This window comes from Lepidothrix coronata, unplaced genomic scaffold (assembly GCF_001604755.1).
Source record: "Lepidothrix coronata isolate B3197 unplaced genomic scaffold, Lepidothrix_coronata-1.0 Scaffold88, whole genome shotgun sequence".
Lineage (NCBI taxonomy): Eukaryota > Metazoa > Chordata > Aves > Passeriformes > Pipridae > Lepidothrix > Lepidothrix coronata.
The window spans coordinates 2,764,464-2,836,552 of record NW_016690268.1 but is presented as its reverse complement, the minus strand read 5'-3'; the positions used below and the strand labels follow the sequence as shown (position 1 = coordinate 2,836,552).

The 72,089-nt window shown below is 41.6% G+C and overlaps 1 protein-coding gene across 1 annotated transcript; it reads right to left on the bottom strand.

Moving 5' to 3' along the window:
- Window positions 1-37,614: 37,614 nt before the first annotated feature.
- On the bottom strand, window positions 37,615-70,540 carry RAP2A (RAP2A, member of RAS oncogene family). Its single transcript, XM_017821102.1, has 2 exons — window positions 70,215-70,540; window positions 37,615-41,668 (listed from the first exon to the last, which is right to left on the bottom strand). The coding sequence occupies exons 1-2, from the start codon at window positions 70,526-70,528 to the stop codon at window positions 41,431-41,433; spliced, it is 552 nt and encodes a 183-aa protein (XP_017676591.1). The 5' UTR covers window positions 70,529-70,540; the 3' UTR covers window positions 37,615-41,430.
- Window positions 70,541-72,089: the final 1,549 nt, after the last annotated feature.

The following is a 72,089-nucleotide window of genomic DNA, read 5'->3' as shown; positions in this document are numbered from 1 at the left end:
ATCATCTCCAAGCTTTACAATGGACTTTGCCACGCCAATCTCTTTGCACATTCATCTTACCTCTAGATTTAGTTGTCTTCTACTCAGGGTTAGTTATGTTGGCTCCTCTTAAGCTGCCAGAGAGGGCAATAACCTCATCTTGCTCAGGTGACCAGGCACCTATGAGAGGACAAATTGCCCTGTGATGATCCTGTAAGAGGTCCCTTTAACTGGTGTTTTTCTTTTGTCCAGATTTGTTCCCTTTATTTTTTTAAACTGTGCATTCTTGGCAGTGATATATGGGACATAGACAAAGGCTCATTCTGCACTTCTGGAGCCATTCTGTACATCTTTTTGGCAGAAGCAAGGATCAAACTCAGTTTCAAAGTGTGCTACACAACTGCTGGTGAAATATTAGGTCTGAAATGATCTTAATTACAGCTTCTTTCCATAAGACTTTTTACTACACTTTACATGCAGTTGGTTACAGAGAAAAACACATTCCTTCACCAGCGCTGTCAGCAGTGAACAGCCAGGCTGCTCTGACTCCAGTGCGTGTACCACTACAGATAGGACAGCGGGCTCAGGGGCAGCTGAGCAAAGATCAGAGCTAGTTGCACCTTCCTACTTTCTTGTGCCTAAACACGGCTGTTTGAAGAACAGTGATCTCGTCCTTCAACTGCTTTGAAGCTTTCAGAGTCTAACAAGCTTTAACTGCTGAAACTCAACTTCTCAGAGCAAGAAACCATGAAACTTCATTTATATATGTCTCTAAGAACAAGGATTTATTATAATACAGAACTTTTTTATTTTTGTAATAGCTCTCCACCCATCTTTTGCCACAGAAGAGGGTTGCATTTCTCTAAGTTTTGTTTCTACATTTTGCTTAAAAAGAGGTTTGAATGTTGGGGCACAGGTGGGTGCTGTGGGGGCACAACACTTTCCAGCTGGGACTGGCACATAGATCTCAGCAGGGTGGTGGGTTTCATGGCTTTAAAAATCTAAAACAAGGAGAAATGTAGCTAATGACATGCTAGAAACATTGGCTTAAAATCAGGAACCAGTTACAACTTGTTTGTTAATTCATGTTCTCAGAGGAAAGTCCTTTTATCTGGATAAGCTGTACTTAACTGCTGCACTTCACAGAACTGGGAATCAAGAAAGTCTCCCAGATGGGGAGGCACCAATGTAGGCTCACCTGCTTTCATGTGCTCCTCCTTTGTCTGGTCTGAGCTGTGTGCTCCAGGTGAAGGCCAAAAGTAATGCAAGCATCTGACAATCTACTTCCCACATGGAGAAGCTGCATCTCCTTCAGCAGGCTTGCCTCTTCAAAGGTGCAAACTGCTCAGAGCAGTAAAGTCAAAACAAAATAGGCACTATTGAAACTTTGCTTTCCTCTTCCTTTGCTTTCCAATGTGCCTAGATTTTCCAGTTTTGAATAACTTCTTGAAAAAGTGGTTCAGCCCTCAAACCTGAAAGTCAGAAGCGCTGATCAGCATCCCTGACAGGCAGAGCAGCAGAAAACCAGTCACTGTGGTGTTATCACAGTCATCTGGACATCATACCCTGTTTGGGTGGAGCATCCCAAGTAGTGAGCTTGGCTTTCTCAACATGTCTCAGTCCTGAGCAAACCATGGTTTGAGAAACTGAGTGAGCACCAGAAGAAACAAAACACAAGGAAATGCAAAAGAAGTCCTTAATTTGCTGCAGCGATTTACGAGCCATAAAAGATGTTTCCGTGGTGCTAACATCACACAAAATTAGGAGCAGGAGCTTGATAAGGGTTTAAAATGATGAAGAAGAAATGGTAATTCTTCAAACAGAGCCGCTCTGCCCCGTGGGAGAGCAGGGAGAGCTTTGCTGCTTCTGCTCTTCACTCACTTTTCAGTGTGGTGAAGACCAGAATCACATAAACAGCAAATATTTTTAAGAATGCTTGTCTGAGTCTGCATCCAACCACTTTTCTCTGTCCCAAGGCCTCCTAATTAACATTTTTTTTCCTATGGCTGGAAAGCTGATACTGATGAACTGCTGCTGAGTGGATAATGGCAGATGTATTTGCCTCTGAGCTATTGGCAACCAAATTATGACTTGATCCAAAGTTACTTAAAAGATCACATCAAGATTTTTTCTTACTTGCATATGGATGCAACTACTTGGTTGCAGAAAAATTTAATCAATGAAGGCAGCAACAGCACAAAATGTGCCATGTGAGATCAGCTTCAATTGTCAGGAAGGAGAGGTTGTGGGAAGCATTGCTTTTACAATATTGTGATTACACCAAATGCAAAATTTCATTTTGGATTTGCCTCAAACCAAACAATTTCTGAATTCTGGACAAATATAAAGGACTTCTTGAATCAAATTAAATATTGTATTCAACTTCCAAATGCTTTTTAATGCTTTCTTTTCATCAGAGCAGTGGGTTGGGTTTACAAGACTAGCATGGAGGGATGGAATGTTGTATTCAGCAGTGTGGCAGAAATAGGAGCAGGATGCAGATAGACTGAGGTCCTGATCTGGGGTAAAAGATAAATTAAAGAAGGAAATTTCAGTCATGTCACATTTCAGAAGCATGTCCTGACTGCTTAGAATGCCTCCCCATCCCATGTAGTTTTGTGACTGGGGTTTGCACAAATTTTCTCAAGCAGTGAGTATTCCTCAGAGTTCACAGATAACTAAGTCTTGTTTAAACAGAATTTTTTCTTGCCAAAATCTTGTTCCAGGCAAAGACATAATTCAGAATCAACACCAGGTATGTAGCAGAAGTCTGCCTGACTGTGCCATACAGAGGTAACAGAACCCGCAAAATGACCCCAGAGGGATGTGATTCATGCTTTCCCTCAGCCTTAGGATGTGATTAGCCATTGTCAGTCCTATAGTGTATTCGTCTCAGAGCTGCAGAACCTCTTTGTAACAAATGTATTCCTCCAGTTAAAAAGAGACAAAGTTGGCAATTTATTGTGTTGCACTGGAGGTTCAGCCATGTTTGGTGGTTTGTAGAGCTTAATCCTCTTAATTTAAAGTTTTATTCAGTGTGGTTGCTTCATTCTGAGCAAATTTTTCAATTGACCCTCAGAAGATGGGGAATCATTTTCAGCCTTTGACAGATTTGATCTCTTATCATTTTTTAACTAGAGATTTGGAGATGTAATTATTTTAATGATTTTTTAATTTGAAAATTATCAATAAGAAGACTAATGAGTTCCTCACAGGGAAAGCTCTGCAATGAAATAACAGAAATGTACAGTAAGAACACAGCCTTAGAGCTGGTTTGGGAGGAGCTGTCTATGAGCCAACTCTAAGATCAAGATTGTTGCCGTGTTCATTTTTGGAAGCCTCCTCCATTGATTTTTCATTTGTGTATTCATTAGACTGAAAGCCCACAAAGTGCAGTTGATAATTGCCATCAATAGTCTGGGTTTGAATTCTCTTCAGATGGAGCTGATAATTCGGCTAAGTATCTGAATGGTTGAGGCTGCTTAATACCAGCTCACTACATTGCCTTTCATTTCTTCTCTTGAAGGCCTTTGTGAAGTGAAGCAAGGGTACACACACAGATCATCCTCCACTTTTCCTGGTGGTGAGATGCCAGCTTCCCTGTTGATGTCTATCGTATTTTTGCTGTGGGGCACTTGGGCACAACAAACTTGTTTTAAAGTAAATTAACAATCTGTTATTTTACAATGATGCAAATTGAAAATAGTTGTATCAGGCAGCAGATTAAAATGGTCTTTCCTGCCCATGATTCAGGCAAGATTTTGACCATTTCCTATTCAAGGGCAGGGATGCAGCAGGGATGCAGCAGGGATGCAGAACCCTCTATTGTGAGGGTTCCCATTCTTTTGTTTTGGCTGGAGGTCTCACCACTCCTCCTTTTGTCCTTTCTTCCCCTCTGCTAAATGCTCCAGATGCAACTTCCAGGTTGTAACTAGGCTCTCATCTTCCCCCTGCCATGGTGGCTGAAGAAATAGTTACTGAACACGCAGAGCACCAAAGACTGTTCCTGGTTGAGACTGCTGATAAGCCTGTTGTTAGTGTGTTTTGCCATGTAATTATCTGTATTTTCTATTTTTTTAATGACTAGCTGAAAGTTTCACAAAATTAAAATAAAATTGGCTTGCTAATGAAAATCAGAAAGATGTGAGAACTGTGACCTTGATAAACTTCTCCATTTTTAAATGTTTCTGGTACAGCATATTTATGCCCAATTGCAGGGAGTGCCTAGGAAAGGGTGCTACGAAACTGCCAGGCGTCAGCAACCAGGTAGCTGAACATTTTGATAGTTTTTCATTCTGAGATCATGAAACACCTCACACTTCAAACTACTCTTGTTTCATGGATTAGAAGAGAAAGAGAACAGCTCTGGGTCCTCCGGTAATGTGCTAAAAATAATGAAAACCTTTCCTTTGCGTTATTTTGTCATACTTTAAATCTGTGTGATGGATTATTTTTCCCCAAACAATGTGATAATTTAGGTAGATTTCTATACTGGAAGCCACAAGGGCAAAAGGTACGGTGAAATTCACAGAGCTTCTTTTGTATAGGAGCTGTCGTGCCTGAACATGTCAATGGTTATTTTTAATGTCTCAGCTCTGAGACAGCACTTGACAAAAGACAACTCCTGCAGCGTGCTCAGCACCCACGCTCCCTGCCCCAGCTGCAAGTGCCAGTGGAGGTGGTATTGGTGCAGTGGGGGTGAGGGTGCTGTGACAGCCGGTCTCAGGTCACATGTGGATCCTTGTGGCTCCCCAGTTGTGGCAGTCTCGGTGCTGTGGCCACAGGAACTGGCTGGAGTAGGGGGATAATTGCAGTTTGGGATGGTTTGCCAGAGGAGGTTAAACTGGGGTCTGTCACAGCAGGTTACAAGAATGTGCTTTTGTATTTTCTAGGTTTTCTAATATAGAGAGTTTCAGGCTTGCATCGAGGGGCGCATTATAACCAGATTTTTACTTTTTTTTCCTTCTGAATAGAAATGAAATCTTATAAAGCATTTTATTTTGCTAGCCTGGTTATTCTTCCAGCATGGGTCATTACCAAATCACTGCATCGCTGTCGACATGCCTGAAATATTTAGCTTGCTTTAGTTACATTTCTCTCGAGCCCTGACTGGCTGTGTATGCCAGATAACCGAAGATGCGCCTGGAGCTTTACTTTGAGAGCGGAGGTAAGTCATATTGTGTAGGCTGAGGTGTTCTAGCTTCTGCATACTATTGCTCATGCCTAACAGTCCTTGGAGTCACCTTGCTGCCTTACTCTACAGATTTTTTTTAAGTGCTGCAGTGCTGTTTGTTACTAGGTAGAGAGCAAGACTAAAGACTGCTTTGAGGAGGAGATTGTTTCAGCTCTGGAGTGGTAGCATTCAGACACTATTTAGATTGTTCTTCTGGTCTCCTGTCTTCAACTGTAGTCATGCAGAGAGAAGCTGTTTACTTATTTTACATGGCTCCCAAATGTCATTTAAGCATTATTAACAGGAGGGTTACTACCTCCCGAATTTCTAATTAAGGTCTTCCCTTCAGTCTATTAGCAGTGTTTTTGTGGACACATTTTTTAATTAGTTCTGACTTTCTGACTCCAGTGCAGAGTAGTTTTTAACTACTGTCTGCAATGCCCATGAGTGGTGAGTCAACCTATTAAAAATTAAAAATCAATTTTAGTTTCACCAAATGAACCAAGTGCTATTTCATCTTATTTTCATTATCGCAGCATCTGAGAGTGCAGGTAGTGTTGAGATCTTTACAAACAGAGAGCAAAGACAGCCACCTTAACAGGTCCAGGGTAAGGAAGGGATTATACCTCCATGACCCTATCAGACCCTCATCTGAAGGCAAGCAGGGGATGTGTAGTAGAAAGAGATGCAAGACACCATATACTTGGTAGGACGAGGATGCTGAAGGCCTTAAGTTTTGATGTCTTCCCTGATGTGGGTGCTGACCTGGGCCCACCTGCCAGCAGCTCTAAGGGAAGGAGACTGACCCCACAGATGCTTTCCCTCCTAGTTATGCTGCTCTGCAAAGGCATCTTGTTTTTTCATGGCCCTTTCACGTCTTAGAAACTTTAGGCAGAAAAACCCTCAAGACAATGGCTTATCCTAAGCTGAGGCCGTTTAGCTGGGTCCATATTTACCTTTTGAAATTATACCTATGCTCTCAGAATGTAGACATTCAGCCTGGGCCCAGTGCACACTATGGCTCCTATCCTGGGTGTGACAGGAGTGTGGGGTAACATTACATCAAATCCCAGCTAATGATTACCAGCCACCAAAAACTATTTGCACTCTCCTCTCCACCTCCCACTGATGCCCTTATACACCTTCAAGGAAATAAACTGGCAGAAAACTCCCCTTCTTCTGGCTGAGAATTGGAGCAGGGACATGGCTGAGCCTGGGCCAGGGCAAGAAGAGGAACCAGGTCCAGGGGGGGCCACCATCATCCATTCCAGTGGCTGCTAGTATTTCATCAACTGTAATGAGCAATGTGTGGACACCAGAGTGTCCAGAGGGATTGGAGGGGGAAGGAAACTAATCTGGAACAAGGAAAAAGATGGCTCCCCTAGAATATATGTGAGTATTCACATCTAGATTTGCAGCCCTCAGATAAGGAATATTTTGAGGCATAGAGCTGTGATTGAACCCTTTGTTCACACTGCCATGATTGGATGCACACTGGTACAGAAATCTGCTCAAAGCCACTTGCAAGATCAAGGCTTTTCTTTGTAGCTTGTTTGGACCAAATATGGTCTCTTTTTCTAAAATGCTTCACATCCCTGCAGCCTTTGCAAACAGAGAAAATTATGCTAGCCCACTGAAACATTCCTGTGAAAACTTTGCTGGCTCAGACTTGGTGCTCACCTTTGTACTCAGGCTTGATTTTCTAAGTGTGTGCATAATTATTAATATATTCATTAAGAGTATTTCCCATGGTGTCAAACAACCCTAAGTAGATATTAGAACAGAGGGTCAATCAAACCACTGTGCATAAAAGGTGACAAAAAAATCTGTGAAGAACAGGTCAAGAAGAGTCTAATTACAGTGTGCATTTTGAAAAAGATTCACATCATTTTGGGGATATATTTTTAAATTTAAACACTCACACTTCTTATTGATTCTGTGTTAACTAGAATTAAGGATAAATTGAGTTTTCACAGTTCCAAATACAAGGATTCTGTTGTGCATATAATTTAAAACATACTAGATCATATTAAATTCTCTTTTAAAAATAGTAGGTTAATCCCAAATATTGACATTGTTTGTCAAAATTTCTTATTTGACTAGACAGTTTGCCACAAGTAGAACATAAAAAGTATGCTTCAAAGTGTTTTCTGGGCAATGGCAGTATTCCCCAACTATTTTTGCTTGAAACAAGTATCATCTGAGTGGTAAAAATTATGCAGTACCAAATTATGAAGTGCTGGGAAAGAAGGTTCAATTCAAGGACCTTTACTGTAGTTTTGGCTGAATGTTTTGTCTAAGATCAGGGCAGGCGAGGAAGGAGGACTTTCAGAGCTCGATTAATAGATTGAAAAAAGGTATAAAGAGGAAGAGTTTAAATGCATTTGACATTGGAGAATATTTTGGATGAAAGAACCTGGAGCTGAGTCTGACTGGGTGTAAGAATCAAAAACCTACTGCAAGGATAATTGAACAATGGGACATGTTGCCTTGACAAGTTGTGCAGTCTCCATCCATAGTGGCTTCCAGCATCCAACAGGTCAAAGTAACATGATCTGAAGACAACGCTAGGCTTGTTCTGAACAGTAGGTTGGACTTGAGGCCTCCTGAGGTCCCTTGCTGCCTGAGTGACTTGGTCCTTCGGAGTGGATGGGTATATCACAGCCTAAAGTGAAGTGGTCTCCTAGCAAAACCTCCAATCCCAAACACCTGACAAAGTCAGTTTGGAGTTCGTTGAGTTTGACTGCCCAGAACAACCCAGAGCTCATGACCAGGGTAGGGGAGCTTCATCCATAACCAAGCCAGGATCTTTGCATGGCAATGGGAGCATGAGCTGCCCATCTGTAGAACCATGAGCTCTATTGCTACTGTCCTCCTGCCTAAAATAGGCCCAATCCATTTAGGTCAGACCTATAACCTAGGGGGATGCTCAAGGAAACTATTTCCCTCCCACCAGTGGTGAGGAGAGCCTCTAGGAAAGGTGGAGAAGCAGAAGAGAGGGCTGACAGGGCAGTGTTGGTCTCTGCACGTCCCTGGGAGCAATCTCCCTTGGATGGAGGACCCAGCCCTGGGCTTGGGGCCCCTCGTCCTGGCCATTTTGCCTTGGTTTGCTTTCATGGTCCAGCACCTGCACTGCTGAGGTGCCCTGTAAGATTTATTGGCATGGAAGGACCCACACAGCAGACACAAACTGGGAATCACCCTTGATGGCCAGGTCCTCAAGGCCCGTCTGCCTTTCTCAACACAAAGGGACAATGTCTTCATGCACTGGCATGTGAACTCAGTGACACATCCATGGTCCAAAGGTGCCTGAAATCACCAATCACCAGGAGGATATTTGGGGACCACTGCCCACTCCCATCTCAAGGTGGTTGCCAGGGATGGGGCTGTTTGGGGCTCTGGTGAGACTCTGTGCAGCTCTTCTGCTTTTTGACACCAATGAAAAACCATGAGGCTTGCCAGGCATCTGGACCCAGAGGAGCTGTGCTACCTGGTACGTGAGAGGTATGACCCCCAGCATCCCAATGAACACCAGAATCACTGCAGCCAGAACTTGGCTCAGCACACATTAAACAAGCCCTGTGAGGAAGGGGGAAAACCTACTCACTATGTCCTCTGACACCCACCAGCTGATTGGCTCAGGGTTGCAGCCAGTTACTCAAGCACAGGTTACAGGAGGCTTTTATTGCATCTCAAAAGAGAAAGCCTAATTTCCTCACATCTCCAGCAGAACATCCCACCTGTTTTGCAAATCCTTTGGTGGTATTAGTCATTTATGACTATTAGCAACGCTTTTCCAGGCCTCCCTTTGCAGCCGGTAACTAGGAGAAAAAAAATTATGCTGTAACAGAAATTCTTTGTGTATCTAAATCACAAACATCAGCATTGTGATATCCTAACAGCTATCATCTTTATTTTTAGGATATTTAATCAGTTTGGATGCTTTTATATATATTTTATTCAGATCACTTTGCCCTAACACACCTCCCAATTCTGGTTGCTATGGCGTAACAATGATTTCTCTCTTAGCTAAAAATAAACCTTCAGCAACAAATGTATAAGCCATTAAAAAAACAAAAACAAATTAAACCAAACAAAAAGAAAACAAACTGTGATGAAAACAAAGCACCTCCCTATGCACCAATTCATGTTACCTCCTACAGCTGCTTCTTTGGCATCAGTTGTGCAAGGATGGACACTCCCTGCCTCCCCTTTCGTATTTACTCACTTTTATATTCTGCTTGAAAGGCAGTCAAATGCCTAAAACATTGCAAACTTTTAAAATGGCATTAAAATCAAGTGCCATAAGAGACACTGCCTGTCCTCAATGAGGCAGAACTGCCTGTCCTCAAAGCCTCTGTAGCTCCTGGGCTCTGTTGGGAGATATCTTTTCTTTCTTTGTAATGAAACCAAGCATGAGAGAAAAACCTCCCTCCCCAAAGAGGCTGATGGCAGAGAAAGCTGGGGCATAAGCTGCTTGTTTCCCCAGTGTGGAGGCCAGGCCCAACCCCTCACCTGCCCAGCAACCTGCCACCTTGGCAGGGTGGCAGGGGTTGGAGGAAGTCCTACTGCAGTCTGGTACAAGGCGCTCCATCCCTCCTGGTGAAAAATTCTCTCCTTTGCAGCTATATGTTTTGCTCAAAAATAAAGTGGTATGCCACATATTAAACAACAAAATTAAATTAATAAAACTGAAAGACAAATGAGTCACCTATGAGCATCTCCACATGATTTGCAAGTGCTGATTTAGAGGTGCAGCAGGCTACAGCCATGCTACAGCTCACAAAAAATAATGTTGGTAGGTACAGAGAGGTGTTTTCTTTCACTTTTGATTACAAAAACCTTTGTTTTTCTTATAATCGTACTGTGGGTCCTGTGCAAAAGGAAGAGGGCAAGTCTGGCCAAGTTTGTCCTGCCCTGCCCTCATGCCCAAATGACTTGGTAACCTCTGCACAGAGCCTTGGAAAGAAATGCTTCAGCTACGCAGATCCTAACACGCCTGTACAAGGGTGTGGAGGAGAACATGCAGCTTGTTCTGCTCCTTCCTACCAAAACAGCTGTTGGCCAGCCCCAGTGAACACAGGGCAAAATGATAACGTGGATGTTTCTGAAGTTCAGTTAGAGAAATGAGATTGAAGCAAAGAAACAAGTACTCTCTCTGAGTTTGTGGAAGATGATTGGGCTCTTTCCCAAACTGCCCATATTTGCCGAGTCCCTACATTTGCTTGTTCTCATGCTCCTATTTTAGACAGCCTGTGAGACTGATGCTTGCCTGTTTTAGTAAACACGGTAGCTAGATAAAGGAGGGAGAGGAGCAACTCCTGCCCCCAGGGACTGCCTGGCTCCTGTCCATGCAGCAAAGCTACTCGTCTTTGATGTCATCAGCACTCTGCTGATAACAATATACATACATATAAAATATACCGATAATGTTGCTGTCCTCTATTGAAGCTGCTATAATAGCAGAAAGGTTGGTGACTTTGTGAGTGCTTTCTCGTGAACCTGCTTCCTCAGCTGCCATGGTGACAGCCAGCAGGTTAATTCTGATGGTTCCACAGTTAAAGCCCAGCAGGTCTGGGGCAAGGAAAGTGCTGTCCTCCAAGGCATGTGTGTCAAGGCTGGGAAGCTCAGCAGGTGTTCCTCAGTCCACAGCAGAGGCATATGCTTTTAACATGTTTGAGATGGGTGCCCAGTCCCCGTCCAACAAAACTAGATGGAGCATGGGAGTTTTCTGTAATTGGCAGCTCTTTTAATCCATGAGATGCCCTGGGGCTCACCACTGATGTGAGATGCTAGCACAGTGGCTAACCAACCCAGCGGGCTCATCAGCTGAACTCCTTGTTTTACCTGTTTCTAATGTCAGCATTTTAGTAACCCCCCCCATCCCTACCTGCGAGAAGAGCAAAGCATTGCCAGAATACAGATGGCTTGAAATCCCATCCCAAATTTGTACCTATGTCCACACAACACAGGCCATCACTCTCCTACTTTTCTTCCCAAAACATGACTCCAGGCTTGGAGCTTGTATTTGGGTAAGAGAACAAGGCTGTGCTTTGTAGATGGATGGATCAACATCTCAGGCACAACACACCACTGCTGGGCCAGCATCCCAGTTCTGACCTGGGAACCTGCAGGTCTGAAAAGGCTCTCCAGAGGCACATTTGATGCTCCTTCCTCCCCTTACTCTTGAGCTTTGATGAACAGACAGGCTTCATACCATCCCTATCTTCACTACTGACAGCAGCCACAGCAAAGAAACCAACCTCCTTACCACTATGGAGGGGCTTTTTGAACATTTCTTTTCCGTAGTTGCACTGTCCAGCCTCCTCCATCTTATATCTTACCAGCACGGGTTTGAAGGAATGGAAGAGCACCACAGGTGTTTTCCACATGTGCTGTGCTGCTGAGCTCATGGTGGAGGGAGCCATGAGCTGGTCAAGGATGACAGGGAAGACAGAGTGAGCAAGCGGTTGTAGAGCCTTTCTGTGCTTCCTGCGCTTGAACCCATGTCAGTGTCCCGTCCCTTGCAGGGATGTGGTCTTCCACTCATTCTCTTCCTCCTCTGGAGTGTGGTAAAGAGTGAGAAGATGGTGAGTCTGTCTGCAGTTTCCAGGACATGGCAGGGGGGCTGTGGGTCCGTGGCTGCTTTTTCCCCATGGCCTGGCTCCTGCGGAGGGTGCACATCAGCCCACCAGCAGGGAAATTTCAGGAAGAGCCGCTTAACCTTAAAATTGCTTTTGGGAAAGACAACGAAGAAAAGCAGATCCCATACTCACCAAAGCTGTCTGTGCTGGGCTTACAGAAACACTCCTCTGCTGCTCCACTCGAGTTTCTGTTTTCCTTTAGAGCTCACATTTTTTTCCATTCTGCTGCAGGAGGTCAGGTCAGTTTTAGAGAGCTTTAAAATCCCCATTGTGGTGTTTAATAATTTTTCCAGAGCATATTCCCTGTGTTCTATTCTACTCCTCTCTTTGTTCATTATATCCATATTTCCTTCTGGACATGTGACTCCTATCAGTTACAGAAGCCCCTTCCCTCCTGAAATTATTTATTCCTAGTTCATTCTCTTGGAAACCAACTGTTTTCCAGCTCTGCTTTTAATAGATGTAATTTCTCTTCACAGAACTCTAAACCTGGGTTTCTGAGAACAAAAACCCTTCTGTTGATTATCAGTATTGTCATTGTTTGGGCTTTATTTATATTGTTTCTTTCTACCTTTCCTCACAAAGAGAGGCAAAACCCACTATGATGCACTGCCTATCATGACTGTCAACTATCTGGCAGTGTCATTAGTTTCACTGGAGCCAGAGGGATTTCTCTGCATTCAGCTAAATGTATTTGTGTGTGTTTTTCAGGCTTGAGAACAAAAAAAAGAAAAATAAAAAAAAAAATTACAATATCTGAAAACTTTTGATAATTTATGGGTCTAGACTTACACCTTGCTAGTAGAATCCCTGTGGAGGGATTCTACACAAATTGCCACTGGTCTGAAACAGGATCATGCAAGCTAAAATAGCCCCATGCTGCCTCACTCCAAACTGCTTGGCATTTTTTGCTGTCATCTGTCTGGTGGACCTAAAACAGCAAGGGTGCCTCAAAACACAGCATGTTTATGGCCAAAAGAACCCCTTAGAGCTGTTCAGTAAATACAAAGAGAATAAGGGGCTAAACCTCAAGAAATATTTTTATTTGAGTTTATCTGAAAAACCCATCCTGGGGGCTTCTTCAGGAAACATGGTGTTACTTAAAAAGAAGCCATACACTGGTGCACTCATGGCACTTCCAGCATCGAGTACATTACAAACATATTACTTTAAGGTCAAACAGGTAGCAAATATGTGTGAGAATCTCGCATTGGCCTCATAAGGGCTTAAAAATCACAGGATTTTAACGACCTCTTCCTCCTGTGAGCCACTCTCTTAGTCACTGAATTGTTTTCCTGCTCCTCGGACATCATCTGGGAATGGAAGAGAACTGCACAAAGACTGTGTTCTGGTCTCTGTTCATATGGGCAGCATGTGCTCCTGCCCCCTCTGCAGAAGAGGCACTTCCAGATGACAGACAAGTATTTTAACATCACCATTAACTGAGAGCCTGGCTTGCTCCTGGGCACATCAAACATCTGCACAGTTGTGCCTTTTGGCACCTGGCTGCATGAATCACCAAACCACATCTGCAAGTCGCCTCACTGCATGGTACTGCTGCCAAATCATTGCCTGAGGGGTGCACGGCAGCTGGGGGAGGGAAAGGTGAAGGGGTTTTCATAGGTGTGTTCCATTAGGACTGCATGTTCAAAGGATGACATTTCCCCCTTGGTCAGCATGGGACCAGTTGAGAGCTGAGGACACTGTTTGGAGGGGGCTGGACATCCCCCTAGGACAATCAGTGTCTGCCAAGCGGACACCATACCTATGTGAAATATCAAATTTTGGGCTATTGTCCAGTGGCCTGAAATACTCACTGAGTTTTATCTGGTTGCCTATGCTGTTCTTCTTGCTCTGGTTTCACTCAAAGGCCTGTATTTCTGTTGGATGCTGTAAGGGAGATGCTTTCTTTAGCTTAGCACCATCCTTTGTAAAATCATGCCTGGAATAGGTATCTAATGAGGTCAGACAAAATACCAGTGTATTCATGTACTTAGATGTCTATGACTCACCCTGGCCATTCATGACACAGCCCCTTGCTAAGGGTGTGACTGTGCTTAAAACTACAGGTGCCCTGCATTGTACCTATGTATAGGTAAATATAAGCATACTCGTGTGTGTCTGTGTGTGTATACGTACATATAAAAAGTGTGTAAATCTGTATTTATATTAAAAATACATATGAAACTGAAACAAATATATATGTAGTTAGACTTTGATAGCACTACAGTCAAATGGATTATAACTCACCTTCGAAAGTACACGTTGCTATTTGCTGGTACTCTGAGTAGTTTGACTATTGGTTAGGTCTTTTTGTGTGTGCACATAGCTGCCGAATTAAGAAAATTAGCTGATTTCTCTGTGTAAAAGTATAAGTAAAAAATATGTAATAGAGGATGTTCTGAACTTGCACTCACTCCTCAACCAGTTCGGAAATCTAGGTGAGAGCATCCAGCATGTTAGGGAGGGCTCTTAGCTATGGCTCATTAGTGCTTACTTATCCCAAGAAGTATGATGCACCTGGGTCCTGTCATCAGGACGTGAGAGTGGGCACAACTCCCCCAGAGCCTGCACTGAGGGCTGTTTTTCCACCTCATATACTGCTGTGGGCCAAAGCAGACCTTCTTTACCCAACCTGCTCACAGGCAATAGAAGTGTCTCAACTCCTCTGGTGGGATTCGAAATTTCCAGCTTGTGACAGATTCCAAGATTTTTGACATTGTTTCCAGATCAAAGCCAGATTGAAATTTCCCCACAGACCATGTTCCTGGTGGAAAAAGAATCTCTTCGGGATCAGAAAAAAAACTGATTTCAGTTTAAAACTGGGATCTTTTTCATCGGAAAAATATTTTGGAACAATTATTTAGAAAATATATATCAGAAAATGTCTGTTTTTCTACATATGCCCATATTAAAAGAAAATATGTTAGGAGGTAACATCATAAGTTGCTCCAAATGTTTGTTTCCCTCCATTTAAAACAAACAAACAAATAAAAAACCAACCACCACCATTCCCCCCCGGTATGTTCTAAGAGGATATTCTGGATTTATCAAAATGCTTCTGGGCATAAAATACCGAAGCAGAATGACCCTCACTTGGTTTCAGTTCCTTGAAGCCTCTGTAGGGGCTTGCTCCTTGCTCCAGTGGCACACCCTGGTTGTCCCTGTGGTAGCCGTGGGAGCTTCAGCAAGGAAAAAGTGACTGCAGCCTCTCAGCCAAGTCCCACCTCAATCCACAGCTGCTCCTGCAGCTGCAAGGGAGGTAAATGCTGCCCTTGATGCTCTCTGGGATGCTGGAGCTGGCCAAGCACAGAGGTGGGAGACAATTTTTAGAGGTCAAAAGTTAATAGAACATTTCTTATAACACAGACACCTTGACGATAAGCACACAGCTTTGGCAAGCAGTTCTGGAATGTGCATGCATACTCCTCTGAGCTCCTTGAGCTTTGGTGTAAAAGGGGCTGTTAAATTAAAGTAGCAAAAGCACAAAAAGTCTTGAAGAACTTGTGCAGCGACTCTGAGAAGTGCTTTGTCTGGAGCAAGGGAAGGAAGCGAAGGGATATGGGAAAGCAATTCCTCTGAGAGCCTCCTTCTGAGTAGGGCTGTCCATATCTGCACAAGGAAACGGTGTATGTGTGCTTACGGAGGTGGAGATGTCTGCATGGGGTTGTGTTTTTTTGTTCTAAGTTAATGGGTCTGTCCAGAAAAAAGCGTGTTTGGTAAAATGACGATAGCAATACTTTCAAGCTTTCTCCTACTTCTTTTCCTTGATCTTACTCTAACTTGTCTTTATTGGTATAATTAATGCAGGACTAAATCTTTAATTGTCTACATACATATTGGCCACAATACTGCTGTCCACGGTGGCATTATGGCATAGCTAGGACAGAGTCATGGAGCTCAGAGATAATTGACTAATGTAGCAGCAGAAGATTGCACAGCTCATTTTGGTCTGCATTTTGTTGAGCAAGGGCCAAAGTATTTTGGCACTAACATACAATTTGATGTGAGACAGTCGAAAGGATCAGCCCACAAAACTGTTGTGACATACTGATAGTCTCCATACATCTATGTCAGTCTGTAAATACCATTTTCAGCCAAGGCTTTCTTGTGAATAGTTATAAGACTTGGAAAATTTTCTGTTCAGACTGGGACTTTTTTGGGCAATGGCAGAAAAAAACCCTGAAAATGCCTCCTGGCATTCTGTGCAGCACTGGTGGGATTTGGGATCTGGGGATCCAAGCAATGGACACTTTGCAGGAAGAGTTCAGTTTGTCATTATTTCACTACCTGCCCTTACCCCATCACTCCTGCTTGCCACCTCCCAGCACTGATGTCCGTGTGACCTCCCAGTGACATGGGTCTCATAGGAGACCAACCAGGGAAAGCATTTATAAAGCTGCTGTATTGGGTTTGCATGGCCATGTTTTGGTAGCAGGGGGACTACAGGGGTGGCTTCTGTGAGAAGTTGCTAGAAGCTTCCTCCATGTCTGTCACAGCCAGTGCCAGGCGGCTCCAAGATGGATGTGCTACCAAGGCTGAGCCAATTGGAGGTAGCGCTAATGTCATCAGTAGGACAGGGGTGGGCAAGATCCTGGGAGGGGACAGAACTAGGCCATCTGACCCAAATTAACCAAAGGGATATTCCATACCATAGGATGCCATCTCAGACATAAAAGCTAAGAACAGGAGGAGCAAGGGGGTCATTCATTATTTACAATGTTTGCCTTCTGGAGCAACTGCTACGTGTGCTGAAGCCCTGATTACTAGGAAATGGCTGAACATCCCTTGCTGATGGGAAGTGAAGAATAAACCTTCTTTTTCTCTCTTTGCTTGTGCATGCGCAAACTTTCACTTTTGCTTTTTAAAATTGCTTTATCTCAGCCATCAAGGTGTTTTCCATCTTATTCCCTCTCCCCTGTCCAGCCAGGAAGGGGAGTGATAAAACAGCTTGGTGGTCACCTGGCCTTCAGCCAAGGTCAACCCAACACAGCTAAAAAAATTAAGTTAAGCAAAATTTTCATGTTAAAAGAGTAAGCCTCTTTTAATGCTGTCTGCCAGTGGCCTCTAAAAAAGAAAAAGGAAAAATCACTCTTTAGAGTGGAAGGAAGGAAAGAGTTGCTAAAATTTATGTTAGGCTTGTGTGCAAAATCCATAGATTTTTCATGCTGGCAAATGAAGACTGGATATATCAACAAAGGTGTTAGAAATTGAGTTACTGAGACTACAAATAAAGAAAGGTGCCTGATTGTAGAGCAGGGCATGAGCTTGAGATTGTACAGTTGCCTGCTTGCTAGAAATGCAGGTCCAGGGTCCAAGTACCTTTGCTCTTCAAAAACAGAAATTACCTTTTAGATGGTTGTTTTCACAGAGTTTGAAGTAGTGCCTGTGCATTCACCCACCAGTTCAAGATACTCATGAGGTTTCTGATCAAATTGCTTTGTTTTTTTGGATGCTGTTTTTCCTAGGCCCAGAGTTACTGGAGTAAAGGCACTGCTTGTTTTCACAAGGTGACATACCTGCAACACACTAAAGGTGGTCAAGGTGGCCTCAGTCTCTAGGTGGTCTCAGTTACTAGTCTCATGCCCCTCAGTTACTGGTCTCCAGCAATGCCGGGCTGCCTCCCTGCAGCAAGGTATGTGCTACCACCACCCTCCTGCCTTGCCACTGAGGCTTAGCAGTCCAAGGACAGCAAGTTCGCTCCTGTATTTACAAGTAACCTGTAGCTATCCCACAGGTCTATCGCTAGTGAGCCAGAAAGCCTGCCTGCCTGACCTTTGGTTGGCTTGTGCTACATTTTAGCCTCATTTTCTGTCATGTCTTCAATTATTCGTTCACTCAAAATTTGTTTTATGGGGTTGTAAACCAATGAAGTAGGATTAATGAGTGTGTAAACAGCTTGGATCATACATACTCTCCTTTCTGTTTCTCTTACTAGCTGGGTTCCTGTGTTATGGTATCTGTCTCTGATTTGATAGATCAGAAATCCTTACTATCAGACTGCCAATTTCATGGGCCAGTTCCCTCAGCACTGGGGATGGAGATTATCTGGTCTTTTTAGCTGGAATATATTAAACTGAGTATAGCTTCCATCTGTAGTGGGGTAATTTCCATTTCTCTGAACATTTCCATTAGTCATCCTGGCTCTGACCCTGCAGTCTAGATAATTATTCTTATTGAATTTCAGTGCCATGCTAGTCTCTTATTTTTTGAGACCTAAATAAATTGTTACTCCTTTAATCTGAGCAGGAAGCTGAATGTCAGGATCTCATAGATAATTTCATTTAGGAATGTAAATCAACAGGAGGAACCAAGTGGCTCTGAAGAAGTTTTATTTGTTTGCTTGCAAGGAGATGTAAAGTCCAGATCAAAACACTCTGAGGGTTTCCTGGCTGCCTGTCCCAAGCCCATATGGATGGTGCTGGAGCAGCCAAGCCCAGGCTGGGCTTCCCACAGAGCTGGGGCTACTGTCACTCTGGCCACCCTATCCAACCAGCAGTCAACTGCAATGCCTCCAGTCCAAGCACACAAGCTTCCACACAACATTTTGTTAATCTTTGAGAAAATTTTGTCATTAGCGGCTTCTTTTAAGCCCCTTATTTGAAAGGTTAAGCTGCTGATTTCCACATGGGTTAAGCAATCCAATAACCAGTTTTTGTATGATTTCTTCTTTATGAAAGAGTAGGATATTTCTTCTTGCCCCAGTTGTACACAGTATTTTCACATTGCCAAACACTCCTAGCAGGATGCAATAGCTACAGAGGTCTCTGCTACTTCTTTTTTCTTCTTTGCAAGGTCTAACCAGACCCCAGCTGGGGTTATTTCTCACATGTTATGGGGTTATGGCGTTATGATCTCACAGTTTGATCTCAAATGTGTGATTTCTTTCTTTTCCTTTCCATTTTTTCTTTCTTGGTCTCTGCTCATAAGAGCGTTCATGAGACAGTTATGATGTGCCCTGGAGTCTTTCCATGCCCCTTGCCCTTCCTGTCTGGGGTACCATTTTCTGGTGTCCTTTGGTGGGTTGTCCAGAACAGAGTGCAGAGAGACAGCACTGGTGTTGGTGATGCCTTCTCCAGCAGCCATGTGCCATTCCTCAACCCCTGCTACCTGCCAAGCCAGGCTCACCAGCCTCTCACTTTCTGCTGAGCACTCTTCACTGTGACATCTCCCTGGTCCAGGGCCATGATGCAACCATACAACACCCTGCATCAGTGTGATGGGAGAGGTGTTACACAGCAGGAGCAAGAGACATGGCAAGATACAACAGCCATGACACAGAAAGTCAAAGACCCTTTTTCCATAATTTTATAATTTGCATTTGTAATCTTTCCATTAACTTAACCCAAATCCATCCACTTGGTCCAAGGTCATCTTCTAGAGTTTTTCTATTCTGTATGGATAACAAAGTAGGTTGAGATAATAACACCCTTGTTTGGCTTGGTGACAAGTAAGCTGCTGCATCCAAGAATACCTGGGGTTGCTATTAGTAGAACTATTTTCCAGCTAGTAACTCTGGGCTCTAGGTCTTTCAAAGATGTGATTCTCAAGAGCACCTATTTCTGATGAAACTGCAAAGTATTCCCCCACTTCTAAAGCCGCTACTAGGAATGTGTGGCAGAGCACACTGAGCCCCTTTCACAGTACCTAGTTCCTCAATCATCTCTTCCAAACTTAGCTGATAATATCCCATGTTTTCTCTTTATGTTGGTTGCTCTGTTTCCTTAACAGGTGACAGATAGCTCACGTGTTCTTTCCTCCTGTCTGTTTGTCTGCCTTTCTATCCATCCATTATCTTTTATCTGCATGTCATGGTCGTTGCTCTTGCTCCACCACTATCTGTACATTTTCTTCCCTCTGATCACTCAGTGACCTGCTCCCCAACGAGTTTGCAAACACTGCAGTTGTGTGTGTTTCTGATCTTATCCGTAATGTACCTATATCGAGCCCAGCCCTTCACCCTCTGTGCTTCAGACCGTCTGAAAGCTTTTTTTCAACATCAGGGTTTTCCTTCTGTCCTTCCTTTTCTTATTCCTTGGTCCATAGATATCTCTGCTTTTAAATTACCTTTCTCTGTCTCTGTAGTAAAATCAAGTACATGACCTTTCTGAGTCTCACACAACCTCCTCCTCCCCTTAATCTTTTTTTTTAAAACTCTTCTACTTCTAGGCTTGTCAGCGTTTATCCCACCAGACTGGTAGCTTAGGCATATGGGAGAAGTGAAGCCTTTTTGCCAAGAGAAGTACTGTTGCTGGAAACGTCTGTTATTACATCAAGAATGTGATGATGTTATGTTCATGCTGTGCTGCAATGGGCTTTCTTTGTCCTGGATCCCTGAGTCCTTCTCAACATTATTATCAAAAACTTAAAAGAATTTGCTGATTATTTGGTGCAAGTTAATCAAGCTGAAAAGTAGATTAACTGCATTAATTCACTTTCATTTAGCTTTTATTGGAGTTTACTTCTTCAGCAGTTATTTGCTGAATTTGAAGATTGCTTACTTCATCTTGTGAACAAACCTTTGTGTATTATCCACCTCTGTAGGTGCCCATTGCTTTTACCTTTTAAGGTTATCAAGGCAGGAGTAGATGTACAAGACAGCATCTTAGCTTCTCTGCCCTGCCCCCCGGCCCCCTCGCCCCCTGGCTGTGTCTGGAAATGCTGAGATAGAAGTGCCACTGACTCCTTTTGGAATCACATGGACAGTTGCACCTCTTGGGTTTGCCAGACACAACCTGGCAGGAAAGAACTGCTCCAAGGAGAGCAGTAGCAAATCCAATTGGTGTGATGATGTCAAAACAAGCCTTCAGGTCAAAAGGCTTTTGCAGACTTAAATTGAGCTCTTTGAGTAGTCATCATACCCTCTGGCAGCTGACTGTAGTCCCCACTTGCTGGGATTTTCACCATGACAGCAGGACCCTACCACAAGACATGTGAACACTCGTGCTGCTGTGGTGTCCCTTCATTATGCTAAAATCCCTGGGGATGTTGCACTGAAACGGAGTGGGAGCACTCACACAATCATTTATAAGGCTGCCTGTGTGGCTGCCCATCAAGGGGATGTAATGAACATCTGGGGTGGGATTCCCTCTCAAAAGTGGTCACCTAAATATACACATCTAAATATAGGTGACTAAAGATGAACCAGATACAAACATCCCACTGCAGTTAATGGAGCTTGAAGAGTGACTCAGATAATCAGATTTAGGTATCTACTGGAAGGTGAGAGGAATAAATTTAGGAGTCCCATGACTGAAGCTGAATCTCTCCTTCGATGACTGATAAAATCTTCATCATCTCCAAAGGTTTCCTAAATCATTGTGCCAGTAAACCCAGGCAATTGGTAAACAAGTGAAGGCTTTTCTGCAAGGTCAATCACAGATCCAGCCAAAACTAATGGTTATCCCCTCATCACATGCTTTCTGCATCCATCCTTGGACTGGAGAAGCTACTCTACTCCTCATCTCATGTCTCTTGTGCTAGAGCTGAAAGGAGACCAGTGACAGCTTCTCTCGTGGCCCACATGTTGTGCCACAGTGGGGGCAGGTCAGCAAAACAGTTGGGTGGTAGACAAAGTGGCTGGGAAATATTTCCTTTTTATTAGTTGTGCAGTTCAGTATTTGGAGAGAGCGCATGTGTTGGTCTGAGAATGGTATCCATGTCAACATGTGGCCCCACCCCTTCCTCTCTTAGGGCAGAATGGCTTACTGCTGCTGCTGCTCCTTTTGTCCAGTTAAATGGCAAGGGAGGTACATTCTCTTTGCCATTACTGCCACCTCTGATCTCTGTTTCAAAACTAACTTTCTGAAAGTCAGGGGGAAAAACATTTCCCTTCCTGCCCAGCACAGGTATGTTTGGCTTGTTGAGGCAAAGGGTTGCAGTGCCTGTCTTTCTGCACCACAGCAGCAGCAAATATGTCTCACAGGAACATTCAGGCATTTATTTGCTCTAAGATATGAACACAGAGACTTTTATTTCCACAGCCTAACCTGTTTAACCTTGTTTGTCTACTAACAAATCCCATTTAAGTGCTGTTCTTTTTATTTAAGTTGCTGTTGCACAACAAAAAAAAGTTGATCAGGAGAAAAGACTCTTTGTTCATGCCAGAACTTACTGAAGAAAAATAGGTTTGGGTCTGGGTTTCGTTTTTTTCATTTCAAAGAGGCCCAAACCATTCACAGAGCTCCTCAGTTTTTTCACTGATTCTGCAGCTGATGCCCTCTGGGTGATGCTGTCTGGGAACAGAGAGCTTCCCATCCATTTCTTGACCACCTGGCAGTGATGCAGCAGCAGCACTGGGGAAGGATGGCAGTGGGTAGCAGGTCGGTCTTCCCAGGCATGTTGATCCATCTGGCAGGTTGTCCTGAGGGCACATGGGGACAAGGATAACCAGCAGTGGCCTGTGCACCAGCCAGCTCATGCTGCTGCACTGGGTGCCAAGCAGGGCCATGTGCAATGCACCCCTGTGGGAAACAACCATCCTGAGGGGAAGTACAGGACTGGCATGTTACCATTTGCATGTGTATATTAAACAGCACTGATTGCAAATTAACAATCTTTTAGCCTACATTAGAGTATTGTCATTGAATAACTGTGCCTAGCATGAAAATTGCCATTGATGGCAGGGCAATTTAAGAATGAAAATAAGTGCCCTTTAAAGCAGGATAGGCATAGATAGATCTTCTGCAAGCTGATGGCTTTCCTAGGGTAGTCCAACCCGGGCAGACAACTATGCTGAGAAAATACGAATCAAAATGCTTCCAGCAGACCCTGAGGAAAACAAAGAAACACTCAGGATTTCTTAACTGAGCACAGACTCTTGGCAGCATGTTCCAAGCACTGGTATGAACAGTCCCAGAACCATGCAGCCCTGAGATCGGAGTGTCCCAACAGTAGGAGCCAGGATATGCCCCTGGGTGATGGAGGTTGTTGTCTAAGTCATGGTGCTTCAGCCAGCTCTGTGCCATGAAACCACTCTGGGCAACTGAGGTTGTGCTTCTGGGGGATTTTGACAGGCTGGGACCAAGACCTGGTCTGCACCCTACATGGGCACCAAGTATTTCAGGGAGACCTGTGGCTCTGTGCAGAGTGCCTTTAGCAAAGGGGTTTGGGTACAGTATGTCCCTCAGAGTGCACATCGTGCTCATGCAAGGCAAAAAAAGGGGGTGGAGGGTGGAAGCAGGGGAGAAAGGAAACAGCTGCCTCATGCATGAAAAGATTTGCCAAATTCCCATGGTTAGATTTAATAGCTGGGTGCTGCAAGCCCAGGAGAACAATGTAATTTATGTCATTACTGCTAAAAGGCTCGTTTGATGGCAAGGGCTTAATTTGAGTTGTCTGAAACGTTTAACAAAGGGGAAAGTGAAAACAAACATGAACACTGTATTAAAAATGACGAGGATTTGGGGGAAACTGCCAGGCACATTTTTCCAGTGGTACAAAATTCTCTTCTGAAAAGCCGCTCATTTCGCCAATGTTAACTCTAAGACATGAAGCTGGAGTTAGAGGTAGAAGGAAATAGGTTTTGCTTTAACTTCACAAGTTGCTGGAACAGTAGTTAGGTCACCCTGTTGTGCTTGAATAACAGAAGAAGTGGTGTGCTTTTTTTCCTTCAGTATTAATTTTCTTTTCTTGAAAAATTACTTCTTAAGCATCTTTTTAAAGTATTTTAGGGATGGAAATGGAAGGAGGCAGAATAGGTCCAAAGGGAGGAGGTCTGGGTGTTTGTGCTAAACCCACCTTTTCTACGAGTACATTGAATATGACACTTCTGTTCTCACAGGAGCAAAAGCAATGAGTGCAGCTAACCCTGCTGGTTTGCCTGTTTCTGTACACAGTGCTATTTTTATTGTATCATCTCACACAGCATTGAGTGGAGAGTGGCGGGAACTCAAGTTAAAAAAATCTGCTGCTTCACGAAGGCACCACCACGACACCCTCTTAATTCTGTCTGGTATGAGGCCATATGGTGCTGGGTACTGCCGGTCCTCTCCCCACGCCTCGCCAAATGCCACTGTGCACTGCAGGGGAAAGCGCAGTTCACAGGCAGTAAATTCATGGGTTATTTCGGTGATGTGTTGAAGTGGGTCTGGGTGCCTTCCTTGGCTGTCTGCTCATCCTCTGTTGCCCAAACACACTGAAGGACTCAGGCAACCTCGGAGTGAAAACTGAGGCAGCATCAACCTCTGATTTACCGTTTGGGCTAAAGGACTTCTCTGGGGTTCTTCTGCCCTGAGCAGACATCTGGCATCAGCTGCCATCCTAGGCAATGTCCTCCTGCAGCATTGCTTAGGGTAGTAGTGCTGATACCAGGAATTCACTGCACAACCTGCAGAGAACTGTGCCTGCCTGTATTTGCCCACCATTTGGCACTGGTTGGACCAGTGAGAACAGGCCAGGTGCTGAAAACCCCTTCCCTGAAGAGACAGGTGTTCCTTACACCAGCCCCCACTCCCACCATAAAAGCCTTCTCCCTTGTGCAAACACAGACAACATCTGAGGGGATATTTGAGGTGATGGTCAGCTCACCTTTGTCCAGCAGGGTTGATCTTTGCTTGCTGTTAATGGTAGCTAACTGGATAGCAACGATTTTGCAACAGAATTGCTGCCAGGCCATTGAGATTATCTGCTTCAGCGCTTTGAGAGACAGCTGGTAAAGCAAATAGTAACAATCCAGAGAAATTATCTTTTTTTGCCTATAAGCACAGCAGTATAATGTGAGGCTCAAATGAGCCTCTTTTGGCACGCAAGGTCAGCGTTGCCTTTTGCGTATGGCATACATCAGAATAAGTTCCAGCCCCGCACAGCATCTCTTTACCAAGAAGCTGCATTTCAAGATTAGATGCATTTTGTTGCTCTTGTCAGAGATCAGCTTACAGAAAGGGCTGGCAGTGAAATCTGGTTTCATGTGTGCAAATACTTGAATACTTTTAGATGAGTTTTAAGGATACATTATTATACTTTTTCTTGCTCTAAGAGTTGTTGTACACACAGGAGATGGCCACCAATTTCCCATCAGCTTTAGTGGGACAAGATGCAGGATATGCATCCCAAAAAATCCTGATTTTCATCATGCTGAACATCCCATTGCTCCTCTCTTACCCCTTTATGCAGCTAATGTTACATGGTAGTTTCTTATAGTGTAAAATATGCCTTTTGTTGAGCAAGCTGGACCCACAGACTCTGAAGATCTCTGTAATTTAAGGGTTTGACATTGTTTTTCTGTGCCTGTCTTTGCACAGGTGTGTGCTTTGTCATCCCATTCTCCTCTGACTCTGAAGCCAGGGAAACAGTGCCAGGAGAGACACGCAGGCAGCGGTGCAGCTGTTGGGCCGTAAGCATCTCAGGCACTTTGCAATGCACGATTACACAGGACTTCCACAGTGGTGAGGCATTTGGGTCAGGACCCCAGGAAACTTCTGCCCTCTGTCTCAGCTGCCACTGCCTGTGGGTCCCCACCTGAGTTTTGCTGAGGATGCCGCAGGGCTGCAAGGGCTGGGTGAGGACGGGCATATTGCACACAGCCAGCACTGAGCCAACCTGCTTGCAAGAAACAGCTCTTTTAGTTGAAGGACCTGCTGTCTCTCCTCTGGCTGGCTCTTCCATGGAGGTTTCCAACAAGGAGATGGCTTCAGTGCTGCTGCCAGCTTGGAGCGGGTGCTGCACGGAGATCTGACTCAGACATGCAGGTTGCCAGATACCCACCAGTTGGCAGAGTATTTTAATCATTAATAATAGCAGGATTAAATGCAGAGCATCAACTATGTTTCCAGAATGAGCCAGGGTTCTCAGCCTTACTGACTCTTGCTTTTTCTTACAGGATCCAGATCCAGCATGGATGGTGCTTCTGGAAGGACCTTCACCCTCCTTCAGGTTCTGTTCATCATGTCCATACCATACCTGCACTGTCAGTGCTACTGGGTGAGGAGGTCACCAGAAAGGGCAGACATTCCTGGCATCAACATATAATGAACATATGACTGACTCCACTGGACCATCCCATCCAAGGCAGACTATTTGATGGACTTTGTCTTTTCCCCTATTTCCAGCAGTGGCTAATGAAATTTCAAGACATTGGTTTGAGCAGCTCTGGAGCACTATGGCTGCTGCTGTGCTTTTATTCTTTCCCATCACTATGCATTTAAGTGTTGCATCAGTTTCAGCATTATCAATTCCCCAAATGTAGTTATCCTGTGCACTAAGTCCACTGCCTTGTATTGGCGCTATCTTCAGATGTTTTCTCTTCTGGTGTTGTATGAGAAGGTGCACAGACTCTGCTGGATCTACATTCACTGTACTACTCACTAGTTGCCACATCTTCACTTCTTAGTCTTATCGTATTAGTCTCATCTCTATCTTGAACAATTCTCTTTTTTACACTGCTGACTGCAGAAGTTTTGTGTATTGATAATTCTTCTTGTTCTTGTCTCTGGCTCACTTTGCTGTTTCTAATGTATGCTGTGAAATGGCATGCTAATAACGCTCTGCGATATTTCAAGTGGGGGTACAATAATTTTCTAAAAAAGCTCAAGAGTTTGTCAGTTTTCAGATTTGCTATCTATTTCGAGTCCAGGTTACTGAACACAATGAAATGCAATGATACCTGGATCAAGGTAACTTGAGTTAGTCTAGGACATATAGTCCTAATGAAAATTTTCAAATCTTTCCTTTCCACATGCATCTTGAAAAGGATTTCCACCCACTGCTGTACTATGTATCTAGTTTTTCCAGCTAGCACCAGAGCCTCCCAGTTTTCCCTGGTATTTATGAAGCTAGTTGTATATCTTGCTACAAACAGTTCTGCCTCTGCACTGATGTTCCAGATCATTAACAACTCTATTAATCACTGTTGCCAGTTTGGAAGGAGAGCAGACCCAATTCCTCACCTCTTGTTGCACTAAAATTAATCATTTTTCCTTTGTCCTTTGTCTCCTGCCTGTTTCAGCGATAATCAGAAACATCTTTTGCCCACTCTTGCCATTTTGGTACTTGCCTTGAGTACCTTTACTGAGCGAGTAGTCATGACAATTTTGACAGTACCATCAAACACTTCTGCCAGATAGTTTTTGCTGACCAAATCCCAGAGAAGCTATTAGGACTGAAGAGGGCCCCAGCAGGGCATGGTGCCCATCTCTGAGCAGAGTGGGGAGTTGTAGGAAGATAAACTTAGCAGATTTCTGTGGTGTAAATAGGATGGCATTTCATGGAAGCACTTGAGTGTAGCCCCCATTCAGTACTAGCAGTACCATTTCCTATGTTTACAGCTGGGCAAACAGTCCAACAGCCAGCCTTGAAGACATGGAATCACTTAAACTGTTTTTATAGATGTTCAGGGTAGCTAAAGGTGAGAAATGCTTGATACTACCCATCCCACAGCCATAGAAGAGGCTCGTGGAGAGGAGGGCAGCCTGCAAAGGCATACAGCACATTTGTTACTACCAGCAGGAAAGCTTGCAAAACAGTGAATTTCAAATGCCTGCAGGACAGGCACTGGAAGTGAATTTCAAATTTGTATCAAGCACTGGCAAAAGGAAGTTGCTTCCAAAAGCCACACTCAATCAGGGAATAGATACACCTCAGGACTTCGCATCCCATCAACACTGCCTCAGTGCCGAGAATCTCAATTAGCACCGGCAATGCTCACAGCAAACATTAAAAGAGCATCTCCTGGGCTGGAACAGCTCATTCAAAGATGTTGGGTGAAGAGAGAGCAAGTTGTCACTAAAACTTATCACCTATCTAAAGGAGAAAGTGACAGTCTGTGAGGCCCTCAATAAAAACTGCTTTTGGCTCAAAAATATGCAGAGAAAAAGAGTGCAGTGAAGTAAAGAGCCCAGCTACTGTCACCCTCATAAGGCCATCCTCGATTACTGCATTTGAGGGAGGTCAGGCAGGGAAGCCATGCTTTGCTGCTTCCAGTTTCTAATAATTATTGCCTGCATGACAGGTGGTGAGCGTAGGTTTTGCATGCGGCCTCGGAGGAGCTTGAACTCGCTCTCTCCCTTGAAAAGTGAATGTCTTTCTTCACTGATGAGGAGGAAGAAAGCAAGGACACATGGGCATGCTTTGCAAAATGAGCATATGGCATGGGATGCAGGTACAAGAGCCTCCTTGACTGTAGCCTTCATTTAACAGGTTACAAACAAAATTCCACTTGGCAGCCAAGGAAGAATGCTAGCATGTGTCCCACAAAAGAGACCAAGCGCTGGTGCAGATGGAGGCGCAGAGGGCTGGTTACCAGCCTTTTTCCACTAGCAGGGACAAGTGCCCCTTGGTTGCAGCTCAGCAAACAGACAGTCTCAGGGAGGAGGCCCTGCTCCCAGGCCTCTGCTCCACAATTACTCTGATCAGCAGAGGTGGCCAGCAGCCTCCACAGGGGCACTGGTTCTGCTGTGGTGATGGCCCACCCCAGCCATCTGGGACCCCACAATTCCTTGGGTGTTTCCTCCCCTTTATCACTTGATCTTCTTTGCTCAGGCCAGGGCCAAACTCTTCCTCTGGAGGGTCAGCCAGCTCCCACTAGCCCTCATTTGACAGTGTCCAAACTCCCTGACAGCTTCATCTGGGAAGACGCTTTTGTGTCTGCCTTCCTCCTCCTTGCCCAACTCTAAGGTGAGTAGGTCTGAAAAAATATTGAATTTCTTTTTTTTTTCTCCCCCCTCAGAGGCCATTTCAGAAAACTAATTTTACTGGGAGATGTCAGCTGTCCTCAGACTGAAAATGTAGAGGTTTTTCAAAATTGTTTTTAGCAGCTCTAAGAAAGCATTTCCCTATAGGTACATGTCAGCAGAGACTGCCTGTTTGAATCACCTCAAAAGGATCCTTCAGAGCAGCTTTCAGACACAGGCAATTTTGATAGTGAGAACAGGCATTTCAGCTATCACTTTTGCTTTCCCCTTTAGGAAAGAATGAACATCTAGCTTTTTTTTCCCCCATGGATTTTGTTGGATTGCCGTTGTTTACGTGAGGAAATTTCACATACTGATTTCTCTCCTGGAGCTCTTTGCATATTGCCCTCTCTCCAGCTGCAAATCCCTCTGCCAGTAAAAGCAGTTGCTAATATTACAAACTTTTCTCCTTGTTTCTCCTAGGTTTTGCATGACAACAGAAGTCTATCTGTGGAATCAGTTTCTTTGTTCCGGTCAGGGTACCCCATGAACTCACTCATAAACTGGAGTGCACCACACTCTTTGCTTAAATAACTGGCTGTAGGAAGATCTGTCTCCCTTGGTGGGGTCTGAAGAGTCTCCAGAGGGGCTTGTTATTCACTACCATGCTGCCAAACAGACCGGCCAGCTTGCTTTTACATATTTGGCCTCCAAGATCAGGTTCACAAAGCATTGCTCTGTTTTTTCCTTCTCCCCCGACAGTTGAGGATCCGGAAAAGCATTCAGCATCTAGAATCAATATGTGTAGAAGAGAATAGTTCCCTCCTCACTTCCTTGTTTTCCGTCCACCAAGCCAGAATGCACAGATACCCCACAGAAAGCATCGTGTATTCCCTCTGACGATTACAGTTTTGAGCAGAAACATGCTATTGCAAAAAAATGTACCCTTCTCAGTTTGTAACAGCTCTTTTAAATAATTCCTGCCAATTTACTAAGCCTGACCTCATGTTTCCCTCACATCACAAAGGCCAGCTCTATTCAGGCTGTCCCTTTCCAGGAGATTCCCCATTCGAGCTCTTGAAATGCTTTTTGTGTCTTTGGCCAGCACTAAAAGGACTAGAGCAGAGTTTATATTTACCCAGACTATTTCTATAAGCACAAGATCTACAGAGTCACTTCTTACTACATCAGGATTTTTAAACACAGGAAAAGAAAGATTGAAGCTCCAAGTTCCTTTAACAAACAAAAATAATGCAAACTTAATTTCCTCTCCTGTTGCTTTACATTCTGTATATGCTGATGCACTTAGAAGCAGAGTGATTTCAGAACTAATGGTCTTTCACCTTTTTTTTTAGTTTCAGGGTTTAATTTTTATTTTCATTTATTGTTACTACAGAGTAGTAACTTTTAGTGACAGGAGTCTGGGGATCTGTTGTGCTATGGTGCATTCCTTAGAACGAATAACAGTCTCTACGACTTCCTTTCTACAAGTGTGAAATGAGGATATAATGCATATATTTCGCTCATCGCCTGAGAGCATGATATATTTATAGACTATAAACTCAACAAAGAGAAGACAAAAAAATCTGTTATTTCACTGCAAGAGATTGTTAGACCATTAAAACAAAAGGCTGCTGGTAAAGCTTACATGTACATTTGGATAAATTACTAGTAAAGGGTCTGTTAAGCATCAGCAGAGGAAAGGATTTCTTATTCCCAGCATTGAATGTGGCACACATTCAAAGGTGTCTCCCTGCTTCAACCCAGAAAAACTGTGAACAGGTCATTTGAGATCCTCCAACTCTACGGTCTCAAGTTTAACTCAACTTCAAGGCACTCAGCTGAGGAAAAACCAAGCGCTAATCTTTTCCAAAGTATTTTTAAATTGTTGTGCAGAAAACAGAAGTCAGTCTTAGCTGGAAACTAATTTTGCTTTACCTGATTATCAACTGTTACCTTCTTCAAAGCATTCAACAGACAGTTTTACTGACTTCTAAGATAGGCCTTCAAAAGCCTTCTTTACCATCAGTGTCGGACTGGTCCTGGCAGAACATTTTAAATGTTAGTGTACTGTAATCGTTATATGACAAGTTTTGTTTGATTTTAATTTGGCTTTTCTGTAGGAAATCTTTCAGTTTCCATGACTATTCAGAAAACTACAGGAAAAGCTCCTGCACTGTGCTCTCATCTTGTTGCTTCAGTCCGTATTAGAAGACATAACATTGAGTGTTTTGCCAGTGACAGCAGTAAGTTGTGCTTCCTGAAAAATGGACAGGGAAGAAAAACCCCATCCTTTGAAGAACCTCAGGTGTGTTGGCAGACAGACATTCAGAGAAAGGGAAAACATCCTATGTGCCCTGATGCAAGGTGTCTTAATCACCTCCTGTACCTTCAGTGACTTCTGGGTGGCCAAGTCCTCTCTTCATGCCCTGAAAATCTCTGAGGAGAGAATTCACTTCTGCATCTTGCTTCATTTGTCACTCTGGAGAGGGTCCCCTGAGACTGTGACGTAAAGTTTCCAGCACCAAGCACTTCAGCTCTGGCTTGGAGGCAGGGCAGGCATTCCAAGGGCCAAGGCCGAGCCACCCGGCGAGGTGACCTGGTCTGCAGCTCCCCTGCAGGTAGCAGAACATGGGTTTTGTTTAAGACTGTTGTTAGGGTGGTGTGCAGAAGGCATATGCTGGAGAAAGCCAGCTAGCAATGTGACCACGGTGTAGTACAGTGGGCATTTCCCAGCACTGAAAACCCACACAAGTAGGACCTCGCAGTCTGGGGCATCCAGCTGCTTTGCTCTTGGTGTCACTCAGAGATATTAACGCATTTGAATATCCTAACAAACCTGACAGCACAGATGCTGAATTGCCCTGCCGATACACCTTTGGCAGTATATTTATCTTAGTCAGTCCACAGTTGCTTCAGGAATCAGGCAACAGCCAGAGCTTTGCTGGAGTCTGTCCACACAAAGCCAAGGCAATGGGAGGTCTGCTCTAAGGGGATTAGAGGGGATCTCTGCTTAATTAGTCTAAGAGGGCTGATCTCCAAGATTATTTCTTACACAGAGCAAAAAGAGCTACCAAATGGTCTTAGGGTCAGTCAATTACAGCACATATCGGGTGATGTGGCAGAAAACTCCACCAGTTAAGACTTTTGATCCAGAAGAAATCCAGTAGCAGAGATAGCTGGGACCATACTGACACACCACTGGTTGGGGGAAACGCAGGCCATAGCCCTCTCACAGGGTGGCAGAGCAGTGACCTCTGAAATCACAGCGGCCCGATTAGCCCAGCTTATCTGGCAATGTCCTGTGAGGTGTCTCCACAAGGGAGAGCAAGTGTTCGGCATGCCCTGGTTGTGCCGTTCCCAACCAATACATGGAAGAGAAGGATGGCACTCAACATTTTCTCTGTGATGGACAGAAATGAAGGGTTGTTTTTTAAGGAAAATGCAGATTTAGTAGCAATTATATCGTCAGTTAAAGTAGCTGTGTATTTCTAAATATACTAAGTCCCAGCTGTGGTCTGCAGGGAAGCTTTCCTAAAGAAGGTGAATCTAGCAGCTGCTGCAATGCTAATCCAGCTTTCTTGGTGCTCACAGCACCATTGCAGGAATGTGCTGCTCATCACTAAGCACCCACACTATGTGGCAGACACTGTTCATTCAAGGACTTCCTTACAGGGAGACTTGTATGTGTAGAGAACAGTGAACTTTCTTTTTTCTTGAACTTTTCTTATCATTACTACTACCAAGCCACAGGTGACCACCTACTTCCATCATCATCTTTTTATACTTGATCAGAGAACTTTATGGATTATTTTGATACTGCCAGCCAATCTCAGTGAGCAATCAGAATTCTCCCCCTCACCAAGTCTTCCCTTTTCCCTTCTTTTAATTTGCATTTATAGGTTTCTGGACACATAAAGGTGACAAATAGTAGCTGAAAATTTTTTTGTTGGAGTTCCTAAGACAATGAAATCTGAATAGGGTTTGTATTTTTTTTCATCTTGTTTGCTTGGTTTTTACTGTTTGGTATTTTTTGGTAATTTGTTTTTTTTTTTTAAACTTTTGACAAACATGCCAAAATTCGGAAAAAATGAAAAAATTTAATGAGGAAGCAGCATTACAAGCTTTTTGAAAGTGTGGTGCACATAAACTATTGGAAAACTACCACTTACAAATAAGCAACCTAGGTTTATAGTTTCAGTGATACATAGGTTCTGTACATTTCAGAATGTCTCCCGAGACCAGGGGATAAGCGGCTTCTGCCATGAACTATTGACTGAAGAACACGGAGTGGCTGCTATGTGCAAAATGAATAAAAGATTTAAAAAAAAAAGGGGGGGGATAAAAGGGGGGGTAATCTCTTGTCTTACATGAAACAAGTTGTTTTCCACATCGAAAAAAGTTGAACATGAGAACATGATTCTCACCCAATGGCAGAGGTGACTTGCCTAGGGCGAGGAGCCATGTACCTTGATGAGCAATAAATCTTTCCTGTCACCATCCTTCCTCCATACTGACAAACACAGTTTTTTACCAATGTACATTTCTGGACAAACCACAGAGCTCTGAAACTGGGGATGCCTTCACCTAATGGGGAGAAAGCAATGTTTGTTGCTCTTCAGATTACTTGTAACCATGAAAAATGACAAGGAAAATGAGCATTTTGCTTTAGATCTAAAGCAGAGATGAGAGCCCCCTCTCTGCAGTCATGATAAAGAACTCGTCTCCAGGTGGATGTTGCATTCCTGGATTAAGAGCCACCTGATGGGTTAACTGCCACTTTAAATGCAGAGATTAGGAATTATCTCAGTAAACTATCATGCATGTCATGCACAGCATTCCCTGGTTGAAAAGGGGAACAAGTAGACAACACACTGTAAATTCACACCCACACTTCATGATCTCTGCTTGAATAAGCACATTCCCAGAAATAACCACGAATACCACCTTCATCAAGAAAGACTGACTGAGTTCACCTAATAAAGAGGTGCGATATCTTATGAAGACTTCTGGAAAGCCTTGAATCTTCACAGCCATGTCTTCTGAAAATGAGGCAGAACTAGAAGAGTTTTTGGTTATCCTCCTTCATCTTAAAACACAAAGCTATGTTAAATCAGTAGTGCATCTGACTTTAAGGGCTGCCATCCCCAAAACGAATTTACAATAGTTGCACGCAGGAGAATTGTAAGCTTTACCTAAGAAATAGAGAAATAAACAGGCATGGAAGGAATCCTACCTTGTTACAACAGCACCAGGTACAAGTATTGATGCTTCATGAATAATTTGAGAAGCACATTAATTCACATTGCACTGAGTGTTCTCATCCATTTACTATCAATAGGACACTTATGTGTTATTCATTTTAATTTGCAGAATCCCATCTTCTTTGGGTTAATCAATTATTTCCTGTAATTACAATCTCACATAGCAAATATTATAAAGGTTAACTTATTATTGCCTTACTTAGAGGGAGAAACACTTCAAAGCAAAATCACACTAACACTTTTGGAAACTTTTTCTTGTGTCACTGCATCGGTCACAAGCCATCAGGCAAGTTATGAGGTTCCTGCATTCTGACCAGTGCTTCACCACTGGTGTTAATTAAGCCTCCTCTGAATTTGCTCCTAGAAGACTGTCAGCAGAGCTGATGTCTTTCTTAAGCAAGAAACATTAAGATGTACAGTTGGAAATCATCCCTGCTGAACAGTCTCGTTTCTACTCTTGCCCACTCTGTTTCTTAGCCAGTGTGTACAGACAAGGACTGTACCTTGCACCCAGCAGTTACTACATATGAAATACAAAGAGCAGAAAGCATATCCAGTGGCAGCTGAAGAGTCTGGATGCAGACTTCTATTCCACTTCATACTGGGCAAACCATTTTTTCAGAGGCTTATAATTTTGCCAAGTTTAGACCCATGTCCTGAGATTGTAGGCTTTTTGGGCAGTTTCCCAGTAGTTCGAACCAGAATGGTGTCGGGTCTTAACAGAATGTTTTCAAGAATTCAGCACATGCAGAATGGTGCATCCTCCATTGTTTTATCCTTAGACACAGCTGAACCATTAAAAAATAGAGAACAACCAACCACCCCCAAATCTGGGACAGATAGATCATCCTGAGAAAACTGGAGCTCTACTAATTAGTTTGGAAGGTAGCAGAAAAACCTGATCACCTTGTCTCATAGTGGAAAGTGCCAGGCGACCTCTATTCAGTTTGATTATTCCATCTGCAAGAACAAAGAGTGAACAGTAAAATGAAGCCTATGTAATAACCAAAAGACCTGTGATCTAGAGTATATTCTTGGCTGTAGAATGAAAGCATTTTTTGTTTTTCTAAACTGGAAAGCTAAGGTGCCATGTCTCAAGTATGTGGGGATGATGTTTGGGGTTAATGTCTTTTGGTTACTAAATTGTACAAGGATTCTGAAAGAAGAAAAAAAATCTAAGAGTTCAGAATCTTTCCTTACAACATCTTGAGAAGCAGCTTAGTATTTAACTAAACAAAATGTCTTGTAGAAGGCTACTCTTCAGATTCAGTTCTCTGATCAACCTAATAAGCACTTTTGTGCAAGAATACTCCTAATCTCGGTTGGTGATAAATACTGTACTTCTACCATTCAACGTAACACTCAGTCTACCTACATATTTGTCTTCAACAGTCTTTCAGATTCATATTTACACTTCTTTAACCTAGTTCCACTCCCATTCTCCTCCACTTTGGCCAGTTAACCACCTCATTTTCCATTCTTCAGTGAGACTCCTATGTGGCTGTCTGGCCTTGCAAACACTCCTAAGAAGAGGAGGTAGGTCTCTCAGCTGTTATCCAGTTGCCTACATATGTGGTCACTGCACTGTGAAGAGTTTGAAATAAATTCTCAGTGCTCCGCAAACTATTTCATATTCCACTCAGACCATAAAGTGTGTGCTTGAAAGTACACGGAAAAACAGTTCTAGCAGAGTGGGATGAAGATTTGCTGTTAGCAGTTCCAGTATTACACAGTGCCTGGTTCACATCAACATGGCTTTTTCTTCCACCCACTTGCAATCCAGCCTGTAAATGCAACCCACAGCCTAGAGAAAGCTCCGGGGAGCCTTCTGGCAGCCTTCCAGTACCTGAAAGCGGCCTATAAGAGAGTTGGAGAGGGACCTTTTACAAGGGCTTGTAGCGATAGGACAAGGGGAATGGCTTCAAACTGAAAAGGGGCAGGTTTAGATTAGTTTCTAAGGAAATTCTTCACTGTGAGGGTGGTGAGACACTGGAACAGATTACCCAGAGAAGTTGTGGATGCCCTATCCCTGGCAGTGTTCAAGGCCAGGCTGGATGCGACTTAGAGCAACCTGGTCTAGTGGAAGGTGTCCCTGTCTAAGGCAGGGGGGCTGCAATTAGATGACCTTTAATGTTCCTTTCTACCTTAGCCATTCTATGAATCTGTGAGTCTAACTTAATACTTTTCATCTCCACTGTGAGAAGAAAAACACGTGTTGAACATCAGACAACAAAAGCTCAAATAACTAACAACCGGAGTCAAAATCCAGATGTGTTAACTGACCCCAGTATGAAGAAAAGAAACCTGTAGTTCCAAATGTCTGAAAATTCTGTCAATTAGCACAAAAACACTAGAAAAGTTCTTTCTACAGGTTTTATGGCAAAACAGGAATTAGGTTTAAGGCAACTGACTAGGGCAGCACTGCAATCAAACAGAGTCATTGGAAGTTGGAAATCTCTTTGTTAAAAGAGAATGACCAAGATGGTGCCTGGAAAAGGAAGACATGACTACATACTGAGTACACTTGTGTGAGACAGATAGAGCAATAAACAGAGTTTTCAGCAATTTCAGAATCATTCTTCCTCTCTCAGAAAAAAAGATGCTGTTTTAATGGAGAAGAAAGCACGAGGCAGCAGCTAAACAGCAAGAGACAGAATACTTCTGAAGGTAACTTGGGATAGAAGATGTAGTCCAGTGATTCTCTGGTCAAGCAACAGAGGTAGTGACCAAAGATTGGTTATCCAGTAAGACTGATACTTGTGGAGGATTCATAACAAGATATTTATATCCAACCAAAATATTTTACAAAGCTTTCTCAGAGTTAAAAAGCTTCCTGCAGTAGCTAGAAAGAAAAAAGGAAGGGGGGAGGGTGCAGGACAGAAAAAGCATTTGCTAGGAGTAAAAAATTCAAAGTTTTCTAGCTGTTCAGTTATTTGAAAAGAGCATGTCACACACTGGCATTTTTTTCAACTGTTCAGAAAAGCTCAGTGAATTCCTGTTGTCCGTCTATGGGTATCATCTTAGACAAAGCAAAAGGATATTATTAAATTCATGGGATTGGAAGAATCCATCAGCAAAAGTCCCCCTGGAACTGATTTAAAGAATGAAAGGGCAAATCAAAACCATAAAATTAGCAGCATGTGTCAGCCTTCTATATGATCCATAGAACTACAACTTTTTAAGGTGTGCCAGCCCCAGGTTTCTTGCTCCTTAAGGCATGCATGACATGAAAACAGTAGACTACCAAGCACCCATCATTACTGAAAACAGAGTATTTGAGCAATACTGGCATGACTAAAATGCAACTGCTGATCAGTGCCAATTAGCTAGAATAATCCTGTTAGCATTAGCTCAACTGTTCATTTATAAATCTCTGCAACTCTAATTGTATTTGGAGTTCTTTCTAACAGTAACTCCTTTTGTGTGGTGCTGAAAGCATTCAAAACACTCATCAATTGAACAGCTGATATAACAAACAATCCCTTTTTAACCCTTTGTAGTCTCAATGTTATAAAAGTAATTCTGCATATTAACTATATAATATACTGACCAAGTTTTTATTCAGTAATTTTATTTTATATATAATAAATATAAAAAAATTGTTATATTTTACAATAAGCACTATTCTCTTGCTATAGCAAGAGCTGTATCTTATCATATACTGAGTCTTACTGAATGTTGTCAACTTATATCCCTCTAAGAAAAGTGAATAAAAACCCGCCTGCATTGCTATTGTTCTTTATCAAGTTCATAAATCACAACATGCATCCATCCATAAAAGCTATTTGATTTTTACTTACTGCCATTTAATTTGTATGAGAAGAGCACTTTAGCAGGAAATACTTAGCTGAACTGAATATAATTGACAGTGTTGTTTCAAATCACTGGGTAGCCCTCATCAGCCCTGGATGAACTTTTTGATCAAATCAAAGTGGACAATAAAAAAATGCAAGGGAGATTTCATTAAATAAATTTATTTGTTAAAATAATTTAACTCCAAATACAACTGCTGAGTTTGCATTGAGTTCTATGTACAATTCTTGTTTTATTTGAAACATCAAGGTTTAAACAACTGACATTATTACAAAACAAACTGTTGCCCCATTTTAAGTTGCCAGTTGTATTAGAGCTCAACAATTAACTGCGAAATACATTAATTCATCCCTAGGAAACTCCAAATCAACAGCATTAAGTCTGACTCCAGAACCCACTTCAGTCTTTCTTCAAACCCTGATCAAGAATTAATAGATGCACAACAATGCAGATAAAAGCCTCCTGCAGTTGTCAAACATTTGCTTTTGTTGCGGAGTTTCACAATTAAAGCCTAACCAGTGCTTTGAGGGCACACTGGTAATAAAAAAAAATAAAAAATTAAAAACAAACATGCACAAAACCCCCCAACCAAATGGCTGACATGTTTAGGCAACATTCTATACAGGAAAGCAAATACCAGTAGTTTTCCCACAGAAAAGTAATGGCAACTGTAGCACTGGGGTTAGGGAGAGGCTAGAACCAGAACAGAAAATGTCATCAAATTTTTTTTTCATACTCTGAAGGGCTGGGCAGAGGGACAGACACAACAGAAAAAACAAACAAAATCCAATGCAAATTATTTTTAATACTCTTGATCTAATTCTGGTTTGTTTGCTTTTACTAGTTTTTATGTGTATTTTTTAAGGGAAAGAGGAAACAGTTGCTCTCACTATCGTAGCTTAAAAGAATAAAAGTTGCAACTTTTATTTTTTAAAAAAAAAACAACAAAACTGGAGAAATGCTGTTTTTGTAGAAAAGTACAAAGTTCTACAAGAACAGCCAAAGGAAAAGTGGGTCTTTGGAACAAATCATAATATTTTAAGGCATGTTATAAGAAACTTTCAAATACTACAATTGATAATCCTATCAGGGTACAAATGAAACAGTGACCCAAGACCAATGAATCCTGCAGAGTGGCCACACAGCCGCCATGTGGCTCGCTTTCCTCCCTTTCTGCTCCCCCTATAATTTGAAAAATCTGTTGAGTGCAACTGTCATTGATTCAAGCTCCACTACCTTCACATTAGTGGAAATACAAATAGTGCATAACTACTTCCTCAGAACTATACAATGAAAAACAACACTTACGCTTTCCTCCCCCCCAGCCAAGTTGCATGGTAGCTTACATATAGCCTATGCTTTTGAAAATGTAAGAATGTGATGAAGAAATGAGACTGGGAGATATTTCCTTTAATATTTTCTGTTAAAAATTTACTGTGCAATTTTTTCTATATTTAAAACCTATCTGTTTTAAATTATGAACTTCATATTAGGCTGTTCATACTATACTTCATGCCATTTTCTTGGCTGATGAACAATCTGTGAGGTAAGACTTTTAACATCTCTGTAAATAACATTGCATAACATGCACTTCCAACTCAGTTTCAAGTTTGGCTTTGGTTTGTTTTCTGTGGGTTTTGTTTTTTGAGTGCTTATGCTGTGGATCTCACACTGACAAGCTGTTTTACAGATAGGTTGTGCTGCTCAGTAAACCGTTTCCCAATCTAGATTACTTTAAACATTGAAATATCATTAATCCAACATCTCACATCTTGATTAAGCATGGTGGCTAACACAATTGGCAGACGGGGGGTGGTAAGAGAACATTCATACCATCTAGTTTAGGCATGTAAGTTGTGTGACTCGGAGGACCAAAGTTAAAAGCCTAAGTTTGCTATATAGTGAATGGAAAGAGGTAGGTGCCTCTAGGAGGGCGATTCAGAGCACCCAAAATGGGCATTCAGATGCCAGAAATAAATGGTGTGCCTATCTCCCTAAGAGAATAAAGTACAGTAACAAAAGCTCTGCAAGGTAGATGGGAAACGGGCTACATTTATGTTCTAGTAAGGCTTAATGTTTTGCGACATCTAATGCCCTTTGATACATTGGTTGTGGAAACGTCTTGAAAGATTAAGGGCAGACTTGGCCAGTTCTCTTCCATTAATATTATTTCCTTTAGTTATCATCCACTGAACTATAATTCAAAATGTTAAGGATATTTATGTATGAAAATCTGCAAAGTTTTTGTACTCCAGTGTCCTTTGTAGCAGATGAGAGGGCTTTTAGGAAGTTCTGCAGATGGAGGCAAAACTCTCGAACCTAACTCCAATTACAGCATTTCTAAGGGTCATATACACACACACATACACGCTCAACACACACACACACACACACACCAGCACCCCTGATTTCACTCATTTAAACACAAGGAACTACACTGTTACTGCACAAGATTGAAAACTAATAACGCATGGTGTTATTTAGACCACAGGCTCAGTGACTGTATTTTTATGGCCAATTTTACCTATAGAAGATCCAGCTCAAGACAATCTCTCCAGCATTTAAAATCTAAACATTGCGATTGAAAACTTTTCTATACTTTGATTGTAAGACTTCGAAATAGGTATTTCTGTGCCATTAGTCATGCAAATGATAAATACTTCACTGCTATGAAACTAGCAAGTCAGAGCTCGAGCATCCTTTCAAAATAAAATATTTGCTCCCACCATTTAACACTCCAATAATTGGGGCAACCTTTGAATAGTGTGTCAGGCAATTAAAGAGCCATTTCCACACTCACCTAAGGAATTACAACTGTAACTATTTCACCTCTGAACCAAATGATTTCACATGGTTATTCAATTTAAGTTTTCAACATTAAAGCTATCAAATAGCAAACTGGATTTCCAAAGGTTAGTTTGGGATCACACCAGAGAACGTAGCCCTTAAAGGCAAGAAAAACTGTTGTCTTTAACAAACTTAAAAATGCAGGATGTTCATACTGTCCCACGAGGTTTCTGCAGAAGGGAACATATGGATGAAACATGGCTTAATTTTCCTTACAAGATGGTACTAGTTAATCTATTAAAGTGTTCCTTGTTAGTAAGGCTCAGCAAATTTTTTTTTCATCACAGTTGCTTCCTCCTGGTTCAGTAAAGTGAAAATAAAGATGCTTCCTGCTTTGTAAACAGAGGGTTTGTTTGGCTTTTTGTAGACCAAAACCTGAAGTGAACCTCCATTTTTGAGCAGCAAAATGAAAGATTTAAAACATTCCAACGCCAGACTGTTTCTTCACCCATCTTTTTTTTCCAGATCTCTCCTCTCATTTCACACACTGATTCAATGTTTTCTATTTCAAGATGTGGGATAAAGTGTAGAAATAATAGCATTGATTTTGAAAAAAATCCAAACTATATGGGTCTCTGGTAGCCTTTTCCTCCAACACTGTCACAAGTTCTGGTGAAATCAACATATTTGACTGAACAAACTTGGCCACATGTGATAGCACACGTCTTGAAGCACGGTAACTAGACACCGAAAGACTTGGCTCTCCTTTTCACGCTTATGCTAGTTGTGAACGGTCTTCAGAGATATCCTCTCAGCTGCTTCCATTTCCCATTTCCAAAAGTTTTCCAGCTTCTTCGGAAATAGTTGCTATTGTTGCTGTCAGATACAACAACACACGTATGTTCGACTGGAATGACCCTGTAGATCAACTGACTGTGCCATAAAATTGCAGGTGCTCAAAGGGAAAAAACGGGTGAGATGTGGTCATTTAACCCAATTATATTCAGAGTCAGTGATTGACTTTCAATGCTCAGCTCTGAGTTAATGTTGCTACTTCACTACAGATGTATTTCAAGTGACCCACAAACCAGGAAGTGAAGTAGACAGTTTTACCACCTTACAAAATTTCTGCAAATTAAGTCCAAGTTAGGTCATTTTTAGTGCTATTGTATATTACATGCAGAACAGCATGGATCATCTTTGTCTGGCTGTGCTGCATAGTTCATTTGTCTAACAATTTCCGCAAAAAGCTCATCCACCATTGTTTTACTTTTAGCAGAGGTCTCCATAAAGGGGCAGCCCCATTCTTCAGCTAAGGCTCTGCCTTCACTTAATGATACTTCTCTCTCACTTTCCAGGTCCACTTTATTACCAACCAGAATTACTGGCACCTTCTCATACCTAAAATTTAAAAACAGAAACAACAGCAATAATTATATTTTAAAAAATGGCAACATTCTTACAGTAAAAATCTATTTGCAAACAGTACAGACCCAACAGGAAAGAGACATTTGGATGATCTTAAAATTTTACATTTGAAAAAAATGCATATTTCACATTCTAGAGATTCGTTGCGCATCTCTTTCCCCTCAGAGCTTCAAGAGTTCTATGAAATGCTTTCTCCTTTGAATTTTCCTTCTCACCAGGAAATCTGCCAGGAATACTTCCACACTACAAAAATAAGGAATATAATATTATTTTCTGTGTTTGCAATCACAGTGTGTAAGAACAGGATGGAAGTCAAACCCTCCCTTCAATATTACATCATCCTTTTCCATGAACAGGTATGTTGTATCTCCTGTTTGTGGTAAGGATGCATCACTCTCCTTTCAAGGGTACATTTTTCTTTGGTCAATACATATGGAACTTTCTGATTAGCAATAAAAAGGGAGAAAACCAAAGGGCCAGTAAATTAATTCCAAATTTCAGGAAATGTAGTCCCCTTAAAGTACTGTATACACACAAAAGTATTGTTATATAAAAACACGTATTAGACAATACAGAAAGTATATCTCTCCTTTGCAGCATTCACATCATTATGCCAGTTAAACAATTTGAAAAAAAAAAAGAATTAAGTTCCATGCAATACTGTCACAGTTCTTCTTCATAATCAACTTGGATAGCACAACAGATCTTATAGCTATGAAGGAACTCATTACTTTGCACCTCCTTGTGAGGTGATCCTTGCCAAATTTTTAAAAAAAATTAAAATGCCTTTTTTTTTTTTCTCTCCTCACATGCATAAATCCTTCTTCAGACATGAAACTAGCTAAGTATTCCATCAGGTTTTAAATTTACATATTTGCCATAGAGAAAAGAAGAGAGAAGAAAACACTATGCCTATTTCCAAAATACTATTACACGAGTTTTCTCATGAAAGCAACAAGGACTGAGAGAAAAACAAATTATGACCTTTAGCACTTAAACCAGACAAAGATCTAAGAGAAGCAAGATGCTTCCTTCTTAATTTAAACCCGATTTTCTACTTCATATTAGCTTAGTAGTACTGCACTGAGTCAAATCACCTGAGTAAGACTGAGCTGTGGACAGACAAAAGTTATAGCGGACACCTGCAGCAGCTGAAGATGACACCAACCTTAAAGCCACCCATTACATCTCCCCCACCTGTCCCCCTTGCCTCCTAGGCAAGGCAGCAGAGCAGTGCTGGTACATCTGCCTCAGCTGGTTGAGGGAAACAACCTGTTTCCCTTTCTGTCAAGACTCTGCACTGGAACAGGCTGAGCAGCGGGAGCTCCCACAGAGTCAGAAAGGATAAAAGGGCAATTGCATCTCAAACCACCTCAGCAACTCTTATATCACTACAGCAGTGTCAAAACTTCATCCAACTGTCGTAAGATGCAGCTGAAATTCTAAACTTTGTTATGCCTCTTTGCTAACTAAGGGAATGTAATTTAATCCACAGTCTAGGGCTGTGGTCAGTAATTGCAGAGAATTCCCCTCACTTTCACCATTTATCCTGGGCTCATTTACCATCTGAAGAGACACAATCCATTTCTCAGTCTGTGGATATGCAGTATTTAGCACAATGATACCTTTGGAACTCTTGCAAGAGCTAAGCTGCCATTAATTAAGTACCAAAATACACACAAGCATCTTGAAATCTGTCCTCCCGCGTTTAAACACAAGATAGCATAGTCTTTAATTACATAAGATGGATGGCATTCAACAGATAAAAAGAAATATTGAATTACTGTCTTATCTTTATTGTTCAGATGCATGTGTCCTAGTGTATTTGCTGTACAGCACAAAAACCCCTTCAGTGAAAGTGAAATCAGGTACACCTTCACTTCATTGCTTGCTATCTGAGGACCTCACACTTCCTCTCACTCCTCACTAGCTTGTCTTTGCATTCTGTATCTTCTCAATTTTTCCCCCTGGTAAAAAAAGAAATTCAAAGCAGCCACTTGAGAAACACACAGTAAAGAAGCAGATGAACCAGAATTAAAACACAAGATCACCTCTTGTAATTCTGTGAGATCACTCCAATTTATTGAGAAATATATGAGGAAGCACACACACACACACACACACACACACACACACACACACTGCAGAGTATAGCCAGTTCCACTGAAGTATTCAAGTGCTTAAAAAGGTTTAGGAACCCTAGAAAAGCTGGGCAACTAAATACCTGAGAGTCTGTATACTATGAGTACTCAGCATCTGGGAAATGGAGCAGTGGAGACACTGAAGTTTCATACTGCAGAACAGAAACAAGAACTGATGAGGTGACAGGAAAGATGTGAAAAGCCTAATTTAATTTATTTGCACAGGACCATCTAGGAACTATTAGGTGAAACAGACAGAAGCAATTTTCTGTATTGCTTTTTCCTGCTTTTGCCTCTTGCATTTACCATATTCACTACCTACCTTCACCACCTAAAATGAGAACCTACAGTCAATAGCTTTATTCACGTTATAATTCAATAACCAATAACTTTACAACATTAAATTGTGTAAGAAAAGTGTTTCTGCAAAACTCTCATTATGTGTTCTTATCAAAAATAAAGTTGCTCTTGCAGAATACTTCCATGTACTACCTAGATTTTGAGTAGTCAGCTTTACATTTTATATATATATATATAATGTGTGACATATATATAGCGTGTCATATATTTTTATATATATTTTATATATATATATATTTATGCCTGTATATAATATTTATATACACAATCAAGAGTCATGCAATTTGTCTTTCTACATGGAAAAATCAGTGTCTAGAATCTAGAATACAGCAGTATCTAGAATACAGCAAATAATGGGAAAACTGTCCATAGATAGTGAGCAGAAGACTAGCTCCAGTATGGGCTTATGAGCTTCAGCTCAGTACGTCCTGCCAGACCCAAGCTGAGTATGGGAGAGTCAGATCAGACATCTGTGCATTATATTCTCCAAGTACCAAGATGATGATGAACTGACTGTGTGTTAGACAGTGCCATAGGTGAACTAGAAGGTCTTACACAATCTATGTGGTTCCATGTAATGGTTCCAGCCCTTCATTCAGAAGGGCTGTCTTCATTCAGACTCCCTAAGTGGACTGTACTTCCCAGTTTTTGAGTTCAGGTAACACCTCATGGAAAACCTAGCTCTTGACTAAATCAAGCTCTACAAGCTCTAAGTCCAAGCTAGGTCTTCATGCTTTGCCTCCCAACGCTGCAAGAATTTCCTGCCTTAGTATACCAGGCTATTTTTTTCTGATGAGTATGGGTGAGTTCCCTGGCTCAATACTCTCCTTACCACAGATGCTGATCTCAACAGACGTGACTCCTGCTTGCATTAGGAGGCTCCACTCCCTATTCACAAGAGCTTTGACTGCCCCATGCCACACAGGTACCACTGAGGTGGTGTGCAACAGCACAGGCCCACTAAGGAAAAGGGCGATTTCTCAGATATGCTGGAATTACATGATTCTAATGAAATTTGAAGCGAAGAAGAACATCTTTTCCTCACAGGCTTTTCACCCTGTTGAATTTCAGTGACCCAAAAGGAAAACAGCTTCTCTACAAAGGAAAAAAAAAAAAAAAGAGTCACCTTGTGATGCCCAAGCAGCAATGCAGAAACCTTTCGTACAACCACAAAAATCAAACTCAGGAATTCACAAATCCTTCCAAAAGATTCTAGTAGGATCTAACCTAATTACAAATACTTTTAGCAGAGCAAAAGAGGTTAAAACCCCACCACCTATACTGAAGTCCTGAAAAGCCAGACTTCTGCTCCCATCACAGGATCTGTGAGAGGGCAGCTCAGACCGTGGTGGGAGCTGGGCAGAAGTTTTGCTTTCTGGTGCAGCCAATATCCCCCTGCCTGTCCCTTTGGCAATGGAAAAGTGGAACAGTTCTGCTCCTTATTCCTGGAGCAGGAAAATCCCATTTTCTCAGTATGGCTGAAAAGCTTTGAGCAGCACTGATCAATCCCAAAGAAAAGCATGAGGGCCACCTGAAAAAAAGAATTGCTGCCACTTTTGTCAGTATCAGAGCAGCACAGTATGTATGCTAGGGCAAACATCATAGCAGAGCCTGTAAGAAATACTCAAATGTAGTATGGGAAGGCTCGACTTTTCAAGACCTTTTCAGAAACAAATTTTTGCAAGATCAATTACACGTTTGCAGCACACATTTAAAGAACAAGGCACTTCACCCTGTTTAAATGATCTCACTATCTTTTGCTCCAATATGACAGATACTGAACAGTGATGACTCCTGAAGAGATAACATGACTGTAGTCATTTATAGCCCTATGAAAGACACTGGTGCAGAGTCAAATGCCATCATATCTAGGATATCACTACTAGCAAGGTACATTGCTCCATAAAAGACAATCAAAATGTATTTCTCAGTCTGAGATAACTATTCAATGCTAAAAGCCACTCTCTTATCCATCTTTAATGAGCATCTGGGACCAACAGGCCACAGTAAATCCCTCTGTTTTCCTGCGGATGGGCACCATAGCCACATGAAATCAATAAATACACAGCTATGCACTACTGATCACACAGCTTTACATGCCACATAGCAATAAATAGTTTCTATATTTTATCTTATCTCACACGGCATACACATCATCCACATTTCTGTTTAGATTAGTATGTACACTTTGAATAACAGCTTAAAATATTTAGGAAATTTTAAGCTGAACAGTATATAAATGATCTTCAGAGATTTTTACCTCCCATTTTTTCTACCTCCAATCATACTCAGAAAGAGAAAAACACAGGTAGTACCTAACATCACATCTGAATATCTTTTATAAGGTACTTCTCAGATTTCTGGCTGGAGTTGTCATAGGATAAAGACAAAAACAAAGACAATGTGCAGTGAAAATATAATAAATGAAGACTAAAAGAGTAAGAATTAGAAAAACAAAACACACACCAAGGCTAATAAACTGATCTGATTGCCTTAGACAGTGCTAGATATTGCCCAATATCCAATATATGTATGTGTGTGTGTGCACGAAGCATGTTGTACTAGTCAGTATAGACGATGTTAAAAAGTTTAAACAGGTTCCTGCTTTCTAATTTCACATTCTGGAAGTATTGTATATTTTCTAGAATTTTTTCCAGAGCTTCATACCAGATCCAAATATGTTCAACCAAATGCAAAAACATTCTGCATAATAAAAACAAATTAAGAGAAAATCATATATTCTTAGAGACTATTTCTTATAAGTAGTTTAAGCCCTGTTGAAGTTTTTGCAAAGATGTATGATTACAGTTGTATATAATAAATACTGGGATCACTAAAATGCAAAAGGTATCTATCCATGACAACTACTCCTAATCATCAAAAGGAGTCTCCACCACTAAACCACCATTATCATCTTCTACATGCAGAGTGTCTTCTTTTTTTTTTTTTTTTTTAATGCATTTCTGGCACTTCTGATAGTTTTTCAAGAAGGAAAATAGTTTAAGGGATAAAGATATTAGTGACTACAATGATGCTACAATGATGCAAATAACATCAGAAAGTCAGTAAAAATCATTATTCTTCATTCTGGACTTATAAAAAATTTATGGTATGAATCCTGCCAAAATACAACACAAAAGAATTCTGGGCGATATGAAATAAAGTATCAGAGACGACAGTTAAATCTCTTAAGTTGTTTAAAAATTCACACATAAACATAACTAAATATCCTTTTGTAATATAACTTGCAAACTTTAATTGCCTGCAGTAATCTCTCTCATAACTTGAACTAGCAGTTCCCTCTTCTAGAGGAAGAACAAGCCTAACTATCAAGACCTTTTCTTATCTCTTTCACAAAATTACTTGGTATTTAATGCAGAATCCTCAATAGTTAAAACTCACATCAGCTACAGAGGATAAAAAAATACACACCGTGTTCCCCAGCCTAATTCCAAGCCTCTCAAACACCAGGATTAGAGGAAGCAATACCACAGAACTGTCAAGGAGAAAACAAGCTTAACCCTTTATTGAAAGCTACCAATTCTTGAACCAAAGAAGCAAGAAAAACATATACATACTTCTAAAATTATTACTACCTTGCCTTAAGAAATTCAGACAGAGAAGACATTTGATTTTTTCCAAACCCTGATTCTTTCTATTCTTCTAGCTTTAAAAAATGTTACCATTAGAGGCTCAGTCTGCAGAGCTATATCTGTTTCCATGGACTCCTGCAAATATACATGAATGAAGACGTGCCTATGCCTGTATACATGTATAGAATGTGACAGAGATAGATACGCAAATCTAAAAATAAGTAGGTTTCTGCAAAGTTTGAGGACTTTTCCCTCTAACCAAAATTATTACAGCTTCTCAGGTAAGTCCATACAGAACAGCTGTAAAACCCTCACCATTCTGATGCAAACAAGTCATTCCAGTTTACTAATTAATTACATTAATTATTTAGTTTTGTAAGCTATATTGTGTAATGATTTAACTTCTTAAGCAACAACTCACAACTAAAAAAGTAGTCTCAAAATAATTTTTATAAATGAGTAGATGTTTAAGAGTTTATTGGAATTCCCATTGCAATTAGGTGGCTGAGTCATGAATTAGATTGCTATAAAGAACAGTGTATGACCTAATTGCAGGACTGGAATCTAACATTTTATTCTAGGCTTTAACATGAACTCCTTACATAGCCTTTGGGAAAACAAACTCTTCAGATGGATAGATTGGGGTATAATGTCACAATAATTGTACTTACTCATAGGACAGCAAATTAAATAATAATCATAAAACAACCTGGAGGATAATATTAGAATAATAAATAACACCACACCATATCACTTTTGAGGAAGCTTCAGAAACTATCTTTGTTCTTGTATATGAAACTTTCTGGAGATAATCACTTCAGCTTTAATAAAATACTTCAAAGTCAATTCAGTTCTGTGGTTGTTATAGTTGGCTTACACTTTCCAGTTTGCTTTAAGGTCTAGAAAAAGTCTCAGCCAGTGCAGTTTGGTTCATCTTTGGTACTGTGCTTATAAGAAACTAGAGTAAATAGTTCTCTTCCAAGCAAAAGCCCAAGAAACAACAACAAACCTCAGTATAATGAAGCACTATAAATATTTGCTTCCCCACTGTTACAATTAGCAGTTTTCAATCAAGGCACTTGCACACATTGTTTCTAGGCAGCTTACAGATAAGACCTTCCAAGGGACAAGAACTATGGATGGTACAACACAATACACATACTCAAAGGCCATCTAGTAAACCTACATTCCCTTGCTGAAACAGAGGCAACAGGATGATGCACATAATTTCTGTATGAAGGACATGAAAGAACTTTACAAGGTCATTTCCAATCACTTCAGAGAGAAATTCTTATCTATAGAGGGTTTTCCACATCTAAGATTTCATAGGGAAACTACAACAACAATAAACTCCTTCAGTCTGCTTCTGCAAGTCATTATAGATACAGTCTATTTTCAGCTCTGCCTCCAGCTTAAAAGGTAAAATGGCAAGAATACCTGAAAATTCAAAGGCCTGGCAACATGTCCTATGAGAGAAGGGTTCACTATTCACTAAAGTCCTAAAAAGAATCCCATATCATTAAGATGTTAGGGAGACGTTTTCTCATTAAGTTTGCAGAACTCCATGAATGTTTAAACTACATCCCATGACACTATCAGTTCCCCTGGAAGTACGGCTCTGGCACAGGTGACAGGCAAACAGCACTCTGAATGCTGGGGATGACAACAAGGAGCCAATGACATAAGTAGGTGCAGTTCTCATCTACTGCCATTTTAGATGCTCAAAAGCCTTCACAAACAAGGTTAATTTTCACCTTAAGCAAGACGCTTCTCCCTAGTATCTATCATTAAAATTCATAGCTAACACTGAAGTCTATTATCAAGACTGAAAAGACTCTAAGGGATATATAAAATCTACCTGCTTAGCAGCAGGTTTGCTGTGAGCATATCCAAACAAGATTTTAATCCTTGAGTTCCCTCTCTATGCCAATCAAAATTCTAGTCTTACACAACTGAGCATCAACATCATCTTCTTGAAATCCTGAAATACTTGCCACATTTAGCAACTCAGAAACATTAGAATTTTCAAATAGGAATTTTCTGTTCTTTGGTGTAGCTTAAGAAGCAATAACATACAAGGCAAAGGTTTTACCTGACTTTTTCCATCATGACTAGTTCTCTCGTTTCTAAAAGCAACAGGAAAATCAGAATGTTCTAAAAATCTGAGATTCTCACAGGCACACTGATTTTACTCAGCTCCAATCTCTCTACTCAATTTGCATTGAAAGAAGTCTCCTTGTCAAGAAAACTATGAACAGATTATGAGGCATGCTATAGTTGCTTACATGTAAAAAAGTTCTTGCTCAAAATTTCCAGACACTAAAGCTGAGCATCTAATTTCTTTTTTTTTAAATTGCTGCTACTAGCTGTAGGAATGGCTCAACATCTTGAAAATTACGCCTCACATTTCAGTATTTAAACTTTGCATCCATAATTGAAAATTATTCTTAATAACCATATTAGTTTTCTTACCTTAAATATTTTTAGGCCATATCCATGCTAATATACTAATGTTTACTCCAATACAATGAGTATGACTGGGTACGTCAAGGCTTTCAGTACGTACCAAATGTACAACATACAGAAGACTCTAAAATTAAAGAGACTACCATCTATCTTCTATTTGTATTTTGAAATCTTAAGGACAGTCCCTTTAAATGACCATTTTTTTCAGACACAACCACTTATAATTTAATTTTATCCTCTGATATCTTACAGAAAACACTTTAAACATCAAGCAAGAGGAGTGCTGACATGCGACTTAAGAGACGCGGGTTCAGTTTGACACCCTGTTACAGACATCCTGTGCAATTTCTAGCAAGTACCTTGAACTCTGTAGCTCCACTCTTCATCTGAAGAAAACAGTTGTCAGCTTTAACCTCTGATGGCACATAAACACTTCTGAGTTCTTCCATCCTTAGTGATGGAGGCAACCTGAACTTCTTGAAGGATGCATTAGCAGTTTTGCCTTTTCTTCGAGTGAAAAAGGATCTTGCATCCCAGCTATTCTCAGCAATACGCTATGTAACACCACAAAACTTTGGGTTCTACTTACAAGTATTGAGAACAGATATGTTAGGGCAGATTGTGTGCCAACATAAGCCTGTCAGTAGAAAGAATAAAGCTATTGGATAAGCTGTGCCTTGAAACAAGAACACTGGCTTGGGGGGCAAAGTCTAGGTTGTTACCTCACTTCAACACTGCTGGCTTGACCAGAAACTGCAAAGGCTCACAATATCTTAAAATATATGCTGTCATCGAGGGATTTCTCCTCCTCCTCACTTTTCTGTACAAAACTTCTACAAGGTCAAAGCCTACCTATTCTGGTGATTGTGGGACTGAATAGGTCCCCTTACAAAGGCAATGAAAAATGTAGATACCTATTAAAAGAAATGTAAGCTTCTTGCACATCATACAAATCTATGGATTCTAATTGTTTCATAGTTTTGAATTATTACATTGTTGTGTTCAAAAAAACTTAACAGTGACCCTAACATGCATTACCATTTATCTATCAATACATGTTTTGTCACAAGAAATTTCTCTCACAAGCATCTCTCTTGACATGCAAATGCTTAGATGAACTACTGTAATATTTTAAAATATGCTGTAAACTTCCTGCAGAAGCAAGCATTGACAAAGGTGGGGGAAAAGAAAGTGACAGAACAGATTTGTACCAATTCAGATATATCAAATTTTATGTCTGTAGCTGGGTTAAAGAAAAATCCTTCAGATTAGATGTTGTTAATATTCCATTTGAAAAAACTGAAACAGCATCCAGTCCTTTTATAAAGCAGAGTCTGTAAAGTAATTTATGAAAACAATGGTAGATCTAGTTTCTTATAGAGTCTATAAATGCTTCTATCTGAAGCTCTAGTTTTATCTTCTGCCTACAATTCTTCCCCTCACCATTCTCCTGTCCATAATTAGGGTTAAGCATGTGCCAGTTTCTTCCACAACTAGAGCACTGACAGCATGTCTTTCCCACCAATAATTCTGACAGAGCTTAATCATTATTTAGATTTCTAATTCATTCCAGATATTGAACCAGGCAGGAGGGGACCCTGGGAGGTCTCCAGTCCCACCCACTCCTCAGAGCAAGGTCAGTCAGGAGATCTCAATCAGCTTGCTCAGGGCCACGGACAGTTCAGTCTTGAAAACTTCCAAGGACAGGCCTTCCACTATCTCTTTGGGAACTTGTCCTCATGTTAAATTTAGTTCAACGTTGTTATAGACCTCAAAACTTACTGGCAGGTAATGGAGGAAGATGACAGAAGCAGACAACTGAGTTGCATAAGGCTTGTTTACATAGAAAATGGGCTGAGAAACAAATGCCAAAGTTATATAAATATTTATAGCTATTCATTTATTTAGAGGAAGCGATAATCATACTTACAGACCTCAAGATAGACATATATCTTAGAATTTTGAAAGCAAAGTGAACTAACCAGATTTTACAGAATTAACTAAAGCTCAAGCATAAGTTAATGACAACTTCAAACTCTTTATCCTTGTTTGTTTAAACTATAGAAAGTGAAACTTTTTAGTAAAGTAAAAACTTTGGCTAGTAAAACTAGCCAATTGCATATGCTTTTTAAAAGGGCCAGAATACTACAGTCCTGTGAGATATTGGATCACTCTTCAAAGCCAACACACTCTTATATTACTTTAACCAATTTATAATCACTGATAAAAATTCCACTGCAAAACTTGTTTAAACTATTCTAATAGTTTAATACACTTGTACAGTCTTCAAGAATAGGCCTAACAATTAATTCAAAACCTTCTTAGTAGCATCACCTGCTTCCAAAGGATTAGAGTTCAGGAATAACTGTGTCATGCTGTCCAATCAGAACCAGAAAGAAATAGTTTCAAGCTAAGAACCTTCTTACCTCAAGAAGTCTGTGCTCCTGACTTTCAGCACTACACAGATCTGGCCTCTGAAAACAAATGCAAGCCTAGATCAAAAAATTCACCTCTGACAATTTGACTGCCATTATCTGGTCTGCAGAATCAAGCTTTATGTATGGATATAAACTGCATTTCCATAGTGGCTTTTATTTATTTGCTTTTTAAAGAATTTGACCTTTTCCATTGAACCTAGCTTCAGGTAACTAAAACTTAAGAAAAATTAAAACAAAAATAATGAGACTAAGAGGCAAACAACCTGGCCTAAATTTCTGCTCTTTCATCAGTCCCCATGTAGAACGTAAGGCAGGTAGATACCAGAATTTATATGATATTGCATAGCCTGAAAAGAACTCGTGTTCGAAGCAGACTTCTTTGTTGCCCTAGAAACTAAACAAGAATACAGCTTAATGTCCTTCAAGCTAATAAAAACATCCTACAATGCATATAACAAAATTTTGCAAAAAATTCTCTGTTGAGACAGATTTGCCTCACAGTAATTAGGTTACAGCTCTGGGTATTTTTCAGAGGATGGACTATTTTACTAAGCAAGTGACCACACTGATACAGTGAACCAATTAGGAGAAAATAACATAAATGCTATAATTTTCTCTTTTACTTCAGAAATAGTATTCTGATTTCAAGTCCTTTTGACTATAATCAAGCCCTCTTCTACCAAAATAAAAATTGTCACCAACAAAGAAAGAACAGATGTGAATCCAAAGGCCTTGACTACCATCATTAGCAGATGCTCTGAAAGCCCCCTCACTATCCTTCTGGACAAAATGTTCAGCCCACAGTTGGATAAACATATCATGTGGTGTGTGAGCAATTGGCTCGTGGGTTGAGCACAGAGGGTAACAGTGAATGGGGCAATGTCAGACTGGTGACTTGTCACTAGTGGGGTTCCACAGGGCTCCATCTGAGGCCCTGTGCTCTTCAACATCCTCATAAATGACTTGGACACAGGACTGGAAGGGATACTAAGCAAATTTGCAGATGACAAAACTGGGAGGAGCTGTTGACTCCCTTGAAGGCAGGGAGGCCCTGCAGAGAGACCTGGACAAATTAGAGGACTGGACAGTCACCAACCATATGAAGTTCAACAAGGGAAAGTGACGGGTTCTGCACCTGGGATGGGGCAACCCTGGATGTTTGTACAGACTGGGGAATTAGGTGCTGGAAAGCAGTGCCATGGAAAGGGACCTGCGGGTCCTGGTTGATGGCAAGTGGAATATGAGTCAGCAGTGCCCTGGCAGCCAGGAGGGCCAACTGTGTCCTGGGGGGCATCAGGCAAAGCATCACCAGCCAGTCAAGGGAGGGGATTGTCCCGCTCTGCTCTGCACTGGTGCAGCCTCACCTTGAATATTGTGTGCAGTTTTGGGCACTGCAATATAAGAAAGACATTAAGTTCTTAGTGAGTGTCCAAAGGAGGGCAATGAAGATGGTGAAGGGCCTTGAGGGGAAGCCGTGTGAGGAGCAGCTGAGGGCACGTGGTCTGTTCATCCTGGAAAAGAAGAGAGTGAGGGGAGAGCTCATTGCAGTTACAACTTCCTTGTGAGGGGAAGAGGAGAGGCAGGTACTGATCTCTTCTCTGTGGTGACCAGTGACAGGACCCAAGGGAGCAGCCTGAAGTTGTGTCAGGGGAGGTTTAGGTTAGATATTAGAAAAAGGTTCTTCACCCAGAGCATGGCTGGGCACTGGAACAGGCTTCCCAGGGAAGTGTCACAGCACCAAGCCTGACAGAGTTCAAGAAGTGTTTGGATGGTACTCTCAGGAACATGGTGTGACTCTTGGGGATAGTCCTGTGCAGGGCCAGGGGTTAGACTCGATGATCCTTGTGGGTCCTTTCCAACTTGGCATATTCTGTGATTCTGTACCCACATCTTAAAGACATACAACAAGAAGGCTTTACATAATGCTCACTCCTCCTGAGTTTCTCCCAGAACATTTGATTTTCAACTTGGTAAAGAAAAACATTCTTGACTTCAGAAAGTTGGTGGTCCTTATCTTACAGAATAATTTATCTAATTACTGTGTGCCTGGTATAAATAATTGGAATGTTTGAATAAACAGAGCATTAAGAAGGTTTTCTTCTCCGCAGGTATAAGAAGTCACCTTCATCTTTAACAACTCAACTTTCTAATTCTAGAAAGTTAATTCAAAAAGAGTACATCAGCTTGTTAAGTGAAACTCTTTCCATATCTGAAGATGAATAGACTGAAATAAGGGCTTCAGAAGTTATGTTTGGATATTTTTGGTTGTTTGATTTGTTACTTGTTTGTTCTTATTAAAAGAAATTTTGGTTCGTCTTCAAATATAAAATACCGCCTCCCAGCATACTACCTCTGTGTGGCAAATATAAAGAATAATTTACTTCTAACCTCTCTTCTGTGTTGAACATAAACTCCAGAAATCATTTTCTTAGGAGCTTTTTCATTCTTTCTACAATAGGACAGGTACCAATTAGAGAAAAACAAGATGATTTCATTCTAAATCAGTGTTGTGGATACACTCTAATAACCAGAATTTTCTGAGTAAGAACTTGTTTATAAAATGACATTAAATACAGGATACCTAGGAAAACAGTAAAATCTAAACATTTTACTTTTCCTTACATGTGTGTACCTATATCTCAAGTCTAACATTGGATTAAATACCAAAACAAAGCCAGTAGAATGAGGAGCTCAGATATACTTATCATATCAGATGTCGAGCTATTTATATTTTAACTACTGTATAAATGTTAATTTCCTCAGGTCTAGTCTAGGTTAAAAAAAGCTCCCTTTTCCCAGAAGACCTTTACTAACCTGCCTGACAGCCATTTTGTTGTCCATGAAGACACTTTGTAGCACTCGGTCAACCCTGGAGACTGTTTTATCCTGTACACGTTAACCCCCATCAGCTATCAGGCCGTGCCTGCACCAGCAAGGTCAGCCTCTGGGACTCTATCACCAGGCTGCTGCATCTCTGGGGATTTGGGCACTTGGCTGCTTTGGCCGGTGCCAAAGCTGTGTCAGCAGCAGTGTGGGTGCACCAGGGTCAGAGCCTAAGGCTCTGGGCTGTCAGCATCCCTTGGGCACTGGAGCGCCTCCGCACCGGCATTTTGCCAATGGCTGTGTGCTGGCTGATGGCCTGTGTCACCCAAAGAGATGGTTACTCAGCTGAATTCATGGAGAGGACAGGCCCCAATGGCTGACAGAAAGAGCAACTCGTGCGTGCATGCGTGAGAGAGAGGGAAAAACAATGAAACAAGAGGCTATGTCTCTTACTGACATAATTTTTTTTTTTCAGAGGGAGAAAACACCAACAGGCCAGACCAACCTAAGTAACTTCTTTAAAATGTTGCAAATTCCCCCATGGACACCAATTTCAATACTGCTTAAATTAGGTAGGAAACAATTAGGGTGGATTTATACTGGTTTAACCAAACTTGTTCAGAAGTAACTTGGTGACAAAATTTTCACATGTGGACAAAGACTATTTTAAATTATTTTAAATAGAAGATGACCACAGAACCTGGTAAAATCTGCATTTTGTTTTTTTCCTTTTTTATCCTGACTCCTGACCCCATAAGCTAAAAGACTGAAAACCCTCTCTGCACATATATGCATATATTCATGTATATGAATGTACATTTTAGCTGTCTCTCTTTCTGAGCAAACACTTATTTTTAAAAAACTATGTAATTTGTTTTATTCTGAGAGACAAAATACTACCTCAATATTTCCATGTCTGCTTGTCACATTCTAGGTACAGAAAGGATGATAATTTGTATACTTAACCCTCAAAAGTAACAGTAATCATAGTAAGAAAATATTTGAAAAAGTTGGATTCCTTTTAAGAAAGAGACTATGTTTAAAGGTACCACACACCCTGGTGTCCATTACACCTTCTTCATTGAATCACTAATTGGTAACTGGAATGTCCTGAAAATAGTCCACTAATTATTTTTTCCACATTAAGTTATCCTATGCAGAAAGGCCATTCCAATTAATATGAAGGCATGTGTGGGGGTGTGAAACCCAGACTGTTCCCAGTCCTTTTAATCTAACCACATTTCTTGCTGACAGACAGAAAGTCTTTCAAAGGAAGGCGTTTTGATCATCTCTGGGAGAAGAATGTAGACTTCAATTACCAGTCCAATTATCCCAGCTAGGAAGGCAATACAATTGCTTAATTTTAGAATAATAAGGGACTTCCAAGGTGTGCCTTCTCAGCTTTCATCCAAGACTGAGGTCTCCATTGTCCCTCTCTGGCAGATGAAGCTACCATGATGGCAGTCACTATTTCTGACTAAAAACCATCTGAAGGAGAATTCAACATTCACTAAGTTACTTGATTTCTGTCTTGAATATGCCCATCTCATTTAAATAAAGGATGCGCTTTTTTGTATATTTTTTTGCCAAATGTAGTTTATGAGAACAAGATATAGAAAGAAACGGCATTATTCTGCAATAAATAGCAAATCATACTGAATGACCAAGTTCTTGAGAAGCCACAGAAAGAAAACTCTTTATTTTTTTCAAAAAAATCATTCTTCTTTCCCATGTTAAGTCTACAAGGTAGCATTTCTTCCCAGAGGCAAAACCTTTGTAACCAGAGGTTTTGTTCTTTTCTTCTCAGTGTCCCCCTATCAAGCTTAGGGACTCACCTGTAAACCCTGCAATACATGCCACCCTCCTTCCTGCATTAAGACGAAGCAGTCGGGGTAAACATTCACATAACCTGTCCTGTCTACAAACCATTACAGCTGCCCAGTAGTTGAGTTCTTGGCAATTACAAATGTAATCAAAAGTGTAAATCAAAAAGATTAAGAGACCAGTAGCTCCAGTCCATCAGGAGGCTATCCAAGGATGGGATTTGCTCACCATGGTTTCTGAAAACCACCCTTGCACAGATGAGGAACAAGTCCAGCAATCCTCCAATTAAGTGGTCAGTGCAGAATCTGAGGCAAAGGTCCTGGTGGCAGCAGGACCATTTCCACAATAATGCCAGACCTTTAAGTAAAAACTGGTACTCAGAGTGGTAATAGGAACAGCATTCCTTGCCAACAGTTGTCAGACTGATCTGATGGATGGCAAGTATCTGACTTTGGTTGCTATGAAATCTGGTTACAGAGAGCACTCAAAGAGTTACAAGATGCTTGACTAAAAACTGTTGGATGGTAAACAGACTCATCAGAAATTTGCAGCAGCTACATAAGACTGATACTTCAGTAAATAACGGAGGTTATACAATCCCACATGGAACAACTATGTTGTCTATGGTGCCTGACTACAGGCAAGACCATTAGATACCCAGTCATCCAGTCCAAAATTATCAGCTGATCCATAATGTTATCTTTAAAGGCAGGAGAGGATTTTTCAACCCTAATCCCATCAAAACATAGCCACCCATTCACCATATCAACCAGCAGCCTAGCTTCTCCACAGTTTGAATGAAATTTAGGAATATTTGAATGGAGTGAAATTCTAGAATGTGACACCATGCCTAAATTTTCTGGAACATCGAGAGCCAAAGAGCAGAAGGCTATTGATTCTCTCACATGGCCAACCTCTAACAGCTACTGGAGAAACAGATGGTATGAAAATAGACTGCTGAGCAACTGCAGCATCTAATGTTAAGTGAGGCTGCAGACAACCAAACTAAGGATAGGCAGAAGAGATGCCTATGAAGGAAAACTACTTAAAGTTTCTTCCTGTTTGATATTTAACATTAAAACTACATGGACTGTCAACGGGCTATCTTGATATCATCTGCTCCTCCAGTTTCTTCCTAGGAAAGAGTCTGCCATCCCTCAGACAGCTATTTGTATAAGGATAGCCACCTAAGCAGATTCTACTCCAAATAAAATGTTACGAACAGTAATATAATATAATGTGTGCATAGAACTCTTTTTTTAGAGAAGGAAGCTATCTGAAGTACAAGAATTGTTATAAGCTCATGCTGTGGATGACATGATCATCAAGTCTGTGGTCTACTCAATATTCTGTACAAAAAAGATCCATACAAAGACATTCGGAAATTCACTGCTCAAAATATACAGAATGAAACTGATGTGAAGAAGCAGGAAGTAAAGAGAAAAATTCATTTTTGATGACAAATATTTCTGGGTCTGAAAGCAAAACTGAGGAAGCTAAATATGCTGGGACTCCAAAATAATTTAGAGGCCCATGAAATTTCTTACCTACCCACTTAAGTTCTTGAAAGTCTGCACCCACTTGAAGCTTTTTTGTCAAAACAAGGTAGCAAGTAGTCTGACGGCCTACAGCTGTGCAAGCCCAGCTGAGCCATCTACTGGAACCAAAACACACCTAAGCTCTCTGGGGACTTACAGATGAGGCATGGAAGCAGCCAAGTCCCTCGAGAGGCCTAATTCACCAAACACTGTTCCATGAGTCTACTAACACAACAATAGTAAGATACTCAACAAAAACAGAACAGATATCACTTCCACAGAAAGCCATGAGAATAAAAGCAAATAGTGGCAAATGCTGTTTCTCACATTTAATGTAGCAGCACAGCAACTACAGCCCTGATCACTGAGGTGATAGACCTGCACCATACAACTTCTTTGGTCATAGGAGTTTCACATCTGTTTTTTCCAGCAGACTGTTCTAACCACTAAGCTACAAGTGAGGTTGAGAAAATACTCTTCAATCTTCCTGTTGAAGATAAGCCACTATGAAGGTACATACGAATACATGAAAACAAATTCACAAATCCCAGGGGAGCAACAGAAAAAGATCAGATGTACAAGCTGAAGAAAGATAGCAGAGATTGAAACCTGGTGATTTCTCAGAACTGCTTATTCACTTTAGATTAAGAAGTCACTGCAAAAATGCAAAATTGATATTCCATACAGTTAGTGGTCACCAGAAGACTCCCCTAGTCCAAGTGACCACAATATTTCAGGAAAGATCAGATGTTGCTCCACGATGACATACTGACTTGCATTTTTCTCCCATTCTTTCAGAATTTAAGTGTTTTGACCAGTGAGTGGGCCTGTGTCTCAAGAGTAGAGATTCTGCATACAAGCTGATTTATCGAGTAGTTTGCTGCAACAGGAATGCACACCTCAAAGCAAAGCAGATTCCTAAAGAAATAACACGGAAAAGAAACACTAAGCTATTTTGCAAGACTCATTCCTCATTTATTTCTCAATGAAATGCAAGAAAAGAGAAGGTTGGCATTGGGGAAAAAAAATTAAAAAAAGGCATCTCTTCCAGAGCACTGGAAGATCGATGCCAGGATTGTCTGCTTGCGTCCTGCACACTTGGTACAAAAACAAAACCAACCTTTCCTACCCCCAAAACCTTCAGTGTTTACTGAGGAGGTTATCTGTTAAAGAACCCAAGAAAATCACACAGATTTACGTGGTACCACAATCACAATTCCCCATTCCCTTTCCCCCAAACCTAACACCACATCCAAACGGACAAAAGCAATGGGATAATTCATTCCATGTTATTGCTTGAATTTCGATAGTGGATTGCAGCATTAACCCTGCAGAATGTGAGTCATTCTTCTGTCTTACAGGCATTGTAGGGAGTAACCTGCATGTCAGCTACTAGGAATCTAACTGCATCTGAGACTAACAGAGCAAATGCCTTCTTTAAGAAGCAAGATGGGGAGCCTGGATTTGATCAGAGACTGAGAAACACTCAGACCAGTTAGATTTTTCCTTTGTGAGGGTGGAGGGGTTGGAGGGGTATGAAAGGCATCTGATAAAATGCTCCAGAAGAAATAGTTCAACATGATTATCTTCTGACCTCCAAATCATTTTCAAAAAAAGAAACTGTATTCCTGAAGTTAACCCCCCCCCGAAAAAAACTAAAACACAAAACACCACTGTGTGACTGGTCTTCAGCAGAATTATTACAGTAGAAGGGGGTCAAATTCTGAACCTGGATATATAAGACTACTACCAGGAAAACCCATTAATACATCAAGTCCTTTTGGCAGTAGAAAGTAACCCACACACTGAAAACATACCTTCTTAAAATCAGGTATGTACAAGTAGCAGTATCTAAATAAGGGCTGCTGTCACATAGTTCAAAAAAAATACACACATTCAGGATTCTGTATCATTAAATACAGAGGTGGGTGAATAAAAACCAGATTTTTTTTTCCCCACTCTTTCATAAATTCTGGGGAAAATGGTATAAAACCTCAACATTTTGTATTCACTGTTTTGTTCTAACAAAAATCAAGGAGTTTCTAAAATTTGTAAATGAAACTAAAAACATGGTAAGGAAAATTCAAAGGAAAACAAATTGTTGAAAGACTTAGTTTTATGCATTTCTAAATAGGTCTAATAAAGCTCATGGCTTTTTCAAAAGAGAAAAGCATTCCAATTATTTGCACATTTACAAAATGTTTCAAGTAACATTTTGTACATCACTTAAAAAGATGTCACAGAAGTGCTGGAAACTGCAACCAGATCTAATCAGATTAAGCAGGTTGATCAGTCCCAGCTTATACTTCAAACAGTAAAATATATTAGAATTAAGAGGGCAAATAATTCAAACATTCTCCCACCCAAACTTGCTCATCAGTCAGCAAGCATGCATATAGGGCCAGCAGTGATCTCTGTGGCTATTTCTTGAAAGTGCCTTTTCTTGCAATTAAACAGAAAACCAGGACCAAAGCTCTTCTTCACAACATTCAAGCACTTTAGTTCAGCATCCTTATCCAATTCATTTCTAGTTCAAATTAAATTGTAGTTGAGTTGAAACTCGCATGGGAATCTCAAACACTATTAATCTTTTAGTTAAGTTGGCTACCTGTTACCCCAAATAATAATGGGAAGTCCCCAAACCATTCTGTAAAGTAAGAGCTGTATTTTATTTTACCCCAGACCACTACTCTATGCTATTACATTCTAATATCTTAAAAATGCTTCAATGTCTGCCTCATTACCCCGACTTTTGCAGAAGATAATATTTTTTAAGTTGTTAAAGCACTATCTACAAGACAAAAGTGGTATTTCAAAACAAGCTAATCAACTCCAAAAACGCACACTGCTTTTTTTTGTCCTTCACCTACTCTAGGGCTAATCAAGACAAGAATTAAAATATTGTCACCATTGCATTTTTAAAGAGTACAGCATCAAGTAATTGAATGAGTCCCATGACATTAATGTTGAGAAAGGATAACGTGCTCATAACACACCTTTAATTCTCTTGTCTAGACTAGGATTTAAGACAACAAAATGCATCCAACCCATTGACAAAGAAAGTGTTCGAGTTGCACTCATCATTGTAAACTGTACCTAAATTATAGTGTTTGCCTTAGTGCAGCAAAAACTGAATACTAGTCCTGTACTAGAAACCTCTGGAACACAAAACAAGAACAAAACAAAACAAACCCAAAACAAAAAAACAGAGCAGCAGAAAGTTAGTGAATAAGAGAATATACAGAAGCAGATAGCTATAGCTCTTGTTACCTTAACAATCATGTAAATCTTTGTACAAGTCACTACGTGTCAGGATAATTTAGCACTGCAGTCCCAATTGCTTCCCTATTCTCTCTCAAAACGTTATCACATACCACCTACACAAAAAAAAAAGCTTGAGCAACACTTGCAATATTTCAGAAATGAAATAACCAGTAACCCCAGGTTTATTCTTAGGTGCAAAAAATAAAAACCTAACACTCAATTATTAAGAAGAAAACTAGAAAAGGGATGGATTTAATGATTTTTTGGGGGAGCTCTACCCACTCAGATATTCCACATTTTCATTCAAAAACATTCAATAGCCAAAGAATGTCTATTTTTGAAATTTCAGTCTAAAAAGTATCTCTGCTAACAGTAGTTTTAACTAAACATAACATTACCCAGAATGTTTTATATTTGACCAAACAACTAAATTTTCTTCTATCCACACTATCCAACTGAATAATTATTTTGAAATAAAAGATGAAAGTTACTCCCAACTGTGTTAGCTATAAAAAACAGTATTTAAAGAATTACTGTCCTCTAAGCAAAACAGAAATTCAGAAGCAAAACCAGAAATTCTAACAAGCAACGATTTTGTAAAATAAAATTTTCCAAATATTCATTGAAAAAATCTATGCCAAAACAACTTAATGAAGAGCAAGACAGAACACATTCAACTCCAAGCATTAATGCTATATTATTGAACTAAGCTATGAAAGCCATTAAAGTCACTGTTATATCTGGTCTTTAACACACTAAATAGCATTTTTACAACACCAGCACAATCAAGCAATACTGCACAACCAAAAACATATTTAAGAAGTCTTGCCACATACTGTTCTACTATTTGACAATTGCAACTATCCATATTTATTCACACAACTCTACAACAACATAAGCTACAGCAGCAATTAAGACCCAAAACCAGAATTTGATGCAAAATAATACAGGCATCATTTAAAAAAAAAAAACACTACACTCTAAACTAGCACAATCTAAACTAAACACACATATAAAAAGGAGCTTGCCTACCTGGCTTTTTCAATAAAAGTCCAAAGAACACCTAAAAAGTAGGAGGGGATAAAAAGATTTATTTTCAGTGTCCACATATGGAAACTATCATGTCACTTTACCTTACAAAGAAAAATAAGTAAAACTTGGAAAGGAATACCTATACAATTATCTGGGGGTGGAGGGGGGGAACGTGCAAAAAAATCCCAGAGAAGACTCTGGCTACAAGCATTGTCTCCAATTTTCATGGTTTCCACTGAAAAGAAACCCAAAGTATTATGAATATTTCAGATTATCAAGAAAGTGAGAGTGGGAGAGTGCGTGGGGGGGAAGAGTCAAAAAATCTCTTCAAGTACATAATTTAATTCAAATGCTACTACAGGAAAACATTAAAGGTTATATGTTCCAAAGATGCACAAGCACATTGAAATATCTAAGACTAAGCCAAGCATCTTTAAAATAACCTTCTATAGCTTAAAATTGCACACTGTCCGAGACATTTTTAGAGGATTGTCCATATATGAATTGTAGAATGTATGTAGAAACCTATAATTTTATCTGATAGAATCAGTTCATTAATTTAAATTTAAAACAAAAGTAGATTCACCAAAAAAAAAAATATCTAAACTCAATACAAAACTTCTTTCTGTCTCTAGTTATTTTGAAAACACCAGAGCATAAATCTAAGTCGCATTCTTTCTATTACAGACACTTTCTAGGGCACAGTCTATGTATCAGTTCCCCAGTAAGACACAAGAGGTGGCCAGACAGCTGAAGGTTATACAGTCAATGAGGTACGACTGACTACTTGTGTTTACCACCTCTTTATGCGTGACTGATGCTTAAAATATTTGCATTTTGTTCTTATAAATTGATATGGTTCTCACCTCAGAAACAGCCATTAATAGGTGTCCCTTAACAACAACAACAAAAAAGAGAGACCTGTAGAGATTTTCTATTATACTTAAATATTTTAACACCATGGCCAAAGTCTGCACCGTGTCAGAATTTCATCCAGTTTCCTGCATTTTCTCAGAAATATGTCCAAGTGTTTGTTGAGATTTAAAATCTGTTACTCTGTTCTTCCAATGAAGTCCTAAATTTCATCTGATGGGTGCACAAGAGTGGCTGGCAGCTTGGCCAAGCATCCTATGGAGAACTGGGCCATGGTTATTACCTTTTTCATGTAAAGATGAGTACTGTACTCGAAACAATACACTACATCAAGATTATTGCGAGAAAAAGAACACTTGCTTTTAAAAAGACTTCAGGATTGAAGTCTGCCATTATTTCTACCACTTCCACACAGCTACCACCTATGAAAGTCCCTAGACATTTGTCAAGCTTTACATACAGTACACTACTGAAGAAATAGAATTTTCTAAGTTTCACTTCTACTGAACATTTCAGTGTTTCTTCCTGGAAGGCTGGAGCCATGTTTGTGGTTGAATGTGTTATAGCAGTGCCTATGAAGAATTCTCTAATCAGTTCTCAAAATTAGAAAATATTTTCTTAAAATAAAGATGCAAAATACATGGAATTTCAAAAAATCGGAAAATTCAACCTTGTTTAAAGAGGACTTATGTTCTTTGAATAAAAACCATTCTTAGTTTTCATACTACTAAGAAAGCAATATTTTCAACTATAATTTTAAGCAATTTGTAATTTCAAGTATAGTCTTCCAGACTTAATCGCCATTAAGTCAATAAATACATCAATTACCACTGACTGAAGATGATGATTTCACAATTAATAAATTTCAATACTTTGAAATGTTTTAAATTACCACACAGAATCCCTAGACTGGGAGGCAGACTGTCATCCCGATAATAAACTCCACCACCACAAAGAACATTCTTAACTCAAAGAAACTCAATGTTTCTGTGATATTTCATAGCAATATACTTAGATAATTTAGTCTGCATTTTCAGTCAATCTAAATAAATAAATTTTCTAGTCTTTGTCTTCTAGAGAAAAAGCAACAGATTAGTGAAAAGGGTTTTTTTTTCACTACTTGAAATAAAATAGTATTTTTGAGAAATGCTTTAAGTAGGCTCTATTAGTCTCTAAAACATGAACATGACAGTCCTGTCTTTAAAGCACTGGTCAGACATCTAGAGAAACTACCGCAAGTGAAGAACTCTGAGTTAACTTTGAGTTCTTTTTATTTCTGTGCTCTAGTTTTCTTCTTAAATAGAAATAATAATACTTCTTTATTTCATGGGGTTCAACTTAAAAAAAAAAAAAGTAAATGCCTGTAGAACAAGCTGAGTAATTACATTATTGAAGGCTACACAAGCAACTGGAATAGATACCCAGTGAGGTTTAAATTTGGCTTTATAATAGAAAAACATTGCAATCATATTCAAAATTAAAATTCAGTATCTGGCAAATATCAGCAGAGTCTCTTCAGAAAGCTTTCTAATCACACAAGAGACGAACAGAAAAATGTTAGAAGTTACCCAACTCCTTTTTCCACAAACAAAAATAAAATTTACAGTGCTTAATCTGCATACTCACTACTTACTTCTGAACCTTGATATCTAACTAGGGTGTACCACTTCCAATCTGCTTCTTTTCACAGCTTCTGTTCTTCCTTCACTGCAGACCTTCACTGGCACAGGCCCACTCATCCAATTTAGCCTCGCTCTCACAAATAAAAGGTTTCTCCAGAAAACAGCTCATTCTGAAACTATAGGGAGTTCTGTCTGCAGCATAAACGAGACAGCTCTTTGCTGCCAAGCTTGTAAATCTAAGAAAGGTCCCAGAGCTGCAGCACCTACCAGTGTACAGGTAACACAGATTGTGTATTACCTCACCAGGAGGAAATAAAGCAGTAGTTAAATACAGAAAGTAAGTAGGCTTCAAAGCTACCACATAAAAATATTACACTTATGTACACTCCATCTTCCCAGTAGTACAAATCCTCAGCATATGGAAGAATCAGAAGAAACAATGCTTAATGGACATATTTGGCACAAGAAGGGTCCAGAACCTGGTATTAGGTGCCTGAAATGAGGTTGGAACAATGCATTTCAGATAAGCACCCAATTGTACAGTGAATAAGACCTCCCAAACTGTTTGCTTAGCTATCATCATTAGGGATAACAGCATCAAAGAAGCATGGAGGCACTCCCAAGTTCCTAAATATGTACTTATATATACTTATATAAGTATATACTTATACGCACATGCACCTTTGGCCTCATTCGGCACAACCCACCGACCTACATTAGGACACAATCCCTCTGTCCTCCTACCTTGTGATTACACTCCTTATCCAGCAACAAAACGTATCCACAGCTTCACTCACCTAGGGCACCACCAGCTTCCTGTCCCCCATATACTGATACTAACACACAAGTTCCAGACAAGCAGGGCCAGTTGCAGGCACTGCAAGAACAGCTGATTGCAGAAGTGATTGCTTTGTACAGCACAAGCAACTACCAAGCCACTCCTTGGGTAGGTACTGCTCTAAGACACAGCATCTGCAGGAAGAAGAGAGGCAGCTGTGATTTTGCACCACTGCAATTCTTCATCCAACAGCAGCAGCACTCTGCGCAGCAGGAAACTCTGTCCCAGAGTACAGTGTGCACTTCTGAAATCTTTCCCTCCTCCTCATCTTCTGTCTAGGCAGAGCTGCTGGGGGTGCACCTATCCACTCAGAACTGACAAGGCTCCCTTACTGATGGTTAAAGCACTCAGACTCGCTCTTAGAAAGATCTAGACAAAAATGTTTTACTTACTTTGAAAGGAGGAATATTGTTTACATTTAAAGCATTTCCCATGAAAGAATTTTAATTACCTGTTTAGAAGCTATGGAGGCATCCTCCACTCTTGATAAAGCTGTGCACCACGACTGAAAGGGATGCAAGGCCTACATACACTACACAAGGAAGCTCAACTTTATACTTTTGCCATTAGGAGCGTTCTCTGCAAGCTGGGAGACCTGGATTTCAGACCTGTTTCTAAGCCTATTTATGCACTAATATTAAACAGCCATTTAATGAGAACAGAAACTACAGCGGCAAGAGTGATCTCAATCTCTTCTAACCACTACGCTTCAGAGCTAAGTGAAGGTCCACTTGTTTCCCCTCTTTCATTCATAAACATGTCATTCATTCCTCTAAGGTCACTCAGCTTCATCAGGTGGAGAAAAGGACTCGCTTAGCTTGGCTGGCCTGGTATGTGGTGGTTAGACAAGGGAAGTAGAAGACTCAAGCGTGCATCTCTTAACCTGAAGAGGGACTTTCACCTGGCTTTTTTACTTCTTGGGAGAGTAATTAAAATTACTCTTTAATTATGTATTAACACAGGGATTCTTTCATCTAAAAATAAAACAAAATAGCAAGGACAACATGTAAAATGCAGAAATACCTACCAGTTAGAGACTTGGCCAATTGGTTTTCAAGTACAATGAAAGTTCAGAGATCTTTAGATCATGGGTTTGTATCAAGAATAGCATATAAATTGTCATTTTCAGGTACATCTCATCAAAAATCCCCAAGTAAACAGGACTATGATTAGATGATTAGGACAATGGATTAAATGCATTTGTGCAACCATAAATTACAATTTGGGAGTCCTTGTACAAATACATATTTTATCTGTAAATATGCATTTTTCAAGTTTAACTGGTAAAAAGTATGCAAGCTTAAGTCTATAGCACAGTAGGTCTTACACTGCCTGTGAACTTAACTTTCCAAACGTAACACCACCACCACAACCCACAAATATAAGGGAAGTTAACAAACAAAAATCTGGTACCCTTGTTGAAACTACATCTTTTTAATACACCATACTCCTTTCAACTTTATGGTGAACTTGCCACTGGTTACCACATGAGAGAAGCCCCGAAGAAAAGATACAAGGACTCCCTGAAACAACATCTCAGCCTTGGCCATATTGATCACCATAACTGGTCTACTGTGGCCTCCAATCGGGAGGCCTGGAGACACACCATCTATATCGCTGCTGCTTCCTTTGAGAACGCCTGCAGGATCACTCTCGAGGAGAAAAGACAACGCAGAAAGAGCAGTGTCTTGCAGAATATACCACCTAAGGAGTCTTTCTGCTGAGCCTTTTGCAATTGGACATGTCTATCTTGTATTGGCCTTATTAGCCACCAGCGTGCTTGTAACAAACGTGGATAGAGCCTTCCCAAATCTTCATTCGCGAAGCCTAGCCATGACTCCTTTCAACTACAACTCAACTAAAATTATCTGCATTTGCTAAAACTTTCAGGATTTCGGGGGCTTTTAAATTACATTGCATAAGTGAAATTTAGGATTACAATGTTGCTCATATGTTTCACAAAGTAACTAACCAAAAGCCTAAAGCTGAAGTGTTGAGTGAAAGAGCTGCAGAAGGAAAATAAGAGCAGCATTTAGACCCACTCTCATCAGTGCTGAGTCAATGTAACTATGGAAGTAAAACTTGCTTTCTATTCTGCTTCACCTATCTACAGCTTGTCAGCTGGGGTCTGAATGCAGATGCTCCACTGCAAGGTACAATGCAAGCTGCAAAAGCTACACATATATATTCAGAGACTAAATGAATTCATATTGCTGACTCAATATAGGAAAACCAAAAGCATTTATTAATGAATAAAGTCTACCCTAATACTTAAATAAAAAATGTTCTTCTGTAAGGTATGTGCAGTGTAAGGATGGCAACAATATTGAAAATGGATTTTTCAAAATGAATTCAAAATAACTCCATTACATTGGTCTTTAGAAATCTCCTAACTGAAAAAGTTTGGACATACATTAAGAAATACCCACTATGAAAAAGTTGCAAGTCTTTAAAAATAGCAGTGCTTTGCTTCCTCCCTCCCCTTTCCCCTACTCACTCTCCTCCCCAATTTCAAAATACATCTTCCCCAGGCCTTGGTCTGGAATGGCAGTTTCTGTGAACAGACCATACCCGACCATACAATTAGCCATTATTATCATCATCATCATCCCCTTTTATGCTCTACTCTACATTAAGATGCAAATCCAACGGCTGTGGTCCAACTAAGTTATTTACAAGGGCTTCCCTTTCAGATGTCCAAGCCAAAGCTACAACCAGTTCTGCGATATAATTACAACCTCTCTCCACGGGCAATAACAGATCTCTGTCTGCGACGATCTGGCCAGAGGCATTTTCTCATCTATGCTATGGTTCAAACGGTTGCTATGATTTCAAATGGTGCATTTACCCTTATTTTAGCGCGATCGGCTGCATTTCAGCCGCTGACATCTGACTGATTGATGTACATCTAAACAACGCAGCGATCAGAAAAACAAACTGGCAGTAGGCACCAGTGTTTCACCACCGTGGGTTTGCTCCTAATAGAGCGGCTGGCAACGAGACCGTGGGAAATTTAAGGGAAACACCAGCATACATGAGGCCTAAAGCTCACAGCCGGCACTTGCACCGAGAAAGAGGCTGGCGCCCTGCACTTTTAAGAGTGGGAAGTTCATGGAAATACCTATGCAGGTATGCGAACAGGCAGATCTCTTGTCTGCCGCACGAAAGCATCCAGGTACTCCCCTTACACATCGGCCACGGCACGTCCCCCAAGAAAGTGCACTCGAGGGCTGATCCGATACAACATTAGGGGAACTGCTTTTCCGCCCCCCCAGTTCCAGCCTCTGCCCAGCTTCTCCGCCGCATTTCACAGGGGAGCACTTCGAACTCCCCGCACACGCGAACGGGGGGAGGGCGAACGGCGGAAGCCGCCGGAGCCCCGGCCCCTGCTCCCGCTCTGCCGCCCCCGGGCCGGCGCCCGCCCACGGGGAGCCTGGGGCTGCGGGCGCGGCACCGGAGGGGGCGGCGGGATGGGGGCTCGTCCTGCCGCCCGGGGGAAGGCAGGAGGGAGGCGGGCGAAGGAAGGGAGCCGCGGGGCAAGCACCTGAGCGGGCGTGGGCAGCCCTCAGGCCGGAGATCCGGGCACCGGGGCGGGGGAGGAGGGGACGGAGGGGGGGGCGGGCGGGCAGCAGGCCCCGGCGGGGCGGGCCGGGCCGCAGGTGGGCGTCGGGCGCGGCCGCCGGAGGAGCGGCCGCCGGGCAAGTCACCTCTTGACGCGGATGATCTGGTCGCGCATGGGTCGGATGTCCTGGAAGCTCTGCTGGTTGACCAGGCTGTAGACGAGGATGAAGCCCTGCCCGTTCTTGATGTAGAGGTCCCGCATGGAAGCGAACTGCTCGGTGCCCGCCGTGTCCAGGATCTCCAGGACGGAGGGGGAGGCGTCCACCTCGATCTCTTTGCGGTAGAAGTCCTCGATGGTGGGGTCGTACTTCTCGATGAAGGTGCCGGTCACGAACTGCACCGTGAGCGCCGACTTCCCCACCCCGCCCGAGCCCAGCACCACCACCTTGTACTCGCGCATCCTCCTGTCAGCGCGGACCGCCCGCCCGACTCGCACCTGCCGACGGCCCCTCCTCACCCCCCCGCCATCGGCCGCCCCGCCCTGTGCCCGCCGCCGCCGCAGCCGGCAGCCCCCTCCTCACCCCCCCGCCATCGGCCGCCCCGCCCTGTGCCCGCCGCCGCCGCAGCCGCCTCCGCTCCGCTCCCGCCCGGCGGATGCTCCCGGCCGCCGCGGCGGCTCCTGGGCGGCGCTGCCGGCGGCGGGGCCGCGTTCACGGGCTGCGGCGCGGCCGGGGTGGGGCGGCGGCCCCGCCTCCTCCTTCCCGTGTCGCCACGGCAACAGCCAACGGGGCGGGACGGGGGGGAAGAAAGAGCGGGGAGGAGGAGGAGGGGGGCGGGCACTGCCTCGTCACGTGGCGCGTGGGCCCCGTGGTCCTCCCGGGCGCGGGGGTCGCACGTGATGCCGGTGGCGGTGGTGCTGTCTGTGTCCTGTCCCCTCCCGTCCCGTCCCTCGTCCGGCACTGTCGCCCTGGAGACACGGCGACCGGCGACCCGCCCCCCGTGCTCGGCCCGGCTCCGCCGCCGCGCGGGCCTCTCCAACCGGGAAGGGCCAACCGGCGGTCACGCGCGGGGGCGGGACGAGCCAATGGCAGCGCGGGCTGGCGCTCCCACGGTTCCGCTTCCCTGTGTGCTGGGGGAGGGAGGCGGCTGCGGCGCGGTAAGTTCGTGCAGTTTTCGACCTGGCGGCTGTCCGGACGTGCCCGCGGCCACCGTGTGAATCCTGCTCCTGGGTATAAAAGCAAATGGGATCCATAAAATCCACTGCAGCGATCCAGTGCGCCTTGAATCATGTGGACGCACTGCGGTCGGCACGCTGGGCTGTGCCTGCAAGGGGTGGCCAGAGGTGTTTGTTGCTAGTAGGTGTCTGCCTTCTCGTCCCCTTCTGACAGAGAGAGGGGCACAGGAGAGGTGGTGGTACAGTTTGGGAAAAGCGCTCAATCAAAACAGTAAGGAAAATGAAAATGGTTGATGAGATGGCATTCACAGTTCCTCATGGGAACCAGTATCGCTCTGGAAAGATGCTCACACTTGTATGATTGTCTTTCTGCTATGAGACAGATCCTTAACTTTTCTTTTTTATTGTTTTTTTTCTCGAACATCACTGCTTGGAATGATTTGATACAGGGAGTAAAGACTTGCTTTCCATTAAAGGCTTAAGGGTCAGCCAGAGCGGTTAGTCAGCTATTCAGATGCTTTCCGAAAGCTGTTGGAAAAGGAGCTTGCTCCTGGTGCTGCATTTCTGACTGTGCTGTTCTTCCCTTTATGCTGTCATATCTTCATCTGAAGTAAGGCCCATGGTATCGGCCTGCTTTCCAGGCAAGTCTAGTTCTGCTTCCTTGTTGGCTTGTTTTCATGTTTCCAAATCTAACAGTGGCAAATATATTTCTGGCTTTTTTTGAGCACATTTGACCTCTATCCAAGTATTTTGGTTAAATGCTTGCCATGTGCAGTATTTTAAGCTTTCCAATGTTTTGCTTGGGCATTCTGTTTGGCTTTTCTTCTGTCTATTTTTGATTTTTGAT

What these genes read in the sequence shown, in the direction of transcription:
- RAP2A (XM_017821102.1), bottom strand. Translation starts at nt 70,528, where the DNA reads ATGCGCGAGTACAAGGTGGTGGTGCTGGGCTCGGGCGGGGTGGGGAAG. An exon ending in CAGATCATCCGCGTCAAGAG is followed by an intron (nt 41,669 to 70,214) that starts GTGACTTGCCCG and finishes TTTAAATTTTAG; the next exon opens with GTATGAGAAGGTGCCAGTAA.